The 60948-nt window shown below is 45.2% G+C and overlaps 2 protein-coding genes across 2 annotated transcripts; one reads left to right on the forward strand and one right to left on the reverse strand.

Moving 5' to 3' along the window:
- The first annotated feature begins 29373 nt into the window (after positions 1-29373).
- On the forward strand, positions 29374-46088 carry HMGCS1 (3-hydroxy-3-methylglutaryl-CoA synthase 1). The gene is made up of 10 exons (XM_056848025.1): positions 29374-29449; positions 33493-33950; positions 35751-35876; positions 36652-36816; positions 37744-37912; positions 41258-41428; positions 42791-42897; positions 43230-43355; positions 44245-44408; positions 45774-46088. The coding sequence occupies exons 1-10, from the start codon at positions 29385-29387 to the stop codon at positions 45864-45866; spliced, it is 1644 nt and encodes a 547-aa protein (XP_056704003.1). The 5' UTR covers positions 29374-29384; the 3' UTR covers positions 45867-46088.
- Positions 46089-49565: 3477 nt separating this feature from the next.
- Positions 49566-60252, reverse strand: NIM1K (NIM1 serine/threonine protein kinase). Its single transcript, XM_056849053.1, has 3 exons — positions 59979-60252; positions 54577-54845; positions 49566-50315 (listed from the first exon to the last, which is right to left on the reverse strand). Exons 1-3 carry the CDS (start codon positions 60250-60252, stop codon positions 49566-49568), a joined length of 1293 nt encoding a protein of 430 aa, XP_056705031.1.
- Positions 60253-60948: the final 696 nt, after the last annotated feature.

Here is a 60948-nt window from a genome sequence, read left to right on the forward strand (position 1 = left end):
ATCCAGCTTCAAAGTGCATTGAAAGTGGATTGAAAGTGCATTATACGGCATGTATGAAAGTGCAATTAGAGTAACCTTTGGGGCCCCAGGGGCATTACAGTATTCTTAGAGCATGTAGACACAGGCCTTTTATGCATGACTGTTTCCCTCGCGGTCACCCCTCCGACAACTTTGTGTCTTTGTGTTCATTATGCATTATGCATGCCATTTCTGACCATCAGAGGTTGCCTTGCTCTCCCACTGCGTTTCCCTGCATTTTCAAATTTGAGATAAAAAAGGTCCCTGAAAACGAGGGCAAAACACAGGGAAATGCAGGGGGAGAGCAAGGAGACCTCTGACACTCGGAAACGGCATATATAATCCAAACCCGAAGTCTTTGGAGGGATGATGGTGAGTGAAACAGCCACGCATAAAAAACCCACAGAGGCACTGCCAATTGAGATGGGAGCATCTTCCCATATTTTTAATTACAGGAACGGCCCTGAACTAGAGAAAGGCTACCACAGCTTTGACTGGATCAGAGCCCCATTAATGTTTTGGAAGGTGTACTGGTTCCAAAGCATATTATTATTTATTAATGTTTATGTTTATTACTCTTTAATGTTATGTTTATTCATCTTTATGTGGGCGATGTAGTGGCCCTGCGAGAGTTGCAAATCAGACCCACGACACTGCCAGCCAGAAGTAAACACGGGTCGGTCAGAAGTGACACAGTACAGGCCGCCGCATTACAGCAAAGGGATGGTAAAGGATGACCCAGGAGGCGGGGTGGGGAGAGAAACAGAGAGGCAGCTGAGGAAAGTGTGTGTCACATCTACGCTAAGACCTGGGAAAGAAGAAGTAGCTGCAAAAGAGGGGCAAGTGTAGTGCAAGTGTGTGTGTTAAGTGCCATCAAGTCGCTTGCGACTCATAGCGATCCTATGAATGAAAGTCCTCCAAAATGTCCTATCTTTGACAGCCTTGCTCAGATCTTGCAAACTGAGGGCTGTGCCTTCCTTTATTGAGTCACGTACCACTCTGGTATTATGGGGTACAAGTGGGGGCTCATGAAACTCGCAGGGGGGGATCCCATCTCCCCCCACTGGATTGGCGGGATTTTATCCGCCACCACCGGGCACGTGGCAACCTAGCCCAACGACAAAGTGGCTGCCACAGGGAGGCAGAGCCAACTACAAAATGTGAGGGAGTGAAGTTATGCATACCTCTAATCGTAACTCTCCAACCTTTCAGGCAGAAGTACTGCTTAATAGGATGCCTTTTAAAATGAATAAATTGTTTTAAAATATTTTCTGATATACACACAGATTACCTTCAGTCACAAAGTGAAGATTCTTGTGCTGTGATGACAGGCCAAAAGTGTCGAACTTTGTTACGAGGGTCAGATATGACACAAATGTCACTTGGTCGGGCCGGGCCATGCCTCGGCAGCCTAGATCAGGAGTGGTGTGTGTGTGTGTGTGTGTGTGTGTGTGTGTGTGTGGCTGCCTTGGCTGGCAAGCCTGCAGCAGGCTCACCAGCCCAGATCGAGCGGGGTGGCTGCCTCGGCTGCCACGCGGGCCATATGTTTGACACCTCTGCCCTAGACTCTGGGAGAAACTGAGTCCACACCAGTGTAAAACTCCAGCACTAATAACATCAGTCATGCAAACATCAGAGTTGTTATAATCAAGGTGATCAAAAGGAGGGGGCACTAGAAACCTGAGATGATGCAAAAGCAAGAGTGTTTCCAAGTATTCCATCTGTCCTGGCAACATCCTGCTTTACTCTTGAGCAAAAGTCATGCAGTTTTAGTGATGAAGGGTGGAGTGAGGGGAGATGTATACAGGATGACCAGGTATAATACAGGATAGGTCTATGAGGAGCCGTTAAAACACAGGGCTGTTTAGCCTGGAAAGAAGGGGAGACATGATAGAGATCTATAAAATTATGCATGGTATGGAGAGAGTGGACAGGGAGGTGGTTTTCTCCCTCTCACATAATACTAGAACACGGGGTCATCTGCTGAAGCTGGGGGGTGACAGATTCAAAACAGACAAAAGAAATATTTCTTCATACAACACATAGTTAAATTGTGGAACTCCTTGCCCCAGAATGTGGTGATGGCTGCCAACTTGGAAGGCTTTAAGAGGGGAGTGGACATGTTAATGGAAGAGAGGAGTATTCATGGCTACTAGTAAAAATGGATACTAGTCATGATGCATACCTATTCTCTCCAGGATCAGAGGAGTATGCCTATAATATTAGGTGCTTTGGAAAACAGGCAGGATGGTGCTGCTGCAGTTGTCTTGCTTGTGGGCTTCCTAGAGGCACCTGGTTGGCCACTGTGCGAACAGACTGCTGGACTTGATGGGCCTTGATCTGATCCACCATGGCTTTTCTTATGTTGTTATGTCTCCTTTACCTTTAGCAGTTGCATCAAATGGAGTTTTGCATTACTCATTCTAAAACACTATGAGCTCAATTAGCTACTCCTACACTTATTATAGGTATAGAAATCTTCTCCTGAATTAAGTCTGGCCACCTGCACGAAATGCAGATGTATATAATATGGCCAAAGCAGTCTAGGTGTGTCTGCACCTACTAAAGTTTCCCCAAGCTTCAGATGGCTAATTAAAAAGTTACATATTTTCCTTATGCCTCGATAATGGTACCAAAAAAACCACAAACAAAGGGGCATTATGGAAACAACTTGCAATTCATGACCAGTGACCTTAAAACTAGGGGGACAAGAAATAATCCAGTTATTTAGAATTAGTGTTTCATTATCAAAGCTTTTGGAATTTGGCATATTTTCTAATGAGCAGACTTTTTAAAAAGACTATATGGATGTCACAGAATTTGATTAAGAAGCAGCATGATGAACATGAGCCATGCAATCCTATGAGTGTCTACTCAGAAGTAAACCACACTACATTCAAGGATGCTTACTCCCTGGTAAGAATGCTCAGGACTATATCCTTAACGTCCATATTATTTCTGGATATCAATTACCACTACCCTTCCTATCTAGGTAACCAGGCGAAATAAAATAGAAACTAGGAAAGTTTTCTGAAAGTTAAAAAAAAAAAAAGCTTGAGATTTTAGAATATTTTGTTAGTTCTTCAAGAAAATGTGCATGGGGTTTCCCTCCCAAAAAATCACGTTCAGCTGGGGAGCTGCTGGCAGCTTGGCGGATCACAAATATTGTAGGCTTTCAGCAGAACGTTCCATTTCCACAGATAGTCCTACCTCTGAAATATCTCTTGAAACAGATACCATGATTCTTATTAATACCCAGATGACTCCTATCTTGCACAAAAGTCCAGGTCTTTCCATAAAGTATCAGTGCCAATCATTCCTGTAAGAAAGTCTGATAACTCTACTTTCAAGGCATTTTATGTACTTGTGGGTTCCCTTAAAATAAACGAAACTTCTTTCCTTACAAAGTAGACTCAGAAGAGCAGCCGAAGTTGATCCAAATTACATTCGTTACTCTTTATTCAAAGTTATCTCATAGCTCTTTCCTTTTGAAACGTTAAAACTCTTGCTTAAAATAGGAGTTGGCCATAATATATGCAAATACAGCTGTACGCAACTTCTGACGTAAATACTATTTCCTAGAAAAGCAATGCTATGAATGGAGCAAGGGTAACCTTGGGCATACTAGCCTTGTTAAACCCACATTTATCAGCTTTTCAGAGCAAACAGTACACTGAACTTCTCCCCCCACCCCATGTGTTGACTTAGGGTTGCCAGGTCCCTCTTCGCTATTGGTGGGAGGTTTTGGGGGCGGAGCCTGAGGAGGGCGGGGTTTGGGAGGGGAGGGACTTAAATGCCATAGAGTTCAATGGCCAACGCGGCCGTTTTCTCCAGGTGAACTGATCTCTATCGGCTGGAGATCAGTTGTAATAGCAGGAGATCTTCTGCTATTACCTGGAGGTTGGCAACCCTATGTTGACTATTTTTTTAAGTTTTCAGATTTTTCTGCAAACCTGGGGTGCCTCCCGAGTTCGCAGGAAAATCTGTTTAGTGCTGGTGTGGCCCCAATCCACAGATTTCGATATCCACAGATGGGGGGGCACACGTTGCTATTAGATATATAGATGCTATCAAATTAATACAGTTTCAGATTATTCACATTAAACCAAAGCTAGCACCAACAGGTTCTCATCTTTGCTACAAATTCGATTTTACACATTAACTACTGTGGCTTCTCCCAAATTATTGGGGGAGTTAAAGGCCATTTATGCAGGGTCAATTTTGAAGCTCGCTCAAAGCTCTTTTTTTTAAATGCGACCTTTAAAATGACTATTCACGGTCCCGACGCAAAAGGAGAAATTCCACCCCCGCACTCGCCTGCTCCTTTGTTCCTTCCATTAGCCAATCGCAATGTGCATAGTTAATGCGCGGCTGTCGTTTTGCATGGTTCCATAGCAGAGAACATTCTTTCAAAACATTTGCTACCTGAGTTCCCTGAATTAGAAAAAGTTAGGTTTTATTGTATCTTATTGTATTTGGTTTCTTATATTATGAAATGCCTTGAACAGGATTTTTTTAAAAGAATCTTCAATAAACAAACACCCATAGGTATCTTAGCACTTACTGTTTTGAGCAAAACTAGAGCTACCTATGCACACATTGCATAACTCTTTAAGCAATTACATGCATTATTAGACTAATATAGAACAAGGCTATCATTAGCCAAATCAGACGTCTCATTATTAAATTCTGACTGAAGATGCCTCACTCCACCACGATTTAATAATAAATTTTATAAGCTTGTTTGGACAAAGCAGTTAGATTTATGGATACTGATCATATCTGGGAGCAGTAGAAGACCCAAGAAGAGCTCATGAGGGATCTTTCCTATGGCAAAAATACAGTGATTGTGAAATTCACCATGGGTTGTGCAGACAAACAGAATCCTGGGATCCTTGCATTAGTGATTACAGTTGCCAGGTCCATCTTCGCCACTGGTGGGAAGTTTTTGGGGCAGAGCCTGAGGAGGGTGGGGTTTGGGGAGGGACTTCAATGCCATAGAGTCCAATTGCCAAAGTGGCCATTTTCTCCAGGTGAACTGATCTCTATTGGCTGGAGATGAGTTGTAATAGCAGGTGATCTCCAGCTATCACCTAGAGGTTGTTAACATATAAACAACAGCACGTGGCTCATAGAAATATCGTCAGATTTACTGACTGGTTCACGTATCTGTGAGCACTTGTTCCATAGAAATCCAAAAGCCACACCAGGAGACTTAGTAGTCCAAAAGAGTAGGTTTATTGGTAACATAGGCAAGCAGAGCTTAGAAAACGAAAGGTAGGAATGGGGGGGGGGGGAATGGCATGCACTTGATTATATGAGAACACCAGAAAAGCAGCAGCAATACAGTCTCATGAGATAACCCCAAACAGTCTAGAAACACCAAGGCTCCCACGGGCACCCGCTAGCTTCAAAGGGAACAGGAATGCGAGTGTTAGGGAAACAATCCTTGAACGGAGTCTGTGAGAAAACGAAACTATCTCGGACACAACGAGCAGGCCTGACATTCTGCTCCCCTTAGGGCCCCCCCATCCTGCCAGGGGGACGACTTGTGGGAGTAGGTGATGTGGAAGGCGCGCACCAGGTGTGGGTCGGAAACATCTCGTGAACGAACCCATTCGTCATAGGCAGGGGGGAAGTGTTTCCAACGAACCAGGTACTGAAGAGAGCAGTGACGAACACGAGAGTCCAAGATCTTAGCAACTTCGAAATGCTCCTCCCCTCCCACCATCACTGGTTGATCTGGAAGAGGTTCGGGATGCCATTGCGAGGATGCAACATGAGGTTTCAAGAGGCTTACGTGGAAAACTGGATGGATGCGCCTCAGAGTTTTCGGAAGGGAGAGTTCCACGGTTACTGGGTTAATGAAACGAGAGATGGGATAGGGACCCACGTATTTGGCACTGAGTTTAGTACACGGGCGGGTGGATCGGAGGTTTTTGGTTGACAGGTAGACCAACTCTCCCACTTTAAAGTCCTGGCTAGGAGATCGGTGCTTGTCGGCTTGAGCTTTGTATTTACGTTTAGCCCGCTCCAGATTTTTCACTAGCCAGGGCCAGGTGGTATGAATCGTGTTCACCCAAGCTGCCACCTCTTTACCACCCTCCTCCCCTGAAACGTCGACACGGCCAATAGGACCGAAGTCCTGGCCATATACAGTTTGAAACGGGCTGAAACCTGTGGATTGGTGTACAGCATTGTTATAAGCATACTCAGCAAAAGGCAACAACCCAACCCAATCATCCTGGTAGTAGTTTACATAACAACGGAGATAACATTCCAAAACTGCATTGACCCGTTCAGTTTGTCCATCAGTTTAGAGGTGGAAAGAACTACAGAGACCTTGTTCCACCCCGACCAGTTTGAGTAAAGCCTTCCAAAATTTGGCAACATAACTACTTCCACGGTCGCTCACAATCTTGTGCGGAAACAAATGCAGTCGGAAGACATGTGACACAAAGAGGTGGGTCAACTTTGAAGCGGAGGGAATACCAGCACACGGGACGAGATGCACCTGTTTAGAAAACAAGTCGGTAATAACCCATAAAACCGTTTTTCCCTCGCTGAGGGGGAGATCAGTCATAAAATCCATAGCAATTACCTCCCAGGGTCTAGAAGGGACCTCCAATGGTTGCAATAGTCCAGGGGGTTTCCCTTGGGATCGCTTGACAGTGGCACAGACTGGACAACTGCGGATGAAGGAGTACACGTCGGTACGCATGCCCGCCCACCAGAACTGCCTGCGCAACAAGTGGAGAGTTTTTAAAAAGCCAAAGTGTCCTGCAGTTTTGGCTCCATGGGCTAATTGCAGGACTTCCTTCCGAAGTACTTTGGGCACATATAATTTCGAGTCTTTGTACCAACAACCACCTCGTTCTAGCAGGCACGGGGTAGTGCCTGAGCGGTGCGTTCAGCCAGGCATTGGGTACGAAGGGAGTCCAGGAAGGAGTCGGGCAGGGTCACATCTACCGCGGAGGGGGGTGAAGCAGGGCTCACTGGCAGTGGCGGAGGGGCGGAGGGGAGGACTGGTTGATTTGGGGCACTAGGCGCAGGAGGCGTAGGTGGGTCTGGTGAGGGAGTTGATTCCCTCCTGACAGAGGCTCTGCTGTCCGCTGCTTGAGGCTGGGACTGGAGCAGAGTTTGGGACCGAGTTTGTACAGCCAAAACTGGTAGAGCATCCCTTTGCGTCGGGGTGAATAAGGAGACCGTTGGACAGTCGATTTTCACCGGATACTGGGGAAGCCTGGAAAGAGCATCAGCTAGCACGTTCTGCTTTCCAGTCACATGCTTGAGCACAAAACGGAATTGAGCAAAGAAGTCAGCCCAACGCTGTTGTTTTGTGGACAGTTTGTGGGCCCCCGTGAGGGCCTCCAGATTTTTGTGATCAGTCCAGACCTCAAAGGGGGCCCTGGAACCCTCCAGAAATTGCCTCCACGTAGTGAGAGCATTGTGGACGGCTGCAGCTTCCTTCTCCCAAATTGGCCAGTTCAGTTGGGAGTGTGCAAACTTCTTTGAAAAATAAGCACATGGGCGAAGATGATCGTCTGGCCCCCTTTGCAAAAGAGCCCCCCCCATAGCTACGTCAGACGCATCCACTTGTACAATGAACATACGGTCACGATCAGGATGCTGCAGCACAGGTTCAGAAGTGAAAAGCTGCTTGAGAGTTGTAAAGGCAGTTTGACATTGATCTGTCCAATGAATCTTGGCAGTGGGCAACGTGGCGGAGACCCCCTTACCCTTAGTCTTTAGGAGGTCGGTGAGTGGCAGTGCCACTTGAACAAAGTTGGGAATGAAACCACGGTAAAAATTGGCAAAGCCGAGAAACTGCTGCACTTGCTTGCGGGTGGAGGGAGGAGCCCAATCAAGCACAGATTGTATCTTAGCAGGGTCCATGGTGAGGCCCTGATGTGAAACTATGTATCCCAAGAAAGTTAACTGTTTTTGGTGGAACTCACACTTAGACACCTTAGCGTAGAGTTGATTGCTTCTGAGACGCTGTAACACTTCCCTGACCAGAGCAACATGTTCCTCCATGGAATTAGAGTAAATAAGGATATCATCGAGATAAACCACCATGCCCCGATATAATAAATCATGGAGGACCTCGTTAATGAGTTGCATGAAGACCCCCGGGGCCCCTTTTAACCCAAAAGGCATTACCAGAAATTCATACATTCCGAAGCAGCTAGAGAAGGATGTGAGGGGTTCGTCTCCATCACGAATCCGGACCCGGTAATAAGCTTCAACCAAGTCCAGTTTGGTGAAAATGCGCCCCTCCCTCAGTTGTCCCAAGAGGTCTGATATCAGTGGGATGGGGTAGGCGTTGGTTTGGGTGACTGTGTTGAGTTTTCGAAAGTCAATGCACAAGCGCAAGTCACCCATCTTCTTATGGACAAAGAAAGCGGGGGCTGAGTTGGGAGCGGTTGATGGCCGAATGAACCTTCGAGCAAGATTTCTGTCTAGAAAGTCTCACAGTACGGTGCGCTCAGAAATGCTCATAGGGTAAATTTTACTTTTAGTCAGTGTGCAGTCTCCCATTACTTCAACCGTACAGTCCATTTTGTGGTGTGGGGGGGTAATGCATCGCATTCTTTTACATCAAAAAATCCTCAAAGTCTCAGTATACATCGGGTAATTGGGTCGATGGTAGGGCATCGGAGGCTAAGGCTGAGGCGGGTGGAAGGACAACCGCGACCTCGCGTCGATGCTGGTCACACTTAGGGTTGGTAAACGTAATAGTGTCAGCCTCCCAGTCTATGGAGGGACTGTGCCCTTTGAGCCAGCTGATCCCCAAAATGACCTCGTATCGGACTGGAGCTATGGTAAAGTCTATCTGTTCCCAATGGGAACCGATGCCCATTGCTACTCCCCGTGTGCGACGGTCGACCGGCCCCCCTTTAAAGTGGCTACCGTCCATTTGGGCGAATTGGACGGGAGCTGGTAGATTTTCGGACTTGACTTGCAGAGCTGCAAACGTGGCCTCACTGAATAAAGAGCGCCCGCAGCCGGAATCTATGAGTGCTTTGACACGTAACTGGGAGCCCTTTTTATAGTGTTGTAACACTACGTCCACATACACAGTATTTTCGACTTCACTCACCATGACAGGAGCCTTGGGTTTTGCAGGGGTTTCTGCAGGGGTCTGTGGGGACGCTCCACTCACCACAGACGTGTCTGTTTTTTGACAGGTCAAGAGGAGATTCCAGATTTAGAGCTGGGGAATTCCAATGATGGTCTTCGTCTGAAGAAGGAGAGCTGTCCCCCAGTGGGGCACTTGTAATCCGGGACCCTACGGGTTCGATGGGTGCAGGGAGACTAGATGGTTCTCCGACATGAAGTGCAGAGGGTGTGGGTCGTCCCGGCGCTGCGCTGCGGGTGGCCACGGTGCCTCAGCGTTGAGGTCGTCCCCGAGCTCGAGGCGGTGCGTCCGGTCGAGTGGGTTCTGGACGTTGAGGACAAGCAGCTGCAAAGTGGCCCATAACACCGCAAACGAGACAGGCTCCTCTCTGGAATCGGGACTCGCGATCCAGAGGGAGCCGGGTTGGTCTCCGCGGGTTGGGAGTCGAAGGTTTGGGGGGAGGTTTTTGACCACCCCTCTCTTTGGCCCAATTTTGGACTAGGGAAACAAATCGCCGGCGGCTTTCTACTTCCTGGGCCAGTAAAATCCAATCCTCAAGGGTATCTGGGTCGCCTCACATATAAGACCAGTTCAAAATGTCTGGGTGCAAAGCTTCTCGGAAGTAGTGGATAAGGGTAGCTTCAGGCCAGTCTACTACTTTACTCGCGAGTCGTTGGAATTCATCTGCGAATTCCCGAACTGGAGAGGAGCCTTGCCTGAGTTGCAAAAGTTCCGCTTTGGCTCTCTCTCCCATGAAGGGGTCCTCAAAGCGCCTCCTCAAGGCAAACATAAAATTGTTGAGGGAGCGAATGGAGCGGGACTGCGTATCGAACTGGAGAATCATCCAGTCGGCTGCTTTCTCCGTTAGCAGGGAGGCAACGAAACGGACACAGCTGTCCTCGGTAGGGAAAAAATGTCTTTGCTCCCTCATGTAACTATCCACATGGTGCAAGAATCGGGGCAGTGTCTCGACCGAACCGTCATAAGTAATCTTCAACTTGGGTTGCCTCCATGGCATTGGGGGTGCGGGTGGGTGCCCAGGAATTGGTGCCCCTGGTACTCCCGGTGCACCTGGTAGCAACGGTAGAGCAGGCACAACAGGCACTCCACCGGGAGCCACGGGACCTCTGCCAGGAGCGACGGGGCCCCCGCCAGGAGTGGCGGGTCCTCCGCCAGGAGGAACCACCGGCACAGCTGGCTGCGGCGGCGGGTGCTGCGGCGGTTGCTGCGGTGGCTGCTGCGGCGTCACGGGAGCCGGGGCAACGGGCGCGGTTTGGGCTCATTGTAACTGGTCATTGTCCTGAAGTACTAGAGCCAGTTGGTCCTGTAAGCACGCCACTTGTTCCATAAGATCCGGATTTTGGGTCCGTAACAAAAACACATTGTCGCCAGTACCGCTAGTGTGGCGGGATTGGCTGACCCGTAAATTAGTAGCCCAGAGTGATCCCCCACCGTATAAGTCCTCCTCGTCGGAATCATCTGGCACATCGGGCAAGGTCCCCGCGAACCTGCGGGCGCGTTGAACGCTGCGCGACGGGACAAAAGTTGGGGAAAACGAGGGGATTTCATAGCTCCCAGGGTGTCGGGGCGCGTGCCAGATCGCGCCCGTTCAGCAGCCAAGCGTTCCTTCTCCTCCTGTTCAGCCTGATCCTTGGCCGCGGCATCCGCCGCTGCCGGCGCCTGATCTTCAGCCCTTTTGCGCTCAGCCAAAGCTTGGTCGGCCTCAAGCTTGGCCGCGAGGGCCGTGGTCACTAGTGGGAGAGCCTCCTGTTCCAAAACTAAGATGAGTTCAGAGGGATCGGTCAGATCCAACATCGGCTGGATCTGTACCTCCAAGGCCGCCGCCGTAGCACCAAAGTTGGAGGTCAGATGCTTTGTGATTTCAGCCACGAAACGAAAGGCAGGAATGGGGGGGAAATGGCATGCACTCGATTATATGAGAACACCAGAAAAGCAGCAGCAATACAGTCTCATGAGATAACCCCAGTCTAGAAACACCAAGGCTCCCACGGGCACCCGCTAGCTTCAAAGGGAACAGGAATGCGAGCGTTAGGGAAACAATCCTTGAACGGAGTCTGTGAGAAAACGAAACTATCTCGGACACAGAGAGCAGGCCTGACAGTATCACACAATAAAGAATACTTATAAACAACTATTAATGTAACTTTGAAAACCAAAATGAAAATTCCCCCGTAGGGTTATAATATCACCCAAGTCCGGAGACAATACGTCCTTGAAAACGGGTTGTGTCACCCTTGAAGCAAGTCCAAATAAAGCCAAATAAGAAGGTGGTAAGAAATTCAAAATAATAAGTCCATTGTATCCCGGATGATAGGCTGCCGCCGTCCAGTTGGGAAGGAACAAAATAAAGAATGGAACAAGACGACCCCTCTAGATCTGTGGCCGTTTCGCAAAGTGAAGCTTCTTCAGTCGGTGTTCTTATGTTATAAGTGGGCAAACAAGCCTCTAAAAATGTATATACAAGTACACAGTCTGGTTACAATGTCCAATTGTTACAACCTGAATATTAACAAAATAACATGCCAAAAAAAAATATTAGCTTACCACGATAGAAGAGAACAAGACCCCTGCGGGTTCTCTGTGCCTCAGCGAGGTTAATTGCTAATTGAAATGGTTCGTGATTTATTGCTAGCACAGGCAGATACCAGGTGTGTTGAGTTATCTATATTCTTAAAGTTACAGAAAACACGCCAGATCAAACTCATTATTTAAGCCTAATGGTGTCAGAGTTTTAAATAAAAAAATCAGTTTCATTTCTTGTCTATGAAGTATTTTTGTGACATCCTGAATTTTGTATGGTTGTGGTTTGTACTTCCACAATGCAAAAAATCTTATGTCATTGGCTGAATGTCCCTTCTTGAGAAAATGTCCAGTGAGGGGGGCGTCCAGAATTTTCGAGCGAACGCGCGCCCTGTGCTCCCCAATCCTTAATTTCAATTGTCTTGTTGTGGACCCAATGTAAATCAAAGAGCACGGGCAGGAAATTGCGTATACAATGTTGTAAGATGAACAGTTACTAAAGAAAATTAACTGGTATTTGAAATTAAAAGATGTGGAACTAATTTCCTTGACAGGAAGGCTTAGGGCGCAGACCGAACATGCTCCACATTTATAGTGTCCTCGGATCTTACTACTGGATTTTTTTGGGGAAAGATCTGTTTTTATTAAATAAATGCCTAAAGAGGTGGTCCTTCTAAGACCGAAGAGTGGCAGCTGTTGACAGCCTGGCACATCTTGGAGAATGTGTCAGTGACGTTTAATGATCTTTTTTATGTCTTCAGTCAAATGATTATACTGTAAAGAAGAAAAAATCCTTGATTAATCTATGGGAGGGTCGCTTTTTTTAAGGAGGTCACTCCTCTCTCTCCCAAAGCGGCCATTTTCTCCAGGTGAACTGATCTCTATTGGCTGGAGATGAACTGTAATAGCAGGAGATCTCCAGCTATCACCTAGAGGTTGGCAACCCTATCAGTTAGATCTTAGCAGCTGACAGCCCCTTGAGCTCTGCTGAATTTCATTGTGAGGTTCATGTGGCCTGGGCATCATGGAACCCACACTATACCCTCCAGGTCAAGGCTGGAGAAAGGGCTAAGGTTTGGGGTAGCCATGACTACCTCTGGGCAGTTCTGTCCTAAGACCTCAAGACAAAGGCACTGCCAATGCTGATGTGGCATTGGCATCACTGGTCAGTATCCTATGCCTGCTGTGCAGAGGGACAATATGTCATAGAAAAAAACCCCAAAATATGCCAGGAGCATTGTAATTGCACTGGAGTCCATAACAACCCTGCCACAAGCCATCAGTCACAGAGTGGCATGCCCTTGGGACAGACAAATGGAGACAGCTAACCATATTGATGTGGCCAACGCCTCCCCAACATCAGGACATCATCATACATACACAGAAGGGAGGGGACACAGATTCCACCTCTGAAAGGAGCACCAAGATGTGACTGAGAGGACCTCTGGAGTGAATCTGCTCCAGGGAGAACTGCAATCAATCAATCAGGCAAACCTTTCTTGGCATACACAATACCTGCAGAGAACATAGTCATACAGTTTTACTCAACAGAGCTCGCCTGTTCCCGTTTACAGTGTCTTTCGCGGATCCACATTGCATACTGCAAAAACTTGGCTACACGGTCAATTGTGGCCACATCTTGAGTAGACATAAGAAAGGCTTCCTTGCGCTCAACTGGGTGCCATTCCCTACCAGCGAACAACGGGTTGATGAACTTAAGGCAGATTCTCTGATAAAGGGGAGGAGCATTGCAAATGTGGGTTCAAGTCCCCTCCACCACCAAGTTCCCTTTGGCCATGTGCACACACATGAAAAGAAATATGGCCGCTCCAGACACACAACAGAAGCACTGCTGATGTAGAGCATTCAAGAGCCCTTCTCAAGACCTCACTGAAGACCTCTTCCACACAAGAGCTTAGGTCCTGGGGTGGAGTTTGGGAACAAAGCTGTGCCAGGCACTGAAGCAGCAACAAGGGAACACTTCTACACATTCACAGCTGAAAGTCCTGTCAACTTCCCAATAGCTCTCTAGAGAAAGGTGCCTTTGTGTCAATCAGGGTCCACAGGTTCAGATCCTGATAAGAGGGATGCGGATGAGGATCCAAAACTCACCTTTTGGGCAACGACAGGCAGAGTAACAACAAAACGGGGGAAAGGCTGGGCTAAAGTCCACAACACATAAAACTCCTTGACTACACACCCAAACCTGCACACATACAAAAAGACATCACATCGAATATTACGATTCCCCCCAGCCACACAGGTGGTGATACCAGCCATATTTACCAGGGCAAGGAGGAAAATGAAGAAAAGCCCAGCACAGTGGAGAGGCTGCAGTATGGTTTTCTGGTTCAAAGGCAGCATGTGGCTTGGAGTCCTGCATGGTTGGGAGACAATATATAACTATTGAGCTTTCACTTGCCCATCCCTTGTAAGGAGCAGCGGTGGGACTGTGTCTCTCAGTGTTTTTCCATGAGGCTCTGATCCTGCAAGTTGGGTTGCCAACCTCCAGGTACTAGCTGGAGATCTCCTGCTATTACAACTGATCTCCAGCCGATAGAAATCAGTTCATCTGGAGAAAACGGCCGCTTTGGCAATTGGACTCTATGGCATTGAAGTCCCGTCCCACCCCAAACCCCGCCCTCCACAGACTCTGCCCCAAAAAACCTCCCGCCAGTGGCGAAGAGGGACCTGGCAACCCTACCTGCAAGGCAATAGGCATCATGCATGCTTTGCCAGCAGGTGCACACATCAGATTCACCATGAAGTGTAGTTGCGCTTCCCGTGTCCCTCGGTTGCAGGGATGAGGTTACACTCGTACGGCACTGCCCTGACAGCACAGTGCTATGCTGTTGGCATATCGTCAAGGGCCCTCCTGCCACTCTCTCTACTGTATGCATTTAATGAGTAACTGAAAGCCAGTATAGTGTAATAATTAAAATGTTTGCCTGGGATCTAGGAGGTAAAAAAAGTAAATGTAGTCCCCTGGGCAAGCACTGGGTCATTACTGACACATGGGGTGATGTCACATCCCAACATTTACTAGGCAGACTATGTTTATAGGGTGGTTTGCCATTGCCTTCCCCAGTCCTCTACACTTTACCCCCAGAAAGCTGGGCACTCATTTTACCAACCTCAGAAGGATGGAAGGCTGAGTCAACCTTGAGCCGGCTACCTGAAACTGGCTTCTGTCGGGACTGAACTCAGGTCATGAGCAGAGCTTTTGATTGCAGTACTGCAGCTTACCACTCTGCACCACAGGGCTCATATCTGGGACACCCAGGTTCAAATCCCCACTCTGTCAAAGATGCTCGCTAGATGACCTTACTAAACTGAGGCTATCGTATTTTGGTCACATTATGAGAAGACAAGAGTCACTGGAAAAGACAGTCATGCTAGGAAAAGTTAAAGGCAGAAGGAAAAGAGGAAGACCTAACAAGAGATGGATTGACTCAATAAAGGAAGCCACAGCCCTCAATTTGCAAGATCTGAGCATGGCTGTCAAAGATAGGACATTTTGGAGGACATTGATTCATAGGGTCGCCATGAGTCGGAAGTGACTTGACTTGACGGCACTTAACACACACACACACAACAAGTGCCAACACAGAAGCCCCACCTTTGAACAAATATTGTGTGGGTATTACAAAGCGAGGTCTTTTGTTGCTGTTGCAGATAAGACTAATGCTCTTGCAACAAATCTTGGAGTAAACTGTTCCTTTATTCCCTTAGGTATCAGGCACCAAAATCAACACTGGTGGAAACTTCCAATGTCAGAGATCAAAGCCACCAGATTTCATAAGGATTTCTTCAGAATCTAGTGTCTAAACAGAACATATTAGCTGTAATCTCATGTTCTTTTTATGGGAAATTTGCCTACAGAGTTAGATAATCCTCCAATCCATGGTGGTATTTGGGCTAATAGCTCCTAGTAGTGACCTTGACTGAAACTACAGGCCCATAAGTCTGTCTGAATAGTTTTAAACCTGTTTTTATATTCAGCCTTAGGAACCACACTTCTGGCTACGATGGTCATTTGCAACCCTTTCATGTCCTGTTACACGCACAAAAAGAATAAATCATCTTTCATATACAAACACTTCCTTACTTGGTTGTTTGGTGGCAATTCTTAGCACAGAGCTACTACAAATACGGTACCGGTAGTTACTTTTGAATATGTAAACAGTAATATTAGCCTGCCCTGCCCTGAATGGTCAAGGCTAGCCCAATCTTGCCAGATGTTGGAAGCTAAGCAGGGGCAGTTCTTGGAAGGGAGACCACCAAGGAAGGCTCTGCAGAGGAAAGCAGTGGCAAACCACCTCTATTTCTCACTTGCCTTGAAAGCCCCTTGCTGGGGTCATTATAAGTGGGCTGTGACTTGACTTGGCGGCACTTTACTCACACAATATTAGCCTGCCCTGCCCTGGATGGCCCAGGCTAGCCCAATCTTGTAAGCTAAGAAGGTTAAGCCCTGGTTAGTACCTGGACGGGAGACCACCAAGGAAGTCCAGGGTTGCTACACAGAGGCAGGCAATGGCAAACCACCTCTAAATGTCTCTTACCTTGAAAACCCTGCGGTGTGCCATAAGTCGGGTGCAACTTGATAACAAATATTTATACTAGCCTACCTTACAAAGTTGCTGTAGGGCTAAAATGAATGTGAAGCAATCTCAACACTCCAAAAAATTATATAAACACCAACTGTTTCCAGGTGGGCTACAATTTGTGAACCTATGGAATGAGGGAAGAACAGATGTACCTATTTTTTCCTCAACGGGGACAGAAAGCAGCGTAGAACATTATTCTCGCTTCCTCCATTTTATCCTCAACACAACAACCCCATGATATACATAGTGAGGCTGAAAGAGTGACCGGCTCAAGGCCACCCCACAAGCTTCCATGGCAGAGTGGGGGGGGGGGGCTCTGAACCTGTCTCTTCCGCATCCTATTCCAAAACTCAAACCACTGCTCGGTGCTGGCTCTTCTGCCTCTGAAAACTGAACTGTAAATTCTCCACTTTGGACAAACACGCTTACGCAAGCGTTATAGGCGTGTCGGTTTCCACCCCGCTTTATGGAATCTATACAGGTGCCTGAATTCCCAGCCCAGTTCCCTCATGGCCCTGCCTAAACCACCCCTCCCTCCCATGCTGGCAGTCTCCGTTCTTTCCGCCACTCTGCATTTCCCCCAACTCCAAAAACTCCCTTTCCCTCGTCCAAGTAACTTGACGCCCTCGAGATGCGCGCCTTCCTCCCGTTGCTAGGCGACCGCCTCTCCTCGCCTCACCAGAGGACCGCCAGCCGAACTGCCCTCGCCTCTCAGTCAGGAGCGGGCCTCCTATTGGCCGGCGGCAGGCCACGTCACACGCCCATCCGCCGGCCGGTGCCTAAGCCGCGCGCCGATTGGGCGCACTCCCTCTGGCCACGCGTCGTCATTTTCTCACACCATCCCCTCTCCTTTTCGATCCGCGTCGCTCATTGGTGGGGGGGGAGAGGAGGGGGCGGGCCTAGGCACTCCGGCTTTTGATTGGGCGGGGGGAGCGGCCCCTCGCCGGTTTCAAGCGGGGCTGGTTTAAAGGCGCCTTTCCAGCGGCTGCTGCGCTCTAGTCGAAGGGAGGCGGCGAGAGAGGCGAGCGGACCCGAGGGAGCACCGTCGCAGCACACAGGTGGGTGGGAGGGAGCGCGTGGTTCCTTCTGGACGAGCTGGGCTCGTTGCCTTCCCTAATATAATTGTGGGGGGGGGGGTGCATGACTTTCTGTAGGCAAGGTGATGATTCCAGATGGGGCTGTTTTTTGCAACTGCAAAATAAAACAGGAGTCCAGGGGCGCCTTGAAGACCCAACAGCATTAATTTCCCAGCACAAGTCTTTGCAAAAGTCAGAGCTCACTTCATTGTCATCTGTTAGGCTTGTGAGGTTAATGGATATCAAAGCGTTGACTTGATGGCTGCGTAGCCAAAACTATGCTGGGAGTAAATTTTGTTAGCCCTTAAAGTAAGTGAGTGAATATTCTTATTTGTAGATAGCCAAAGGCTGTTACAAGGTAAATTAAACTGTAAATGTTAGCCTTTAAAGTGCCATTAGATTCCTGTTTTGTTTTCTAGGGAAGGTGGGTTCATTGTTTTTCCTAAAATAAGGTTCTGGTGCATGCCTCCCTCCAGAAATGGTGGCCATTTTCTAAAATATCATTCCATAGTAAAAAGTGGGTGTTTTACCTGGTTTTCCTTGGAACTGAGGCTCAGAATGTTTAGGGACTAATACAATTTTAGACTTTCCTTTCTTAGCAACAGAGAGAGAGAGAGAGCCCCACCCGATGCAGATTTAGAATACTCTTGATCTCCGTTATGGTCTGGCAGTCCCAATGCAAGCCCAAATTCTTCTGCCACAAGAAAAAGCATGGAGGCTCAGTGCTGTATAGATGATGTAAAAGATCCAAACAGCACTACAAAGTAATATCAACACAAAATAAATTTATAAAGGTGCAGGTAAGTGCAAGGAGTGAACATATGTACAAAAATTAAGGGAAACACAATCAAGATTTGTGTTTCCCTTAATTTTTGTACATATGTTCACTCCTTGCACTTACCTGCACCTTTACAAATTTATTTTGTGTTGATATTACTTACAAGAAAAAGCATGGCAGGAAATGAGGTGTATCATGACAAAGAGTCCCTTAGCTTTCCTTCCAGGTGACCCTTGTGAAGGCAGGCAAGCCACATGAACGTGGAACTTAAAGTTGGAAGTACGAAGGCAGAACCAAAGCTTTTTAAAAATTACTTTACTGTAGTGGATCCTGTTAGACTGCATGTGTACAGAAATCTCAATCTTTGGCAATTGCCTTTGAGAAAATGTTGGGTATATGCTCATCTCCAAGCAAGAAGTGTGTTTTTATAGCGTTGGTGAGCTTGGGAATCTCAAAAAAAGCGTTTCTCGAAGTCTTTTGTCCCCATCTCTGCCAGAATTCTTAGAGGTTTGGTTCCCTAGTCCTTACCCTGCCCAGGATATTGAACCTGCTCACATAGCCAAAATTATTTCTGCTGCCTTTCCCTTAAAAGCATAAGCCAGCTGCAGCTTTCCTCACTATTTCATCATCTGTCAAAATGTAAGAATCCCACTTCTGGGATTCCTTGCCTAAAAATAACACCTGTGCAACCTCATCAGTGCATCAAGGAAACCAGAGTAGCATTGAGCTGGATATACAAAGAGACTTAATTGGTTCCTCAGTTGCAGTTGAAAACAGCAGCCTACGCTGTACCGTGATAGCAGGTGGGAATTAACCTGTGTCCTAAGATGACCAAGTCTAACCCTTGGCTTTTTCTGTCTGATTTAAGTATGTGTCCCTTGTTAAGAAATTACTGCTCGCATGAATGGAGAAAGAGTTCCTTATTCCAAAACATTTAGTTCTGTGGCATTCAAGCTGCCACACCTCTGGGTTGGCCATTGTTGAAAACCACCTTGGCAACAAGGAAAATGGGGGTTTAGTCTGTGATTAGATACCAACAGTTCCACAGGAACTCTCCTGATTTCTGGCAGAAATACAATTCCATACTACCACTACCACAATTCATGGACTCAGTACTGCTGAACTGTATGTGTATGTTTTTTGTCTTCTAAAGCATAAAGAATTGTACTGATACAGTGATTCTTCTATGTACAGACTACAAGAGTGGGTGATGGTGGGAAACTACTGAAGAGCCACAATCCAGGCATGGGCTAGAGATCTGATATGGCTGTAAGAGGGAATTTGTTGTTAGGGTCTGCCTGCAGTTATCTTTCCTAAAAAAAAAAAAAAAAAAAAAAAAGCAACATGGAACTGCATATTTAAATTGTAAAGAAGCCAGCATGCATAGTTGATTCTTGAACTAGTGAAGATAGCTCCTCCAAATTAACAGTTTGTTTGTTTGTTTTTTACCCTGGATCATTCTTGCAAAATTTAGTCATGGCAGAGGTGTAGTTTTTGAAAACAGCAAAAACAACAACCCTGCAGTCCTTTATATGCATGCTTTGAAGTATGCCCCATTGAATACAGAGGGTCTTCATTATGAGTAAGCATGCACAGAAAAGGAGTGCATGTCTCACTAAAAGTAATGAATTGGTCATAGCAAACTTGCTCCATTACTTCAGTGGGACTTTGTCACAGCTAAATTCTGGTGGGTTGTGCTTCCTGTCCCCATAAAGATTCTAGCATTAGGTCCATTGACAAAGGGTCAAAAAGTTAGGGTTAATATGTTGCTTCATAAGGCATAGTTTTTAATGCCTGGGTTTCTGATGGACTTGCTTTTCTAAGTTTGCATGCCTATTTAATGTTGTATTCATTAACCAAGGCAATGGCGAGGTATGTGTTATTCAGCCATGCCTCTACTAAAAATCTGTTTTCCCTGCGCTATTGTGATCAAAAAGGACTTGAAGGGATCGTCTAGTTCCCATAGGGACTTCATGGTCTCTGGCAAAGGTGCTATCAAGTGCTGCTTAATTAGCAGGACTAGATGTCCCTGAACCTTTGCATTTGTGATTAAGAGAAGGAAGGGACATTACGACTGGAATATCAATGCCCTGTAATTGAGGTTAGTTTTGGACAAAATTATGCTTCTCTGCTGCAGTGCTTCTCTCCTGGCTAACGTTCCAAGTCCCTAAATCACAGCAAGATACTTGGTTTGCCTTTAAAAGTTTAGTAGAGAGAACGAAAAATATTGGAATGTGTGTGGTTAATTAACGTAGTTCACATTGCACTCCTATGGATGCTTATTCAGCATTACAGCATATTGCGCAAATGGGACTTCTGAGTAACGCTGCACATCGCTTATCCAGCACACAGTTACAATGAGTCTGCATCTCTGGCACGGCTAGCTTCCTTGAAGAGGTTTTAAATATGGGTACATACCTGAAAAGCTACACCATCCAAAAAGTGTGTGGGGCTGTAGAAGGGAAAACTGCTGTGGTAAGGCTAACTCGGGGTGGGGGGGATACAATTTAGCTAAAGTTAGCAGCTTCTTGTGTAGACATGGTTGCATCAGATCTTTCTGGCATGGTTCTTCCGTCGTTCCTGCCTTCCTGCCAACAACTGTATAATTGCATAATGGCACACTAAGTATAATGCATCTTCTGCTGAAAAGGTATTTTCAAATGAAGTAGCTTTCTTCGAAACAATATTCTCTTTGAGCCTCTAAATGATCTAATATTCTGAATTGCTGCTGGTAATTCTATCTGCAGAAAATCTATAGAGAAGGGTAATGCATGGAAAGAAAAGGGAATGAAATCTAGCCATGATTAAGGATGTCTAAAGACCCACTGATTTCATTGAGAGCCATAAGCATGAATCCAGAAACTAACATGATTTAGAAGTGTTTGACTTTGGCTTTATTGTACACCTGTGGAGAAGTAAACAGGAGTCTGGTGGCACCTGAACGCTTTCATGAGTCAGAGCTCACTTCATCAGATGCAGAAGGTGTTCAACTGTGAAGCAGAAGTCTATATATAATTAGAACTGCAGATGACAGAAGGTGGGCAAGGAGATTAAAAAAGAGTTTATAGGAGGTTCCAATGAAAAGAGCTGTTTTAAAACAATAGCCAATCAAAATAATAATGCACTCAGGGTGGATGAGGACCACTCCCAACTCTTGATAGATAAGCTAAGTGGGATTAACATAAAGGTCTATCGCAGGGTGAAACATGATAAGCAGATCTAATAGAAATGTGTAGTGGTATAGCTAAATTAATTAACATCTGTAAGGGCTGGGGTGTGCTAAGATATCATTAACACCTTCAGCAAGTGAGAAATGCTAGGTCTGCCTTGAGATCTGGTGGGAAGGGAGATTGTATTGGACGCCGATACTTGAGAAACAGCTGAAGAGTTCAGGAAATAATGAAGATGATGTCATTGCCTCCTCTGCAATAGGTTCACTCTCTTCCCTGTGCTGAAAGGGGTGGCACTTAAATATTCTGTTTGTCATGTGTAGTCTCAGTCTCGCAGTTGATTGTATGTCTTGGTGTTTGTGGGGTGTGGCTTTGAGTGAGGCTTTACTCCCATAGCCCTCCCATGTCCAAATTGTACGGAGACAGCAGAAGAACACACTGTACTCCATGAGACATCCATATCTTCGATTCTGCCCAGTAGCGTTTACTCTTGCCTATTGCGCTCAATGAAAATGCTGTCCGCTGTAGCTGTAACCTGCGGAGAGTTTTCTCAAGTTCCCTAGTAATGTTAATGTGTCTTTTCTCCTGAAAGCATTCAGAAGAAACTGCGTGTGATTGCACACACTTTTTCCACCCTGGCTGAAAGCTATTGTGCTGTTGCTTAAAAAATGAGTCACCAGAAACTTAACTAGAACACCTCCCTCCTCCTGCATTTTTGTTTGGGAAGGGAGCCACCTCTTCACCGCTTCTTCAAAGGGTAAGATGGACAGGGAACGCAGCTTGTATGCATAGGCTAGAAGAAAATAGTTCTTCTCCCCCGCCCTGCAACTGAGCCAGGGTGAAACTCCGAGCAAATTAGACAGTGGCTATATGCAGGTGGAAGGCAGGGGACCTGATGTAATGCAGGTAGAACGTTACCAACTCCCAGCCATACAAGGAAGGGGAGAATGTGTAGGGTATGATCCTCTAAGCCTGGGGCCGGAAGAAACTAGGAGATGCTGACACCTTGTGGCTTTTCCGGGGTTTGACTTTGCTGTTTGTTTCTGCTGTCAAGTCACAGCTGACTTATGGCAACCCGTGGTGGGGTTTTCAAAGCAAGAGACGCTCAGAGGTGGTTGGTCATTGCCTGCCTCCGCCTCACAGCCCTGGTATTCCTTGGAGGTCACCCATCCAAATGCTAGCCAGGGTGAACCCTGCTTAGCTTCTGAGATCTGTCGAGGTCAGGCTAGCCTGGGCCTATCCATGTCAGGGCAAAAGTGTTGAATGCTCAGTACCCCATTGTATTCACGGTAATAATACTGATGGAGTATTATAACCGAATGCATCTAACTGTTGCATTTTGCCAAGCCAGAGTAAGCTAAAGAGCTTGCTTCTTGCCGTTTAAACAAGGCGTTGGTGTTCCGGTCCATTTTCAGGGTTTTTTGCTGTCTCTTTCAAAGGCTACACAACCATGAATTCAGCCGCCATCTGCACGGTTTGCCCATGTTGGCTGCCAGCTTGCAGCATGCCAGTGATTTGTCTCGTCGTTCTGTGTGCAGGCGTCTGGCAAGCTGCCACCACTCTGTGTTTAGTTTCTGTATTTCAGCTTTAATTAGCCACATCCTGTGACATTAAATGACCCTGGATTGGTGACTAGTAAGTTTTGGCATTTGTAGAGCTGATACGCAAAGTGTGTGTGATAGCGGAAACGTTATGATGGCAAGATACCTAGCTGTTGCATTTTTATCCTGCCCATCTTCCCAGGAGTTCAGAGTGATGGGTTTCTGCATAGCCAATGGTTCTGTGATCTGGGCTTCAGGAAAGCAAGCTGTGACAAGTGAGCTCTCTGTACTTGTTTAGGGAATTCGCCCGATAGGTATGTTAAGGAGGTACGCTGGGAGAGAAACAAATACTTCTAGCTGTTGTGGGTGGAGACGGACCAAGACAGTTGCAAAAAGTCAAACAGTATCCAGGGAAGACCCTGGGAATAAGCCTAGAGATGTGAGTGCCTGGGGAAAAAATAGAGGAAGTGGGAAGCGAAATGTCTTTTTTCATGTTTTTTTCCTGAGGCCTGTCTCTCCCATTTTTCTGACAGAAAAACTGGAAATTGGGGGAGTACTGAAAAAAAACTATGAAATACTTTCCCTTTTCAAATGATTGAAATGCTTTTAAAGACAAGGCGAGCATGCTGCAGACGTATGTAGCTCTTAAATCCAAGAAGCTTTTGTACACCTAGGATACCTGACCTTCATGAGAAGAAGAGTTGGTTTTTATATTCCGACTTTCTCAACCACTTAAGGGAGAATCAAACTGGCTTACAATCACCTTCCCTTCCCCACAACAGACACTCTGTGAGGTAGGTGGGGCTAAGAGAGCTGTGACTAGCCCAAGGTCACCCAGCTGGCCTTATGTGTAGGAGTGGGAAAACCAACCCAGTTCACCAGATTAAAGTCCACTGCTCCAAACCACCGCTTTTAACCACTACACCATGTTGGCTTTCAAGGGGGAGCATGCAGGGATTTCATTTCTTCTCAATTGTTGCATGCCTTTTGTGGTCTTTTTTGACCTGACTCCTTGTGGTTGACCTTTTCACCTCTCCCACAAACCACTGTGCTACATATAGCCACAGACTGGGTACCAAGTAACTTATTGCCCTACCTTGCTATGGGGGGGGGGGATCAGGAGGTGGGGCAGAAAAAGTGCATCAGAGCCTCAGAGGAAGAGTCTTAAAATGATACAGGGAGTTGAGCTCTCTCTAACCAGATAGCAAAAATTAAGGTACATGTGTTAAAGTAGCATAAAGTGCATCAACTTGCAATTTCCTCTCAAGTATTGGGTGTATTTGCAGTTTTGCTTATAGAAAACTAAGGTAAATATGTCAACTATTGCAATTTTATATCTTAAGTTATAAATGATGCATTTTATGTTAAAGCAGTAAGATTAGTTTAAATGTGATAGGACACTGAGTATTGCATATTTTTCACTTCCCCCCACAATTTCTGTTTTTTCCCTGTGGCTTCAAAATTTCCAAAAATTCTACATCTCTAAGTATGCCTGTATTCCAGTTTGAGAAGATAGTTCAAGGATTCAATGGTTTGAGGATACCGTTTTCTAGCAATGTTATCCCATACCCTTCTAAATTCCAGTATTTTGAGTATAGAGATACTGTGAGGATAAATTCCCTTGACTCAGTGCTTCCACAGTCTTGCTGTTTAGGAACATAAGGGGTCTCTGTATGCAAATTTCCAGAACTAGGTTGGGGGTATCCTTTCTTTCTCAGCAGGAAGAAACCACCAGCCAGAGGACTTGCAGAAACCTGTGAAAAGGTCAGTGTGCAATGTAAACTGCAAATGCCTATAAATTACCTCTTCCTTCCTATTTCTATAAAGAATTTTATTATATTAAAGTAAGCGACTCACTGGATTTTGCAAATAAAATGTGTAGCTGGTTAGGGCACCATGAAGAACCTCTGCCCCCCCACACACACACACACATGCACACCACACATATGACCACACATTCATCTGTCACATACTTCACCACCATCACTTGACTGTGAGCAAAGGGTGTTGTACCCTTGCTCTTTATTGGCTCCTTGTTAAATCAACACTTTGTAGCCAAGGATTTTTTAAGAAACTTTTTTTTGCTGTCAAGTTGCAGCTGACTTACGGTGGCCCAGTAGGGTTTTAAGGCAAGAGACATTCAGAGGTGGTTTGCCATTGCCTGCCTCTGTGTAGGAACCCTGGACTTCCTTGGTGGTCTCCCAAGTACTAACACAAGGCCAACCCTACTTAGCTTCTGAGATCTGATGAGACTGGGCTAGCCTGGGCAATGCAGGTCAAGGCAATATTTCTGCCTGGGTGCTAATACCTTCTTCTTTTTTTACTGTTAGGCAGGGAGATGCCATTTATTCACTGTTCTATTATGAACTCCTTTACTGTTGTATATCCTTGGTCTGCATTGCTCCCCATTTACAGACTGACAAATGTTACCCAAATTGTGAGACTGAAGCCCTGGTTCAGATAGTGACTTGGCCAATGAGAATCTCTTTATGGTCAAAGAACAGATCCACCTTCCTTTCCATGTGGACAATATCAAATGTCATTTTCATCCATTCATGCAGCTTGCTTTCTTCACCTCTCTTAATGAGTTACCTGTGAAATTGTGCTGTTGCCTTGCTCTCTAATCAGGCACCTGTGATAAACTGTATACTGTGCTCTGTATAAAGGTGGGAAGGAGAACGCACCTATTCTTCTGCCTTGCAAGTGTTGGAAGCGGGCCCAGTCTTCAAAAAGTAACAGTGTCGGTGTACATGAAAAAGAAATGCTTTCTTTACCCAAAAATACAGTTGCAGCATGTGTAAACCTGTATAAAAAGAATGTTACTGTTAATCTGCACTTAATGGTGCTCCACAAATACATGCAATTAAAATCTGACTTAAAAAGAAAATTGTAGTCTTGCCATGTAGGCAAAAGGTTTAATTTATGCTGCAGGTTATGTTCTTGTTCCTGTGTGTCTTGTTACACAACGAATCAATACAGTGCAAGAACCACGTCAGTAGGACATGTTTTGAGGCATTACTTGTATAACTCAAGGTTGTGTTTGCCCTGATCCATTCCCCCCCTCCACCTAGCCTGCGAGTACCTAAGAGAGTGTGGGAATCAGTGTGTGTGAAAGAGGGCTTGAATCAACTGACCCCAGTTTGATTCTCCCTTAAGTGGTAGAGAAAATCAGCATATAAAAACCAACTCTTCTGTACGGGTGTGTTTTCTCAGGGGCCTCTGGGCTCTTAACCAAGGCATCCTGCCTTTCTGTCATAATAGTATCAATATGGAATTTGCATCAGGACTGGTTGTTTAAACCCTAGGTACTGCATTTGCTCACTGTAAGCCCTTTAGAATCGCAAGCCACCAGCAGTAACTACATGAGTTCTGAAGAGAAGAAGAAGAGTTGGTTTTTATATGCCAACTTTCTCTACCACTTAAGGAAGAGCTCTAAGAGAAGGGTGACTAGCCCAAGGTCACCCAGCTGGCTTCATGTGTAGGGGAAATAAATCCAGTTCACCAGATTAGCCTCCGCCACTCATGTGCAGAAGTGGGGAAACCAACCCGGTTCACCAGATCACAGTCCACTGCTCCAAACCACTGCTCTTAACCACTAGACTAGACCATGCTGGCTCCCTCTTTTAACAATAAAAGGGCGAGCTTTTATTTATTTGATACCTTGGGCCAGTCACATACTCTCAGCCTTGACCCTGGAAAGTATTTGGATGAGAGACCTCCAAGGAATACCAGGGGCATGATGTGGAGGCAGGCAATGGCAAACCAACTCTGAACGTCTCTTGCCTTGAAAACCCTACGGGGTTGCCACATCAGCTGTGACTTGATAGCAAAAAAACAACTCAGGAGAGCATTCTTTGGCTTGCAACCTTATTCTCTAACATTGGCAGTGAGGGAGACACACTTTTGAAGCTCAGTAAGAAACATTTGTAGTATGGCACAAACTGGGCACCAACGGACTGAAATGTTGGCCTCATTCAATAGTGTTCTCAAACAAAGCTGCCTTATTTGCCGGGCTTTTGTTTTCCTTGAAGTTCTTCAAAGGATGTACTCACTCTGCTGGCTAGCATACAAAGAATCATAGAGTTGGAAGGGACCTCCAGGGTCATCTAGTCCGACTCCCCTGCAAAAAGCAGGAAATGCATAACTACCTCCCCCTCACACTCTCAGTGACTCCTTTTCCATGTCCAGAAGGTGCCCCCCCCAAATAAAATCAGGTTCCCTGGCCAAACTGGCCTGGAGGAAAATTGCTTCCTGACCCCAAAGTGGCCATAGGCATTTTCTTACATAGGGCATGTAAGAAAGGGCTACCAGAGCGAAGCACTAATACAACCTTTCCTGCCCTCCCTCACAGAATCAGTGTTGCTGTTGGATGGCCATCTAGCCTCTGCTTAAAAACCTCCAAAGAAGGAGATCGCACCACCTCCTGAGGAAGCCTGGTCCACTAAGGAACTGCTCTGTCAGGAAGTTCTTCCTAATGTTTAGCCAAAAACTCTTTTGATTTAATTTCAACCCGTCGGTTCTGGTCAAAATTCAATTAAAGAGTTTTTGGATTAAGAGATTTAAGTTGTATGTGGCGTTAAGAGATTAAGTTGATTAAGCGATTAAGTTGTATGTGGCACAGTTTCATTGAAATGGCAAGGAAATGCATGAATTGCCCAACCCATCAGCTTTGATTCCATGGTCAATAATGCAAGAGTTTGGTTGCAATCCTTAAAAAACGCTTTACGAGGAGTATGCCTCATCCACTAAAATAGGGCTTACTTCCAAGTAGACCTGTTTAGGGTTTCTCCCTTCATTGGGTGGTTATGAAGAAGTTAGCCGTGCTCCTTAGAGTGTTATGCTTCTAGACTCCTACGTGTAATACATGTACTATTGCACACAGCTAAGAAATCCAAAACAAAGCGCTCTCCTAATCCCGGTTCAGAAGAATGTTGTTCTTATGAAACTTTGCTCTTATCAACCACGCATCTTAATGAATTAAATTTCCCCAGGAAAAATCCCATTGATTTCGTAACATGCCTTGATGTTTTCAACCTCATTTCTGAAACTGAATGAGGTTAAAGAAGTACCTTATCGCCTGCCTCTGTGGGTACTAGATTATTTATAGGGACAACAATTTGATGGTACGGAAGATTTTCACGAGTGATTTTTAAACTGTCATGGGAGGGAAAGTCACTTGTTATATTTTTAAGATATACAACCACACGCACACCTAAATGCCAAGTATGGAAAGGCAAACCAATGGGCACACTTGTCAGGAAGCCAGGTTTGCTCTTTGCTCGACAGCCCAATTAGGGTTGCCGAATTTAACGTCTGCAAAGGCCCCTTGCGCGGCAGGCAAAGAGCCATGCTGAGGGACACACACCATAAGGAGATACCCTTCCCGATACAGTTTTGTAACAACCCCTGCAGCGGTTGTAGTGTTCAGAAGGAAATGCGTAGCTCTGAGTGACTGCAGCTGCTAAGGCCATTTATGCATGGGAAGTTTTGCTTTCGATTTGCTGCTCCGTGTGCCTTCAAGTCGCTTCCGACTCATGGCGACCCTATGAATCAATATCCTCTCTTGGACAGCTTTGCTCAGATCTTGCAACTGGAGGGCTGCGGCTTACTTTATCGAGTCAATCCATCTCTCGTTGGGTCCCCCGCTTTTCCTGCTGCCTTCTACTTTTCCTAGCATGACTGTCTTCTCCAGTGACTCTTGCCTTCTCATAACGTGACCGAAACACCATAGCCTCAGTTTAGTCCAGCTGCTCTCTAGATGCACATTTTCCCCCGATCCGAGTTCTCACAACTCCGCATGGGGGCTTATTTTTGAATTTTGAGGATTCGGGTGGGGGAAATGTGCATCTAGAGAGGGGCAAAACCTTGCACGCGTAAGGAAAATCTCTCTAGCCCGCTGGCGTTGCTGTTTGGCTTTCTCTTACCCAGACAGGCAGCTTTCCTGCTACTTTCTGGGGTGGGGTGGGGGAGAGAAAGAGAAGAGAGATATTGTCGAAGGCTTTCACAGTCAGAGTTCATTGGTTCTTGTAGGTTATCCGGGCTGTGTGACCGCGGTCTTGGTATTTTCTTTGCTGACGTTTCGCCAGCAGCTGTGGCAGGCATCTTCAGAGGAGTAACACTGAAGGAGACCAAGACCGCGGTCACACAGCCCGGATAACCCACAAGAACCAATGAACTCTGACCGTGAAAGCCTTCGACAATATTTTAAAACTAATCCCCATCTTATTTAATTAGGATGTACTTATCTTATCTAATATTGTTAATTCAACACCTTGATATAACCATATTACAAAAAAGAACCAGAGGGGGGGGGGGAGAGAGAGAGAGAGAGAGAGAGAGAGAGAGAGAGTCCGCGCATGCGCCCAACGACTCGTTCCGCTCGTCGGGGTGGGCGCCTGCGCGCCATTCGCGCCGGAGCAGGGCAGGCGGCTCCACTGGGTGGGCGTGGCCTGCGAGGTTCGGCGGGGCAAGCGCGCATGCTCGGTCGTGGGCTTCCCGCCCCCTCCTCAAGGGGACAACCGCGGAGTCGCACATGCGCTCTGGGTCGCCCCGGTGCCTGACGGAGGCTCCGGAGCCAGCGATGGGATTCCGCCCTGTGTGAGTGAGCGGCCGTTGAGTGCGGGGAGAGGCCGAGGCCTCGACCCGGGGCCTTGCGTGATGGGTGTGTGTGTGGGGGGGGGGGGCTTGTTCTGCGGTGGGTCGCTGTTTGGGGCCTTCGCCGAGTTCAGACTCGGGGGTTTGAACTGCCAAGCTGCTTTTCCTCTCCCCCTTTTTCCAGCCGTGAGGGGTTTTTTTTGCCTCGGGGTGGGTGTGTGGGTGGTTGGGGCCTGCTTCTGAGGGAGCCATAGAAGAAAAGGGACAGCGTATTGTCACCTAATGTGTTTAGGAAGTTCACACTGGGGTGGGAAAGAGGGGGGGGGGAAGCACGTGGTGTAATGGCAGCGTTTTCATTTCTGAGAGGGGGGGGGAAGTTTGTATTAGTTTGTTGCTACAGAAACCAGCAGCAATTTTTAAAAGTTCATACTTTAAAAAAAAAAATTTAATGGGACCATTTAAAAGCTACCCTTTGGTTTGTGTGTGTGTTAAGTGCCGTCAAGTCGCTTCCGACTCATGGCGACCCTATGAATGAAAGTCCTCCAAAATGTCCTATCTTTGACAGCCTTGCTCAGATCTTGCAAATTGAAGGCAAATTAAACCCTTTGGTTTAATCCCTCGTATATATTTTGTAATATGGTTACATCAAGTTGTTGAATTAACAATATTCGATAAGATAAGTACATATTAATTAAATAAGTACATGCTAATTAAATAAGATGGGGATTAGTTTTAAAATATTGTCGAAGGCTTTCACCGGTCAGAGTTCATTGGTTCTTGTGGGTTATCCGGGCTGTGTGACCGCGGTCTTGGTAACACAGAGAGACTCTGAAGATGCCTGCCACAGCTGCTGGCGAAACGTCAGGAAAGAAAATACCAAGACCACGGTCACACAGCCCGGATAACCTACAAGAACCAGGGATTAGTTTTGTTAGCAAAAGTATATATAATTTAAATTAAGATGGAAGAGAGTGAGGGGGAAGTCATTTTATGTTTTAACTGCTATAATTATTTTCTTTATATTACCTTATTAAATTTTAAGTAATTGATGTTTTCATATATGTTAATGAAATGAAGAAAACAATAAAAAATTATTTTTTAAAAAAAACTTATTTTTAAAAGAGCCAGCGTGGTGCAGTGGTTTGGAGCAGTGGAGTCCGATCTGGAGAACCCGGTTTGATTCCCCCACTCCTCCACATGAGCGGCGGACTCTGATCTGGTGAACTGGGTTGGTTTCCCCACTCCTCCACACGACGCCAGCTGGGTGACGCCAGCTAGTCACCCTTCTCTTAGAGCTCTCTCAGCCCCACCTACCTCCCAGGGTGTCTGTTGTGGGGAGGGGGAGGGAAGGTGATTGTAAGCCGGTTTGAGTCTCCCTTAAGTGGTAGAGAAAGTCGGCCTATAAAAACCAATTCTTTTAAATCTAAACAATTGCAAAATAACCCTTTGTGGACTTTAATTCATGTCATCAGAAGTTACCCACACACACATGCACACAAAAGAAGAAGAGTTGGTTTTTATATGCCAGTTTTCTCCGCCACTTTAGGAAGAATCAGGCTTACAATCGCCTTCCCCTCCCCACAATACAGACACCCTGTAAGGTAGGTGAGGCTGAGAGAGCTCTAAGAGAGCTGTGACTAGCCCGAGGTCACCCAGCTGGCTTCGTGAGTAGGAGTGGGGAAACCAACCCGGTTCACCAGATTAGTGTCCACTGCTCATGTTGAGGAGTGGGGGGAATCAAACCCAGTTCTCCAGATTAGAGCCCACTGTTCTTAACCACTACACCACGCTGGCTCGGTGTGTCCTTCCACTTTCCATATTTCTCTAGCAAAATTGTTGTACTTTTTAATTAATATTCGCATAAGTAATTATTAATGTATTATTAATAACTTGATTAATAGCAGGTATAAGATTGGTGAAGTAGTGCGCAGAGGTTTTGTTTGTGTTTTTTGAGTGTGTGTTTGTAGGGGGGCATTGTGCAGCTGTTTAAAAAGTCACCAGGGCTAGTGGGTCACCACCCTGTCAAATTACAGATGATGCACTGTATTTGTCTCTTGTGTTGCAGCTTATTGTTGCGTGTTGTTTCCACCAAAGCTATGTTGGCTACACCCAGTTTCTGGTGCTAAGGGTTAGATTTAGATGGGTGGAATATGTTAGAACTTAATCCAGTTAATAACTAGCCATCTGTGCTTGTGGTTATTCTTCTGCTTGTTAATTTATTTTTAGTGTTAACTGCTTATGAATTCTGGAGCCAGCATGGGCAAGATAGATACAGCAATAATATATGAACTGTGGAGGAGTGGGGAAATCCACTTAGATGGATGAGAACAAGTTGTACAACTTGTACATCCCTATGTATTGTGAGATGGTACACAAACACACAAAACAGTCAGAAGTAAGACACTGTTGTGTATTGGTTAGAGAGTCATATCTAGTTTAAAATCTCTATTCAACCTTGGTGGTCTTGGGCTGGTCACTCTCAGCCTAATCTACCTCACAGGATTGTTGTAAGGCTAAAATAGGAGGACAGAAGTAAGATTCTTTGCCCTGAGCTCTGAGGAGAGGTCAGGATTTTCAAAAGTCATAACTGCTGTTATATTTTGGAGGTCAAAATCCAAGCTTTTAAGTGACCTCTGATGCTCAGGAACACATTTCATGGACTCTTGTGTTGTGGTCACTTCAGTGCTTGTATATTGCCGCCTCTTATCCTTGAGGCAACAGGCTCTCTTGGATCATCCTTTCCCCCTCTTCAGTTAGCAAAGTACTGTACAAGTCTTCCCTGTGGCAAAAGCAAATTGTTTGGTGTTTTCAGTCCTGATGTACTTTGAAGGGAAGCAGCTGAAAAGTAAGGGGCGATTGGAAACATCAGAAAGAGCCAAACCCAGCAAAAACAAAAGTGGTGTTCTGCCATGGGCATAGTGGAGGCCCTCTCTGGGTGAGGAATTTGGGGAGGAGTTCATGTTTCTAGAGAAATCTGTCTTGTGCTTTAAGCGCCATTGCCACAGGCCCTTATGAATATCTTCTCAGAGTGCTCAGTGGAGAGCTATAGCACATGATGGATCCTGGATTGTTTTATTTGTTGCAGGTCACAGGTGAGCAATTGAGTGGTTTCTGTTTCATGTTTTGTCCCCCCACGTGTTGGTCATTGGGGGTTACCGCACGTTGTATTCCCAGCGATGTATTAAGAGTTTGAAACATCGCTGGGAATACAAGTGCGGGGTAACCCCCATTACTAAATTAACTGATATATTTTAAGCCACCCGGTAAAAAAATCTACAACTCGCTGCAGCCAGGCCCTTACTGGATTGATAGCTGGTTCTGTGTCTGTTGTTGTAGTTATATGAAGAAAGAAGCTACGTATTTAATTTTTGTTCTTTACTTCAGGTTGCCTGGGATTGTTAAACATATCAAACATTCTGCGGTAATTGGCGGGGTGACTTTTAGAGGTAGTATTCTATGGATATAAAATTGTGTACCACTTCATGCAACATTTTACCTGCAAATGCTTATTTATTACTTAATGCAGGCAAGAGTAGTGGTCTGGCAAGCTGGGGTGGAAAATGCCGTCAAGTCGAAGCTGACTTAGAGCAACCCCTCGTGAGGTTTCAAGGCAAGAGACGGACAGAGGTGGCTTGCCATTGCCTGCCTCTGTGTAGCAACCCTGGGCTTCCTTTGTTGGTCTCCCATCCAAGTACTACCAGGGCCAACACTGTTTAGCTTCGAAGATCTGACCAGATCAGGCTAGTCTGGCCTATTCAGGTCAGGGCTGGCAAGCTACTGTCCCATAAGAAACAATACTCTAGTCAAATTGGGTGGGTCATGGGTCTATTTTAACAGCTCCAGGCTCCTCATTTTCTGTCCCAAGGTCTGCTTATGGTACAATTGTGTCAGTTACGGGTCTAGACAAAATATAGGCCTTGCTATCCTGATTTAGTGGGCTTATGTTCTCTCAATGGCACTTGCTTCTGCATCAACGTTCATGAAATTGTGCTTCACAGCTGTGTCACAGTTGTGGTCATATTAAATATTGGGTCATTTTCTTTCAGCTACACTACCATGCCTGGATCTCTTCCCGTGAATGCCGAAGCCTGTTGGCCAAAGGATGTGGGAATAGTTGCTTTGGAGATCTATTTTCCTTCCCAGTATGTCGACCAGGCAGAGCTGGAGAAATTTGATGGCGTGGATGCAGGGAAATACACCATTGGCCTGGGCCAGGCCAAGATGGGCTTCTGCTCTGATAGAGAGGATATCAATTCACTCTGCCTCACCGTGGTGCAGAAGCTTATGGAGAAAAATAATCTTTCATACAACTGCATCGGGAGACTTGAAGTTGGAACAGAGACGATCATCGACAAGTCCAAATCTGTAAAGACTGTCCTGATGCAGCTGTTTGAAGAATCGGGGAATACAGATGTAGAAGGCATAGACACAACCAACGCATGCTATGGAGGCACTGCTGCACTCTTTAATGCTGTTAACTGGGTGGAATCCAGTTCTTGGGATGGTAAGTTCAGTAACTGCACAAGCAAGGAGACCCAGTGTATTGTAGTGGTTAAGAGCGGTGGTTTGGAGCAGTGGACTGTGATCTGGAGAGCCGGGTTTGATTCCCCACACCTCCACATGAGTGGTGGAGGCTGATCTGGAGAACTGGATTTGTTTCCCCACTCCAGCACATGAAGCCAGCTGGGTGACCTTGGGCTAGTCACACTGTCTGAGCCCCACCTACCTCACAGGGTATCTGTTGTGGGGAGTGGAAGGTAAGGTGATTGTAAGCTGGTTTGATTCTTCCTTAAGGGGTGGAGAAAGTCGGTATATAAAAACCAACTCTTCTTCAAGCTGTATCTTTGAGCTTGCTGAAGTAAATAGCAAGCTTTATCAGTCACCTCAAGTACACTTCTAAGGGTAGGCAACTGTTGGGCATAGGGGGTCCCAAGGGGCTTCTGTTTTGAACCTCACCCAAGACCCAGGCAGGGAGCATCTAAAAAACCAGTGCACTCTCGCGTTAAGAATCAGTGGGGGCTTTGGCACAGTTCTTCCTTAATGTGTCACGACCATTGAGGTCCAAGTTACCTTGGGAGTAACGGCAATTAGACTCAGTGGGATTTGCTTCATGTGTAGGATTGGGCTGTAAAAAAACCTGTGGACTTCAGTGAGGCTTGGAAGCAATTTAAGAAGAAGAATTGGTTTTTTATATGCCGACTTTTTCTCCCCCTTAAGGGAGAATCAAACTGGCTTACAATCACCTTCCCCTCCCCACAACAGACACCCTGTGGGGTAGGTGGGGCTGAGAGAGCTCTAACAGAGCTGTAACTTGCCTAAGGTTACCTAGCTGGCTTTGTGTGTAGAAGTGGGGAAACAAATCTAGTTCACCAGATTAGCCTCTGCCACTCATGTGGAGGACTGGGGAATCAAACACGGTTCTCCAGATCAGACTACACCGCTCCAAACCACCACTCTTAACCACTACATGCTGGTGCTCTGCCATTGCATACAATGGGAAGACTTCACAAAGGTGAAGCTGTCTTGATTAGTGGGAGCATAGAAGCAAGAATGCCATGTACTTTGTACTTGACAATTTCATTATGGCATAAGCTTTCTAATATAAACAGTGACCTTGCATTATCGGGCTATGGTATGAGATTTTTGTAGGCATGCCACAGTGGGATGAAGTGGGCCGTTGCCTGGGAAAGAGAGCTCATATTGCAATAATCTTGTCAATCTCAGAACAAGCACAGCTCTCATTTGTAGTTCAGGACTGTAGCAATGGGAAAAGTTGGGTGTGTAAAAACTATGCACACCTTTTGGAAGACCCCATTTGATCTAGTGAGAAAAGCATTGGCCTTTGACAGGGAATCAGACCTCTGTTGTGTTAAGAGACTTCATTCAGCCCCCTTGGGACTCCCTCAGGTTGCTTCCATATAGAGATTTGTGTGAGTGGGAGAAGCATGCAAGGCATGTGGGGACTATCCTGGTCTTTATATTGGCTGCTGCTGAACCAGCAAGTTAGCGGGGTCAGGGCAAGTTGCAGAATCTCTATTGGTGATTCTAGCATTAAAACCCCAGGGCTGGTTAGTACTATTTTCTTTTGGGACATCCCCCTTCCCCCGTCAATACCTTCATGGCAAGTGCAGTAGATGCCCAGGAAAGCTGCATTCCAGAAACATCCTCAGAGGGGACTTGCTGTTGAATTCAGCAGACGTTAATTTCAAGTAAAGAATACTTGGCGTTCTAGCCCAAAATTGCCATTGCTGCAAATTCCAGGAGGGTGATACAGGCTTTTCATGGCCTTTGCGTTATTTTGCAGGGCGTTATGCGCTCGTCGTTGCTGGAGATATAGCTGTCTATGCGACTGGAAATGCGAGGCCAACTGGAGGAGCTGGTGCTGTCGCAATGCTTGTGGGTCCAAATGCACCTCTGATTTTTGAAAGAGGTTAGTTTCCTAACTAAATTGACTGAAGAATTACTACGACTGATGGAGCCGACTCTGACAGTATTCCAGCCCCACTTACTTGAGCAAATAATTGCTCCAACCTGAAAGCGAACTACTTATGCAAATGTTTTCACATCAGAGAAAACTAGTGCTAGATTTCTCCTCATCTGTCAAGAGGCCAACGCATAAGCAGCTTAACTGTTCAGTTATTTTTTTCCCCCACAGCTCACGCAGATAGATTTTGTAGATATTAATTTGTGCAAATGATGTAGCTATTGGTAATATTAAAAATAGCTCTCTGTCCTGTTGAGCCCCATGGCGCAAAGTGGTAAGCTGCAGTACTACAGGCCAAGCTCTGCTCACGACCTGAGTTCGATCCCAACAGAAGTTGGTTTCAGGTAGCCAGCTCAAGGTTGACTCATCCTTCCGAGGTCGGTAAAATGAGTACCCAGCTTGCTGGGGGTAAAGGGAAGATGACTGGGGAAGGCACTGGCAAACCACCCCATGAACAAAGTCTGCCTAGTAAATGTTGGGATGTGACATCACCCAATGGGTCAGGAATGACCCGGTGCTTGCACAGGGAACCTTTACCTTTTAACTGTTGAGCATTCATTCAGGGGACTCTGGTTTATGTTCAAAAGTGTAAATGCTCTCCCCTTCACCACTACCAATTATCACCTTTTACACTCCTTGGGTCATCCGGTTCCACAGGAAGCATGTTTAGATAGAAACAATTTTTCTTGAGTGCAATATCACATCTGACTTCTTTCTCTAGGATTGCGTGGCACACACATGCAGCATGCCTATGACTTCTACAAGCCTGATATGGTGTCTGAGTATCCTGTGGTTGATGGAAAACTGTCCATACAATGCTACCTCAGTGCACTGGATCGCTGCTATGCTGTCTATCGTAAGAAAATCCGGGCTCAGTGGCAGAAAGGTATGTGTCATTAACAAATACTGTTGCAGAATCCAGGGCTCCTATGCTATCTATCTTTTGGACCCTGTCTCTTTTCATAGCATCCAGAAATCGGTGACCGATTTAAAGCATTTTCTAGCCGTGATTGATATGTCAGGATTCTTCTGTTGATTTAGGAATACAGTTATTTTGCATCTAAATTCTGTTCACAAGCATATGCCATAGCTGTACAAATAAAGTTGACAAATACCAGAAATTTAATAACTCATGAATCCATCTCTGTTCACATGCATGGTGTGTATAATGTTTGCACTATTAAGGCATGGGTGTCAGCCTTGGGAATTACATCAGGCCTTTTAGAGGCCTTTGCTGGGACCTGCAGCACCTATTCGAACACTGTCAGGGTTATGAAATGAATGCCTTTGGGGTAAGAGGATTACTTGCTTTGGGATGCAGTAGCAACCACAGGCCGTCAACCTGTCGTCCTCCCTCCATTCCCTTTATGGTAATTTATGTTGCAGAAAGTACCACACAGTACAATGCATCATAACAATGATATGTTTACCTTTGCTATATGTTGACTTTGATACTCCTACCAATTTGAGTTTCACACCTCTGCTCTTCCTGTGGACTCTGTGCTGTAATAATGTGGAAATTCTGCCTGTACAAGTTAGGCTGCAGAACATTCTAAAATTTCAGCTCAGGAGCTGGCATCTTCTCTCCCACCCCCAACCTGTGACTGACTGCACATGCAGTCCTGTGACCTGTCCTGTGAGCTAAACATGGTCTAGAACATAGAAATGTGAGTATGCATGTGAAGGAGCAGCACTCTTTACATTAGGACTTTGCAATAGGCTTTTTTTTTTTAAGCTGGTAGGATTTAAAGAATTGAGAATAGGGTGGAAGAAAATGTATAATTACCTATTATCTTTTTTCCCCCTTTTCCAGAGGGAATTGACAAAGAGTTCAACTTGAATGATTTTGGCTTCATAGTCTTTCACTCTCCATACTGCAAGCTTGTACAGAAATCAGTAGCTCGCCTGTTGCTGAATGACTTCCTTAGTGATCAGACACCAGTGAAAGAAAATGGCATCTACAGTAGCCTGGAAGCTTTTAGGTAAACTGTTCAAGCTGCCTTACAAGCAGTCCTGGAAATGGTATCTGGGAGTATTACTGAACTCTGATCTAACCGTAGTAAATAGCCTGGTGCCTTGCTAATGTGTGTAGCAGAAATCTAATAATAATATTTGTAATCGCGGATTATAGGTATTCTGTTACTTTATTAAAGGATATTTGATTTGTTTAGACTATACTGGTTTCAAAGAGTAGATTTAATTTTTCCTTTTATCTTTGTTCATCAGCCTTTTCTGGTTTAGTTTGGTTTCTGTGTTAGTTGAAAGGTTTCTTTCCCCTTTTTTTCTCCATACTGACTTGTATGTCACTTGGTCTTATATAGCTCTTCTGTTTTTTAATTGTACTAACCCAATAATGGAATGCGGTGCTGTTTGATATGATTCCCCTTGTGCAAGAAGATTCTCAAAAGCTGAAATGGAAGAAATACAAAGTTGTTTAAGGGGATTTCTTACATTCTCTCTCTCTCCCCCCCCCCCCAATAAGTACATATTTCACTAGGCTGCTTAACTATGTGAAATGGCTAGCAAATGCAATGGGAGGAGAGAGCTTGGTTGGTATATAAAGGTTGCCTAGGGAAAATGCAAGCTAGATTGTCCAGAGGCTACAGATAAGGTTAGGAATATAGGGAAGAGGTGGAAAAATTAAAAACAGGAAGCTAACTGAAGGTTAATGGGGGAATCTCGAAATGTATGACTTTTCAGATTCAAGGTGTGTATTCTTTTTTAGCAGACAGTGCTCTAAATCATTACTGAATGGGCTTGATTGAAAGGAGAAGCTAACATGTCTCACTGGGTAGCTTCAGAAGAACCAGTTAAAATATCTAACAGTGTTGGGAACTTCCGGTGCTGAGCTGGGCTGAGTGCTACGTCTTCCCAGGGGCTCCTGGGGAGTATCCAAGTTTGCGTGTAATTTGGGGTGTTTTATCGCACCCCACTCCAGCCCTTGCAAGTGGGCTGAGAGGCAGGAATTCCCTGCAGCCATATATGCGGTTTGACCTCCTGAATACTCCGAGGGAGCTCTACCAAGTCCCCCGGAGTTTCAGACGTTTGGTCCCGTGGGCACGAAGGGATTGAAATCGCCAGCGCGCAACTTCGGCTTTAGACTCTACCCTCCAGCACCTTATAAACATCATAAGGACTACATTAAGATTAAAACCTCACCTCCGGGCGCCCAAGTGAGTAGATAAGAAACCTTCGTTTTTCACTGGCGTTATCGAATAACAGGGGGTTGAAGAAAACATTCCTGGTAACCCTCTTTCTCCCTTAATTGAACTGGATGATTTTGCTGTATGAGATCCATCAGACAAAGCAGCAGGAGCCTTATCAATCTGATCAACTTAAACTAAAACAACGAGCTTGAATGATTGACGTAAGATCTGCCAATCCGACGTGTTCTTAAAGGAAGGGGAGGGAGAAATCTCTGAGAATTTGCATGAGGTAAAAAAGATCCTCCAGTCACGTTTTGCAACAAAGAGGACTCTTTGACCGGAAGACTTTGTGCTTTACCTCTCCACTGCTCTACAAAATCAACAGGAAGAAGGTCGTAAGACCGGAAATTCGTCTTACTCGTGTTACACCAAAACCATTCCTGAAGGTAATAACCATAGAGAAGAGACGATAGAAGGTCCACGATGAGGCAACCCCTGGAATACTTCCTGGCTCAGCCGATCTAGAGCGTCTGGTAAAACTCGTTGGTATTTTCAATTAAAAAAAAAAGTTTTCTTTAAGTTTAAATACTTATTTTTGCAACCCGAAAAAGATATTAAGTTGGTCAATGAAGCATTCTCTATCAACTACATGCAATGGACTCCTGCCAGATGACCATCAAATATAATTAAGTTATATATTCTGGAACCTCTCCCTGATCTGGCTAAATATATAGCCCTGCTCTTATGAAATCAAAGGGAATTTTACAGAATTCAACCATGGAAAAAAAAGTACAGGACATGCTTGCTAAACATTCTGAGGCGACAATTAAACAATTAAAACAGATTTCAACACAGATGGCTCAATTGATTTCAATGATGATGACTCTTGACCAATCATCACAGGTATGTAATCAGAAGTTGAATCTGGTTACAGAAGACATAAAAGTCTTGAAAATTCAAACGATGACTACAAATACAGACATACAAGCAATGGACTCTTCTGCCCAAAAAGTTATGGAAGAACACAAGGATATAAAGAAGAAGACAGAAGTTCAAGAAAGTAACCAGCCGGCGACAAAGAGATCAGACATACAAGAAATGGACTTTTCATCTAAAAAAGTCATGGAAGGACGTGTGGATATAAGGAAGAAGAGAGCAGGTCAAGAAACACAGATTGAAGCCACGATGAAGATGAAGCCCAGAAAGAATCATTTTTGGATACGCACCTTGCCTGAAGAAATGAGAGAGAACAAAGAAATCCTGTTCCCATACCTGACTGGCTTATTTCAGTTACAGAAGGAAGTATTAGACCATGGTTAAAGGACTGACTTAAATATGATTGCTGGATTGGAAGGCTTTGACAGTGTGGACGGGTGGCATGGCTATTAATGAAGTAGTGGAATTAAGATTAAGACATCACTTTTGGATTATATAAATAAGCCCTCCTAATATAGATTATTGATTGATATAAAGGTATACTGGAATGGGTGGACTTTTGATATGGATCTGGGATATGATTTACACTGAAATAAGATTGATTAAACAGGAAATATCCCCAAAATACTGGAGAGAATGTTGTTTAGTATGATTAAATTTATGTTATAATGGCTGCAATTTGATGCAGCCAAATGGAAAGGGACAAAGGTTTCAGAATAAAGGGATTAAATCATTCTAATGTTAGAACTGGTGGAGTTGGAGGAACTAGGGAAAAGGGGAGAATTGAAGGAATCATTGTGATAATATACAAGATCTGGGAATAATGGAAGGTTACTTTTTATTCTGATCCAGAATGTAAAATTTTATAAAACATGAAACTTTAGAATGAAATTAATGCTAGGATCAGAACATGTTAACGAAGGATAATAATACTTTATTAAGAGGTAGATGGAGGTGAGGGGGAAGTTGTTATATTTTTATGTTTATGGTAATTAAGACAACAATCAATATAATTGTGATTGTGATACTATTTTTACACTGTTGTCAAAATTATGGAGAATTTATAGTTTTAAAAAATCAATAAAATTTATTTTAAAAAAAAAATATATCTAACAGTGTTGACAGTGTAGATGCTCGCTTTCAAAAGCTGGTTTTCCTTTAGTTTCCATAACCTCCCTCTCATCTAGAATTTTCTCAAGTTATCTTACCGCCTAACACTTCCGAAACTTTCATATTTCTCCTCAGGAATGTAAAACTGGAAGGCACGTACTTCGACCGGGATGTGGAGAAAGCTTTCATGAAGGCAAGCACTGAGATTTTCAACCAAAAAACCAAAGCTTCCTTACTTGTATCCAATCAGAATGGGAATATGTACACGCCTTCAGTCTATGGTTGCCTTGCTTCTCTTCTAGCTCAGTAAGTATGAACTTAGGCTGTTAAGGTATCTGTGGCTGACTTCAGCTTTTAGGATCTTAGAGGCTGGATTTAATTTTGGGCCATAGCCACACAACCTGCTTATATAAGAGCAGTGAAGTGAAGTGCCATTAAGCATGTACAGAGTGGTTTCCCTGCCCAACTGAATAACCAATATTTGCATGCATACATCAGAGGGAAGGAATTCCGAGAGAGAGGGAATCATTCCTAGACTGGCTTTTGTAGTCCCATGACTCAGAAAATAAGCAGCATCCAAAGACTGCACACAGCACCATAGAAAGTGAATGATTGTGTGTTCTAACCTACCCTGTAGATTAATAAGTTACAAAGCGGGGACATGAAGATGAGTTAAACACAGTATGACTATTTCTAACAGCACAGATGCTGGCTGCTTATACCAGATAGATGAGGAGTATTTTGCTATGGGGATAGCAACAACCATGGTTCCTATCTTAACAATGTGTTATATCTGACAGAGGGGTAGAAATCTTTATATGTTAACAAAATGATATTCAACTTATATTCCTTTCCCTTTCCCCTTTTTTCCCTGTATATCTATTTAATAATGAAAAATAAAAAATAAAAAAAATGAATAAAACCATGGTTCCTATCTTGCATCGTCCATAATTTTATGTCCTTGCACTGGGGCATCCAGAATATGTCGGCTGCTCATAAGTGTTGCAGTTTCTTCAATTTCTAAGAAGGTGAAGAAGAGTTGGTTTTTTATACCCTGCTTATCTCTACCATAAGGAGTCTCAAAGCAGCTTACAATCACCTTCTCTCTCCCCCCCCCCCCCCACAACAGGCACTTTGTGAGGTAGGTGGGGCTGAGAGAGTTTTGAGAGAACTGACTAGCCCAAGGTCACCCAGCTGGCTTCATGCAGAGGCGTGGGGAATCAAACCGGGTTCTCCAAATTACAGTCTGCCGCTCATGCGGAGGAGCAGGGAATCAAACCCAGTTCTTGAGATTAGAGTCCGCCACACCACATTTAGGTGGTGGTCTGGTGGAACCAGAAAAATCTGCTCATTAGCAATTTCAACCTGAACAGTCTCTAGGTAAAATCTTTAAGACAACTACATAGTCCTTTATGGCTCTGTACTCTGCAACTGAAAGAGTACAGGATGTTCTCTGAAGAGCCTGCAGGCATGTGGGATAGGAAAAGCTCATTACCAAGAGCAACTGGTATAAAGCGTGCACAAGCAAGGAGAGCAGGGGGAGCATTCTGTGTGTTGTGGACTCTGGCTAGAGAGAGCTAGTTAAACTTTGCAAATCCAGGAAGCAAGGTCATGAAGTGTGGGTTCTCCCTAATCTACTGGGTGTTAACATTTTGTCCCTCTGTGCAGGTACTCTCCTCAGCAACTGGCAGGGCAGAGGATCGGTGTCTTCTCTTACGGCTCTGGGTTTGCTGCTACCCTGTATTCTATCAAAGTTACCCAAGATGCAACCCCTGGTGAGTTATGAAGGTTTCAAATGTACAGCTGCAGCACCTGACAGTTGCATCATTGTTATATAGCCAGAGTGGCTTGACTGGCTTGCGGGCCAGATAAGAGCTCTCAAGGGGCCGGATCCAGCCCGCAAGCCGTATGACACCCCTGGTTTAGACCTTATAACCTACAGAGGTGGACATGAAAGAGTGTGTGTATGTATGATGCCTGGTGAACTGGGAAGCCAGGGAGTAGTGGAAGAAAATTTCTAGTGGTCACACTGTAGGGCTTTAATGTCTTCCAGCTCCTTACCCCTCCTGATGACAAAAGCAGAATAAACTACTGCTTTGTATTGCAGGTTCTTCATTGGATAAAATAACTGCAAGCCTGTCTGATCTGGAAACAAGGCTTGATTCAAGGAAGTGTATCTCCCCAGAAGTGTTTGCCGAAAACATGATGCTCCGGCAGGAGACTCATCACTTAGGTGAGTGGGAAAGGCAAGGAGCAATCTGTGCTGTGGGATTAAGTTCAGCAAGCACGTAGCAGAAGTTCAGAGACAACATTAAGCAGAAGTGGGTGATAAAGGGGAGCCTGGCTTATTTCCCTTTTAAAAAATGAGGGTAGCTAGCTTATAAGCTCTGTTTTAGGAAAGATGAAACCCATCTAGGTCGCTGTAGCACTGGGAGAAGTTAAATCTGGGTCCAGTGAGAAGAGCAGCCTTATCTGGTGCCGGATAAGCACATGAGAAAGACCTTGCTGGATCAGACCATCAAATCCAGCAGTCTGTTCACATAGGGGTCAACCAGGTGCCTCTAGGAAGCCCACAAACAAGACAACTGCAGCAGCATTGTCCTGCCTGTGTTCCAAAGCACCTAATATAATAGGCATGCTCCTCTGATCTTGGAGAGAAGACTTGGGTAAACAGGCAGGGGTTTTTACAGTCCTCTTTAACTGTTGAGGACTACAGCGGAAATGATTTTACTTAAGCATCTGTGAACATGTGCCAGTGCTGGAATGGGAAGCATAACTGCATTCTGCTTTCTGTATCCATGCTCCCAGTATAATATGCCAAGAGAGAAGTTTCTCCTTCATAGGCAGGGTTTTATCAGGTGCCCATGAGGCAGATAGTGAAACTTTCTTCATTCATGCTCCTCTTCCAGAGTAAGAATGACTCGTTCAGTCTTCCCGTTTTTGTTCCCATATCACGCATGAGACCAGTTCCTCTCTGCTACCTTTAAGAGCAAGCAGAAAGGAGCTGGGAGCTTTTAAATAATTCTGACTCAGGCCCAGAGGACTACAGGAAACATCTACAGCTGTGCTAACACCAAGGATAGACTGTTTCAAGATTTTTGTGTGTCTCGTTTTTTTAATAGCCAATTATATTCCGCAATGTTCGGTGGATGATCTCTCTGAGGGAACCTGGTACTTGGTGCAAGTGGATGAAAAACACAGAAGGACGTACGCTTGTCGTCCCCTGCTGGGAGATGGGCCATTGGAAGCAGGAGTTGAAGTTGTTCATCTGGGCCTTGGTCATGAGGTGAGTTTAATCTCTTTTTTTTTTTTTTACTTCCAAGGTCAGGTGTATATGTAACAGAGCTCACAACAGAGATCAGGAGCAGATTTGCTATCTTCTTCTCCTTCCCTCAGCTACAATTCATGACTGCGTCATCACTGACTTCGACCATAGTGATGGCTTACTGGTTTGAAAATAGAGAGGATAGCCAGATAACGCAACCAAGCTAGCGCAGTTTAATACAGTAAAAGCCTTATTTGCCACCTTTATCCAGAAGGGCCAGAGGACCAGCTCCTCCCCTTCAGCTGCCATAATCCCCCTGTGACTTTGGGCATGTGCCCTCTGCCTCTCCAGCCATGCAGCTTGTCGCCTCTGGACTCAGGACAGCTGGTGCTGCTGGCTGATGTCCTCCTCTGATGTCTTCTTGCTCCTCAGCCTGCCTCGAGTGGTTGGGAACCAGCTTTGCTGGATGACTCCTAAGCAGCCTGCTGCCTAGGATGACTTTGTGGCTCAGGTGGAAGTAGGGTTGCCAGGGCCCACCTTGCCACCAGTGGGAGGTTTTGGGGGTGGAGCCTGAGTAGGGTGGTGTTTGGAGAGGGGCTTCAGTGCCATAGAGTCCAACTGCCAAAGCGGCCATTTTCTCCAGGTGAACTGATCTCTATCAGCTGGAGATTGTGATAGCAAGAGATCTCCAGCTACTACCTGGAGGTTGGCAGCCCTAGGGGGAAGGTTCTCTCTTGGCGAGGGGCCGTCACCATTTCATTCCCAAAGAAGTGGGGTTGGGGTTGCTATGGCTTCATCTGGAGGGGTGGTGTGGGGCAGAGTAATAAGCCTGAATATCTGGTTGGTTTGATTAACTGGCAACCCCCATTCACCATGAATGTTGGATAACGAAAGCTTTTACTATAATTATAATGTTACACTGGGCCCAAGAAGGCCAGGGTTCAAATCCTCACTCTTGATCCAGTTAGTGTGTCTCAGGGCACTTTCACACATGCCAAATAATGCACTTTCAATCCACTTTCAATGCACTTTGAAGATGGATTTTTCTGTGTGAAATGGCAAAATCCATTTACAAATGATCGTTAAAGTGCCTAATCTAAATAACAGGATAGCAGTGAGCAAAAAATGGAAGGCGACTGTGTATGCTGCCCATCTCATGAAATCACACCGCTATCTCAACAAGATCCACACGTCTATATAATCTGTGTCTCAACACTGAACATTCCCTGATGATTGGAACCGCCTCCGTTGTTACCCAGTATAGATTCCAAAGCGCACACACCCCGGTTGCCTACTTGTTTGAGAAAACCCTAAGTAAATTAACTGGTTGTTCTGCTGTAGTCATGTGTTCTAATCTGTGCCTTCTTTTTTAAATTCCCCCTTCAGCATATCCCTAGCCCTGCCAAGAAGGTGCCAAGGATTCCTGGAAAAACAGACTCTGAAGCAGTTGCTGTTTCTCTTTCCAATGGGGAGCACTAAGATACCTCTGTGAGGTGGGAGTTGGAAAAAGATTAAGGAGGGGTGGGGGACGTACAAGGGATTAACTGTTGTTACTCATATTCTGCTGTACAGTACTGCTTAGTTGGAGCATGAAAAAATTAATCTTGAGGCTCTGTCCTTTGATGCGGTTTGCTGACACATACTGTTTCATAACACTAAGAAATTAGCGAAGTTTTTAGACCAGAAATTATCGAAGGCTGTTTCTGAGGAGGATTGGTTTTAAGAATATGGGTCAGGAATAGGTACTTTTAATTTAGGCTCAGGTTTAAAAAAAAAGAAAAAAGTTGTGCTTCTCCTGCTTTTTTGTTTTTAATAAATTCTTCACATTTTGTAAAATACACCTTCGAAACTTTTTTAAAAAGCCATTGAGAGAAATTGATATGACCCAAAGCCATTTGTGAGACTTTTTAAACAAAATCTTAAATGTTAGGGGCATACGTGCCTTAACGGTGTTGGCACCCAGTCTCTTAAATGCAGGCCTTGTTCCACTCCCTCAAACCACCCCATGGTTTTGAAGGGTCGTGTGAGCAACCGGCTTGTTTTCCAAGGTGCTGTCAATTGGAGAAACCTTTCCCAGTTGCCATTATTGGGACAACCTTTACCAGAAAGTTGATGGTCTGAGAGAGATTTTCATTTGGTTTTCCGACTGTGTGCTCCCATCCTATAAACTCCCTTTCCTTCTCCGCCATATTTATTTGCAGTGCTAGCAAAAGCTAAGGAATGCACATGTTTGGGAGGTGAACAGTTCCAATTCCCCTATAACTCTTCATGGCAGAATACTGAAATGGTAACATTCTCTTGCCTCAGGAGGGAGCTGGCAAGCTAGCGAAATCTGAACTTCACATGTAATCTTTTATAAAGGTTACTTGAGAGCTTGCTTTGTAAAATTTGTCTTTCAGATTAATACAAAGAGTTTGTCAGACTGGCAGCCCAAAGAACAGTTCTCGTTCATCTTGGAGCATCTTTCTTCTTGAGGCTGGCCTATGTACATGGTTGGATCCTATCACAATAGCTGTGGTTCTGAACTCCTGTACATAGTTTCATGCTTCAGACTCCCCATTAAAAACTGTGCATTGGGAAATCGCATTCTCAAAACGCTGATTGTGCAGCAGGCCTCTATAACACGTTGATCCACCAAAACGAATGCAGCCCACCAGCTATGTATGGTAGTCAGCTGGGGACTCGATAAACCTCTGTTAGCTACCTGCAGTGCAGAAAGAGGGTGTAGAGCACATGCCAGGGCTGCATTTGGCAGCCGGGATCTCACGAGATGGTCAGGAGTTGTCTAGAACTGCTCTAGGATGGTTCTCTTGGCTGACTTTGAAGCCCGTCAGTGGAAGTGCTTTGGTTGTTGCAGTTCGAACATCGTTCCAAGGAACAAGTGTGGTATACAGAAGCTCCGGGGGGGGGGGGGGCTGACCAGTGAGCAAGCTGGGTCAGCTTGGGTGAACACTGGAACTAAAGGAAAGGGAAGCTCCCGGCTTGTAAAATACATCGCATTTACATTAAGCTTTCTTAGTTTTGTCTTCCATTTTTTATTTTGCTATGAAATTCATCCAAAAGAGCTTTGTCTGAAGAAGAAAAAAAAGGCTTACAGAGTTAGTACGTCTCGTGCTAAGTTACAAGATGCAGGGTTTGGGCGTTAACGTAATGTCTGTTTTGTTTTTTTGTTTTTTAAAAAAGGCTGTCGCCAACTAAAATGAGAATTGACATCTGTACAGCATGTTTAGATGAAGTGTTTTAACGTAACTTGACGAAAGCGGTCTAAAGTGCTGCGGCTGAAGTGTGAACGCGGGTACAAGCTGGGGTTTTTTTGTTCACACGTTGCCTGACATGTATTGAGTCCATTGCAGGCAATGGGCAGGCCGGGAACCGCAGCACAAGATTAACCTTTATAAACCTCACAAACTATGAGGCAGACGCCTTGTAAAATAAACTTTGAGCTATTTGAATTACCTGTGTGGCAGTCGGTGTTTTGTTTCTGAATCCCGCATGAGCCTGACCCATCAAGACTTGAAGAAGACAAAGAGTTGGCTTTTATACCCTGATATTCTCTACCTTTAAGGAGTCTCAAAGTGGTTTACAATCACAATCCCTTCCTCTCCCCACAACAGGCACCTTGTGAGATAGGTAGGGCTGAGAGAGTTCAGAGGGAACTGTGACTAGCCCAAGGTCACCCAGCAGGCTTTATGGGGAGGAGTGGGGAATCAAACGCTGGCTCTCTTGAGTCAAGTTGCATCTTGTACTTTCTTTTGCGTTCATTATAAAATACTTTTTATTTTAATTTAGGAAATTACCCTCTGCATTTGCAAAGGAAAACTGGATGGGAGTGGGATTTAACACTTTGTGAAAATCACACTTGATCCATGCCTTCTTTGCAGCAGCTTTTTAAGCACCAAGGGCCGGAGTTTCAGCTCCTTGTCCTCTCCTTTGCAACTACTGGGGCAGGCTTTTCAGATTAAACCTGTCCTTGAAAGGAATTAGTCTGATTCCAAGCAGCAGATGTGCCAGCAGTGTGATAAAATTCATCAGAGGAGTGACAACTTTGCGGCTCTATCTCCTTCTCTCTGCTGCTTGCCATGTTACCCCAGTTGCCCTACCACTGCTGACCCAGTGCCTGGAAGCCTTTGAGTGTGCGCATGAAACTACCTTATACTGAATGAGACCCTTGGTCCATCAAAGTCAGTATTGTCTACTCAGAACGGCCGCTGCTCTCCAAGGTCTCAGGCAGGGGTCTTTTACATCACCACCTTGCCTCGTCCCTTTGACTGAAGACCTGCATGCCAAGCAGATTCTCTACCACTGAGCCACAGCCCCTGCCCTATGACACCACTAGGAATTAGTTTCATCGGGTTTTTTCTAGGTATAATCTGAAGCACCGAACAAAAACTGTAGAAGTCTAACCAGACAGCGATGTGCCAGTAACAGTGAACTTATGTGCTATGACATAAGGCTGTCCTGCAATACCATTCTGAACTCTGAAAGGCTTTTGTCTGTATAAGTCAGACCTCATCCAAATGATTCCTGCAATTCTTGCTGCACTTGGGATAACTGGGAGGGGGAACAACCTAGCCTGGGTTCCCAGACCTTTTTGAGCCTGCAGGGCACATCTGGAATTCTGACACATCACAGTGGATACAGCCACAAAATGACTGCCACAGCCTACCTTCAGTAACAGTGTAGATTCTTGTGCTGTGGTGGCAGCCGCTGCCAGAGCAACATTAAAAAAAAAAAATCTCCAATAGTCAAATCAGAAGTGTGGCTGGTCAAGAGCTCTACTTGGTCCCACCCACTTCCTAAAAACACCACATTGGGGTCCCCGACCTTAATCTAAAACCACGCAGTCTAAGCTCACTGAAATGCACAGAACTTTTTCCAAGTGGACAGCAGACAAATCGAGTGTTTTCTCAGAACTGAAGGCACATGGGGTTTACCGGGACACAGTTCCCTAAATAGTGGTGTTCAGAATTGTAATTTTGGTATGTCATTCATGGTCACCCAGCTGTCCAAGACAACAGATTCCCAGACGTCAAGGAAACTAACTTAGGGGTGACAGTCACATACAACTCATAAGGCATCTTTTTTAATTCATTTCAAAATTACAAAAAAAAACAACCTTAAGAGGTACCAAAGAAAAGACTTCAGAAAGTGTGCTGAATGCCAAGCTGGCTCTACGGTTTATAAAATCAAACAGAGTTTTGATGAATGTCTGAGGCCCCGAATGGTAACAGGACCTTTCCTTACTTCTGAATCTCTGGGCTCTGGTAGAGTGATCATAGGGACAGTCTCCATAGCCCTCTTCTTCTGCACCCTGTGCAAAATAATTCTGTAGATCCCTGTGATCGCGCTTTGGGCTTCTCTCCCGCGGTTGTTTTGAATGTGCTCCTCTGTGATCCCCAGCTTGTTCAGGATGTTTTTCACCTCTGCTTCCTCCTCTCGGAGAGCTCCATTCTCTGACAAGTACTTGGGGTTTAGTTTAAAGGGCTCCAAGGGCTTTGGGTGTTGGACACCCCGCATCCATTCGCTGTTCATGATGTGCTCAATGGAGTAGCGTTCCGTCGGGACAGGCTGAAGAACCCCCTGGATCAGCTTCTGGCAAAGCGCCGACAGGTATGGGGGAAAGACATACGTCCCCTCGAGAATGCACTTTTTCAGTTTGGCCACAGTTTCTGCTCGGAAGGGCATTGTGCCGGTCGTTATAAAATACAGGAGGATTCCCAGGGCCCAGATGTCCACGTGAACCCCCACGTAGCTTTCATCCCTGAAGAGTTCTGGGGCGGCATAAGGAGGGGAGCCGCAGAAAGTGTCCAACATTTCCCCTTTTTTACTCACGGTGCTGAATCCAAAATCGCCGACTTTCACGCAAGTGTTACTGGTGTAAAAGACGTTTTCGGCTTTGAGGTCCCGGTGGATGATGTTGTTCTCGTGCTGCCGAGCAAAAAAAATGGAAAGGTCATTGGCACTGAAAAACAGAGCAGCATTTTTTTCTTTCTGTATCCATGGTGTACATACCCTTAAGACTCCTTTAGAGTTTGAATGTTTCCTTCCACCCATCCCACTCTGCTTCCACTCATGCCAATTCCTACATGCAAACAGCCTGCCAACCTCCAAATGCTACTTGTCAGCAGTGCCTTTTCTGAACCATCCTAGCCGCTAGACATTCGGGGCATATCTATGGTCAAGGAGCTGGTGTGGTACTCCTCTCCATTTTCCTTAAAAACATCCTCCACAGCTGTTTTAAGAAGAAGAGGAGGAGTTGGTTTTTATATGCCGACTTTCTCTACCACCTAAGGGAGAATCAGTCTGGCTTACAATCACCTTCCCCTCCCCATAACAGACACCCTGTGAGGTAGGTGGGGCTGAGAGAGCTCTAAGAGAGCTGTGACTAGCCCAAGGTCATCCAGCTGGCTTTATGTACAGGACTGAGGAAACCAAGACAGTTCTCCAGATTAGCCTCCCGCCGCTCATGTGGAGGAGTGGGGAATCAAACTCAGTTCTCCAGATCAGAGTCCACCACTCCAAACCACCGCTCTTAACCACTACATCACACTGGCTCTTGGGGGGGGGGGAGACATCTGCAATTTGGGGTACATTTCCTTATTCTCCTTGATATTGGGGTCTAAAGCTACCTTGCAGGGTCATATTTTATCAGGAAAATGGAGGACGAGCAAAGAGGTACATAGTCCCTTACCCTGAGAAACCGTTCTTATCCATACCAGGTCCCCCCTGCAGCTGCTTTTTAGAGCCAAATTGAATACACGTGAAGCTATCTCATATTGACTCACCATTAGTCAGTACTTACCCTGACCAGCGGTGGCTCTAACAGCACATCTGGAATCTCACCACCATATATAGTTTGGGCCTCAGATAACTTCAACCAGAATAATATGCATTCAAAGCAGTATTCATGCAATGATTAGCTCATTTTTGAAATACTGAACGGCAATTAAAATTTGGTACCCTACACTTGAGTGACTTTCAATTCAAAGTTACCCACATTGCTAAATATGGCAGTTGTAGGGATAATGTTTATTTCCTTTTAAATGTGTGCCTCATTTTCCCTTGCCCCCTTTGTTACAGCTCAGGGGTGACTTTCCTGTGACACAATCCCATGTGGCCTGAGTACAAACAAAAGAAGCAGTTCTTTTGTTTGCAGATTGGCTCTCCTTGGTGTTGAGGGATCCAAACACATGCAATAGAGGGGACAGTTCTCTATTAAACTGTAAAGAGGCGAAACTACAAGTGTACATGGTTTGGGGAGGGGCTGTAGCTCAGTGGTAGAGCATCTGCTTGGCATGCAGAAGGTCCCAGGTTCAATTCCCGGCATCTCCAGTTAAAGGGACTAGGCAAGTAGGTGAAGTGAAAGACCCCTGCCTGAGACCCTGGAGAGCCACTGCCAGTCTGAGTAGACAATACTGACTTTGATGGACCAAGGGTCTGATTCAGGATAAGGCAGCTTCATGTGTTCATGTGTGTACGTGGTACAGGTCAGGCCCACACAGGAAGGGGAGAGGGTGTTTTGCATTTCAAGCCCATATGGCTTTGTCAGGGCCCCTCTGTGCTGTTACAGTGAGGGGAAAAAGTATTTGATCCCCTGCTAAATTTGCCCTGTTGCCTCTGGGTTTCTGGGGTTTTTCCTGTTGTTATTCTGTCTCTCACAGCTACAATAAACCTACCATTAAAATTATGGACTGGTCATTTCTTCGTCAGAGGGCAAACGGGCAAATTCAGCAGGGGATCAAACACTTTTCCCCCTCAGTGTATATATAAGCATTTTAAAACAATAAAAGATTTTTTAAATGACCCTGCAGTTTTGATTAGCAAAACCAAGCAAGAGCTGAAGAAGTAAACCCCCTTTCCCCAAGACAAGGCCTTGATCTGAACTGAGGGCTTGCCCGGTTGCAATTTTATAGTTGAATGGAGATCCGTGATCCTTTGTCATGTCTGTTTGGAAGCCATTAAAATCACTCATTGACAGGAGAAGCTATGATAAGCAGAGGATGACTTTTGAACAGCTAATCATTGGAGATTCAAGACACTTATTAGGAAAAATTTATAAATTGCTACTGCAACATCACACTGAAACAGAGCAAGTAAAAGATTGCACGATAAAATGAATGCAAAATTTTGGAGGAAATATACACATGAGTCAGCTGGAGGGTGAGAGATTCAAAATAGATAAAATGAAGTATTTCTTCACACAATGCATAGTTAAATTGTGGAACTCCCTGCCCCAGGATGTGGTGATGGCTGCCAACTTGGAAGGCTTTAAGAAGGGAGTGGACATGTTCATGGAGGAGAGGGTTATTCATGGCTACTAGTAAAAATTGATACCAGTCATGATGCATACCTATTCTCTCCAGGATCAGAGGAGCATGCCTATTATATTAGGTGCTTTGAAACACAGGAAGGATAATGCTGCAGCAGTTGTCTTGTTTGTAGGCTTCCTAGAAACACCTGGTTGGCCCCTGTGTTAACAGACTGCTAGACTTGATGGACCTTGGTCTGATCCAGCATGGCCTTTCTTATGTTTCTTATGTTCTTACCTCTGGTAGTCACATACAGCTCACAACTCAAACCAGCAACGTATTATTAACAACCAACAAGCAAAGCTGGATTATGACACTTCCCTCTTCAGAGAAGAGAGCTTCTAATGTGAAGCAAAAGCCAGGCCTCTATCCCCTTAACTGCCTTCTTTCCAAGCTAAACAGCCCTAAGTGCTTTAACCACGCCTCATAGGGCAGTTGCTCTAGTCCCCTGGTCATTTTGGTTACTCTTTTCTGCACCTTCTCAAGCTCCGCAATATCCTTTTTTAGGTGTGGTGACCACAACTGTACACGGTATTCCAAGTGTGGTCTCACCACTGATATGTACAAGGGCAGTATGATAGCAGCAGTTTTATTCTCTATTCCTCGCCTAATTATGGCCAGCATGGAATCTTCTGAGGAGCGAGGAGATCCTGGGGCAGAAGCCCACGGATATGCAAAAAGCTTGTTGAGATTTGCTACGTACTTCGTGTTACAGTTACTGCTGCTTCTTCTTGCTTGTACACTAACCATACCAATACATGCCAACTAATGGGGTGAAAGTTAAAAGAGAAAGTGCCAAAGCAGGACTATAGCTGAACATCAAGAAAATTAAAGTAATGATTACAGGAGAATTACACAACTTTAAGGTTGACAATGAGGAAATTGAAATTGTTCAAGACTTTCTATTCCTTGGCTCCACCATCAACCAAAAGGGAGACTGCAGCCAAGAAATCAGAAGGAGATTGAGACTGGGAAGGGCAGCCATGAAGGAGCTAGAAAAGATTTTGAAGTGTAAGGATGTGTCACTGGCCACCAAGACTAGATTAATTCATGCCATCGTATTCCCTATTACTATGTAAGGGTGTGAAAGCTGGACAGAGAAGAAAGCTGATAGGAAGAAAATAGATTCCTTTGAAATGTGGTGTTGGAGGAGAGTGTTACGGATTCCGTGGACTGCCCAAAAAACACGTCAGTGGGTTTTAGATCAAATCAAGCCTGAACTGACCCTAGAAGCTAAAATGACTAAACTGAGGCTATCGTATTTTGGTCACGCCACGAGAAGACACGCACCGGAAAAGACAGTCATGCTAGGAAACGTTGAGGGCAGCAGGAAAAGAAGAAGACCCTACAAGAGATGGATTGACTCAATAAAGGAAGCCACAGCCTTTAGTTTGCAAGATCTGAGCAAGGCTGTCAAAGATAGGACATTTTGGAGGACTTTCATTCATAGGGTCGCCATGAGTCGGAAGCAACTTGACAGCACTTAACACACACACAATGGGGTGGGGAGGTGAAGGGAAATTGGGAAGGATTGGTGGGATATGGAAGGAGAGGATGCTTGTGAGAGCAGCAGAAGGGGTAATAGGGGATTAGGAGAATATTTGATTTTACTGCAATTTAAAAATTTAAATAAACAGTTTGCATTGTTAATTAAGTGTTAAAGTTGTATTTTGGCTGTCTGAAGATGATTTGTTGAAGCCCCCCTAAATTTCTGGGGAGCCCTTCCCTAAATCCCCCATAGCCCTGCCTCCAGAGATAGTGGCAACGGAGGCCCCTCCCTGTGATGTCACTGGCTCCTCCCTATGATGTCATAGCAATGCCTCTGGCCCAGCCCCAGACCCCCCCCCGGGAAATTGGAAAGCCTACGCCCCTGGACTTACCATGTGTTTAACGGCAGACACAATCTGGGAGAAGATGAGCTTGCTGTCTAATTCAGGCAACTTCCCTTCTGTTGTGATCTTAACAAAGAGTTCTCCTCCACTGGCATATTCCATCACCAGGTGTAGTTTGGACAAGGTCTCCATCACCTCATAAAGCCGGATGATGTTTGGGTGGTGCAGCTTCTCCATGCTTGAAATCTCACGGGACAGCAACCTCTGAGTCTTTGGGTCTAATTTTGACTTGTCCAAAATCTTGATAGCTACTTTTTCTGGAAGTTAACAAGGATTTTTTTTGTATCGTTAAGTGCAACAGATTAAATACTCAAAAAATACACACCTCCACCTCAAACTTGCAAAGGTACGGTATACAAAGAAGAAGAGTTGGTTTTTATACCCCGATTTTCTCTACCTTTTTAAGGAGTCTCAAACCAGCATACAATCACCTTCCCTTCCCCTCCCCACAACAGATACCCCACAATACAGACACTCTTTGAGGCAGGTGAGGCTGAGAGAGCTTTAAGAGAGCTGTGACTAACCCAAGGTCACCCAGCTCGCTTCATGTGGAGGAGTGGTGAGGTCATAATACTGGCTCCCCCTCTTCCTGTCACAAGGAACTTCCTGCTGCATGCTTGCAATGTAGTAGTCCCCATGCTTAGTGGATCCTGGGTCTGGAAAGGCTGAAAACCACTGATCTACAATGTACTTTGGGGACAGGTAGCCTTTAAAATCCCCCTCAGCCACATGAACACAGATCCCATGGAGGTGAGATAGCATCTCTTATTTAAAATCAAAATGCATAGTGAAGTTCAAGACACACTAAATAATTTACCCATTGTAAAACCATATATGGTATTAATAATGGAACAAATGTCATATTTCTCATTATTTCCCTGTACAGTTGATAATAAGTAACACATTCTTCTTCTATTCCACTGAATAGCAGGAAAAGAGGAAGAGCCAACAAGAGATGGATTGACTCAATAAAAGAAGCCACATCCTTCAGTTTGCAACATCTGAGCAAGGCTGTCAAAGATAGGACATTTTGGAGGACTTTCATTCATAGGGTCGCCATGAGTCGGAAGTGACTTGACAGCACTTAACACACACACATATTCCACTGAATTATTTATATCTGTTTTCACTATGGAAAATGTGGGGCATACCAATGCCAGAGCTGCTGTTTTGGCTAAGAGTGTCTGAAGAACCAATTCAAATTGAGGTGAGGAGAGTTGAAGCTCTAGGAGTACTAGGCAAATTCATGGAGAACAGGCCCATCAATGACTACTAACCATGGTGACTGAAGGGAGCCTCCATATTCAAAGCCAGCAAACCTCTGAATACCAGTGCTAGAAGTCGACATCAGGGGAAGGTCTTGGCCTCTGAGCCCTGTTTGTTGACACTCCAGGGCAACTGGTTGGCCACTGTGTGATACAGGTTGCTGGACTAGATGGACCACTGGTTTGATCCAGCAGGGCTCTTCTTATGTCCTTATCTGAACACAGAGCCCTAGCAATAGAAATGAAAAAAAAAAATGCTAAGATTGCAAAGTGAAAAGATTTTAATGTTTCAACAAGTAAATTGTGAGCTGGAGCCACTGTTCCCTGTCTACTCAAGAAAAATCTTACTCAAAGAAGGACTCCTTTTATGAATGGGAAGATACCTTTGGGTCCATCTCAAAATATGAGCCCTGCTGGATTAGCTCACAGGTCTATCTGGTCCAACATCTGGTTGGCCTTGTTGGCCAACTCGGTGCCCCTGGAAGGTTGGCAAACTGGGCATAGATTCTAAAGCCTAGTATTCAGAGGTATTCTGTCTCTGAGCATAGAGGTCCCATTTAGCCATAAATGTGACTAATCCTCTTCTTGAAGACATCTAAGTGAATGGCTATCATGACATCCTCTGGCAGTGAATTCCACCCAGTCATACACACACCACAGGATTCTCACAGGAAGAACCTTTTTCCCTTTCAGCTTTTTATCTGCAATGATCAACAGTTGGCTGGATATTAAAAGGATAACAATATTTAGCATACATTCTGTAAGAGAAACATAAGTCCAGAATAGGTGCAATTCTTGGAGGTAATTGCAATGCTCTGTTACAAAATTTTAACATTATTCCCCCCCCCCTAAAAATGGCACTAACAATCTCAAGGAGTTACATCCAAAGGTAGCCTTTCCTTCCATGAATGGAGCTTCAGTTCACAGTCAGCACGAAGTCTTCTTTAGATCCAGCCCAACAGATGTTATTTGTGTTGGCAGACTTTTTTCTCTTCAAAACATAGCAGATTGTTACATTTTGAGCATATGGAGCAGAGTGGGAAGCTTGACAGAACGAATGTATGGAAATAAAGCATTTCTTAAAATTTATTTCCAGGATGAACCTGCTATGGACAGAGTTACAAACATCACAGAAGATTGCTCATAACTCAATCTTCTGAGTTCAGTTGAAATCCACAATTAAGCAAGCTTGAAAAGTGGTGGAAAGTGCTGTCAAGTCACAGCCAACCTACAGCAACCCCCGTAGGCAAGAGACATTCAGAGGTGGTTTGCCAGTGCAATCCTGGACTTCCTTGGTGGTCTCCCATCCAAATACTAACCAGGCCTGACCCTGCTTAACTTCCAAGGTCTGATGAGATCAGGCTAGCCTGGGGCATCCAGGTCAGGGCAAGGTGTTTACACAAAAGGGGGGGGCATGAATGTGTTTAAGGCCAGATAAAACAAAAAAGCACCAAATCTATGGCAGATTTAAGCCCTAAACTTCCCTCCCCTTTCTTCTTTCTGAATCCTGCCCCTCCACATTTTGTTCACTAAGTTTAGAAGGAAGGGTCAGGCCAGTCTGAAAAGTTCAGCCCGAAAGGTTGCTTTAACCTTGCCTGATATGTCAGGCAAACTGTCTAATCATTGCCGCTGATGCAATGGGCAGCTCAGAATTGGCACACTAAGTTGGTATCACATGAAAGAGGAACCAATTTTAAGGATGTACTTCATACATGTGCATGAACACACATACATGGGGCAGGGAAAGGAAATTCAGGTACATGCTGGGATTGGTACACTGGCCAAATGACCAGTCAAATATTGTTTGCTGACCTCCTGTTATTTGACTTCAGTCCAAACGATGTCATATTTCAGGAAATCAAAATGCCACTTTATGACAGCTTGCCCTTTTTATGGCCATGTGGACTTATAGCCTAGCATTTAAAACAGTGCATTTAAAACAGATTTTTTAAAAAATGCTGTTACTGTTACTTTGCTTTATTTCTGCTCTTATTTAATTTCTGTCTTGCACCTTGAAACTGTAGGCTGACCCCGGTGTACTAGAAACAAGGTCAAAAAGAAGAATGGATTAGTGTCTGCTGTCACTCTGAAACATCACCTAACATGCTTTTAGGACTCTGGCAGCCAAAACAATTTATGCAGAAAGTCGCATTTTCAATCCCCACCATCTCCAGGTGAAAATGCCTGACAGCCTGTAGTGTAGGGTTGCCAGGTTCCTCTTCGCCACCAATGGGAGGTTTTAGGGGAAGAGCCTGAGGAGGGCAGGGTTTAGGTAGGGGAGGAACTTCAGTGTCATAGAGTCCAATTGCCAAGCGGCCATTTTCTCCAGGTGAACTGACCTCTATCGGCTGGAGATCAGTTGTAATAGCAGGAGATCTCCAGCTAGTACCTGGGGGTTGGCAACCCTACTGTAAAGCCAGAGTGGACAATATTGACTTTGACTGACCAACAACCCAACTGACTATAAAGCAGCTTTGTGTGTCCAATTTGAGAGATACTGAAAAAGAATAACATTAAGAACTGGTATATTTAACACCACCCTGATCTGCATAGGCCCAGGCTAGCCTGATCTCATTGGATCGCAGATGCTAAGCAGGGTCGGCCCTGGCAAGTATTTGGATGAGAGACCTCCAAGGAATACCAGGGGCATGACACGAAAGTAGGCAATGGCAAACCACCTCTGAACATCTATTGCCTTGAAAATCCTACGGGGTCACCATAAGTCAGCTGAGACTTGACTGCAAAAAAATAATAATGATACCAGCTTAGCCATGGGAGAAGTTGCGGGTGTTAAAACAAGCTGTGTCCTTGGCAGCTCTATCTACACATTGTTACTCAGATGTGTTCAGTGAGGCTTACTCTCCAGCCTGCAGGTACAGTTACAGATGGACATAGGCCACACAAAGAAAGAACGCGTGAGATGAACTGGATACAGGATTCCCTTCTTTAAATAATGCAGGTGAGAGAATGGGCTATGTGAAACTCCCTGAGAAACCAGATCCGAACGACAAGCTCAGTCCTGGCGAGATTATAAATTGCATTACATTAGGGCTGCGTCAAGACAGAAGTCTCGGGGTCATCAAATTATTTTTATTATTTTCAACAAGACTGGGATCTACAAAGTTTGGCCTTCTTTTACTTAACAGCCATTTTCACAGAACTCCCTACCACCATTAAAAGCTCTTTTCCTTACCTCCTCCATAGGAATAATAATAATAATAATAATAATGTAATAATTACAAAACCTTATAACTATATGGGTTCTAATTCCAGAGGAGTAGCCATGCTAGCCTGTCACAGCAAAAACGGGTGTCTTGGGTAGGGTTGCCAGGTCCCTCTTCGCCACTGGCGGGAGGTTTTTGGGGTGGAGCCTGAGGAGGGCAGGGTTTGGGGAGGGACTTCAATGCCATAGAGTCCAATTGCCAAAGCAATCATTTTCTCCAGGTGAAATGATCTCTATCAGCTGGAGATCATGTTGTAATAGCAGGAGATCTCCAGCTAATACCTGGAGGTTGGCAACCCTAGCCCAGATTGCTGTTCTGTCTAAGGGATTAAAAAACCCCAAATTTCTATTCTGCCCATTTCCAGGCTTCTAATTATTAAGGACCCTAACCTGGATACCTCCTCAGATCTCAGAAGCTAAACCGGTTCAGCCCTGGCTAGGATTTGGATGGGAGACCACCAAGGAATACCACAGCAGGCGATGGCAAACCACCCCTGAAGTCTCTTGCCTTGAGTCAGCTGCGACTTGACAGCAAATATATATAAATGGTGATTAGAATGGGCACCCTCATCTGAAATAACAATGCACTGAAAAATTGGGGAAAGAGGGAAGAGGCCTACGTTTGCTTTCCTTAGCTACCCTTATAGGCCAGTCAAAGCATGCAAAAAGATAACTGACCCAGTTTTAAGTCTCCATGCTTGAACATGTGCATGGGCCAAGATAATCCAGCTCTGGACATGGCCTCCAGTTCACACCCTGAACTTACGCAGGAATCAGTGTATTCGAGGATGCTTTCACACACTGCTTTCTAGTTCCTGCAGTCCCCAGCAGTTGACATCTTCGTGGTTTCACTGCACAACTCTCGGCCCCCAAATACATGTGCCATAAACTGTGTAGCCTACCTTTGGTGAGAGAATGGATCCCAAGCTTCACCTGAGAGAAATTCCCAGTGCCTATTTCCCCTCTGATGCGGTAAAATCCAATCCTCTTCCCTAGAGTTAATTCTTTCACCACCTTCTGATGCTGGGACATGTCCCGAGTAAGCTTCTCGAAAGGGGTCAGCCGGTGCTGCTGGCCCTGGTCATCATCAGCGTAGACCTCGGTCTTTGTATAGTCCTCTCCACTGTCTTCCCGGTTCCATTTAACATGTCTATAGCTCCCTGTTCTTCCTTGCATAGTCCAGGAGCAATCACATATCCACTGGCTTTAACAAGCTCACCTGAAGGATTTGCTCAGAAATACTGACCTGGAGATAACAGAATTCATGGCAGCCCAAGCAGAAGCTGTTGCAAGTCCAAGACGTCAAAGTTTAGCATTAAGTTTGATCAAGATGCATCTGCAGATGCATCACTAGTGGCAGCCAGGTAAAAATGTGAGACAAGCCGCTCACATCCACCTTCAGCTAGCCATTTTGAGCCCATAGGGGTTATGGCCTAAAGCACTTTGTCAATGCAACAACACAAAAAGAGAGAGCACACGCCTCAGTGAAGCACAAACACAGACACATTTTGACAATTCCTTCGTTTCCAAAGCTGCTTCAAATCCTCAAATTGATATCATACATGCAGAGATGGGCACAACTTGCAATTGCTTCGAGGGACATCCAGGATTCTCAAGGTCCTTTGGAACAGCTGACCACATCAGTCAAGAGTTGACTAAGTCCTCTCCCCTTGAATCAGGTCCCAGTCCAAGAGCCAAAAGCTGGAATTTGCGTTCTTACATTCTTCAACGGGAGAGGGTTTTTAACTCCTATTAGGAAACACTCGAGCACACCTCTGAAGCCCAGTTGCACAAAACTTGTCCAAGCTGCTGTTTGTTGCCATTATCAGCAAGATGTAAAGAGCTGGTGTTGGAGGATGCCAGGAGGAATGT

This window comes from Euleptes europaea, chromosome 4 (genome assembly GCF_029931775.1).
Source record: "Euleptes europaea isolate rEulEur1 chromosome 4, rEulEur1.hap1, whole genome shotgun sequence".
In the NCBI taxonomy this organism is placed as follows: domain Eukaryota; kingdom Metazoa; phylum Chordata; class Lepidosauria; order Squamata; family Sphaerodactylidae; genus Euleptes; species Euleptes europaea.

Bases quoted from the DNA above. Each gene is read 5' to 3' on its own strand.
- HMGCS1 (XM_056848025.1), top strand. From the start codon at position 29,385: ATGCGCTCTGGGTCGCCCCGGTGCCTGACGGAGGCTCCGGAGCCAGCG. The intron at 29,450-33,492 runs GTGAGTGAGCGG...ATTTTCTTTCAG, and splicing joins GCGATGGGATTCCGCCCTGT to CTACACTACCATGCCTGGAT. The intron at 43,356-44,244 runs GTGAGTGGGAAA...TTTTTTTAATAG, and splicing joins GCAGGAGACTCATCACTTAG to CCAATTATATTCCGCAATGT.
- NIM1K (XM_056849053.1), bottom strand. From the start codon at position 60,252: ATGCAAGGAAGAACAGGGAGCTATAGACATGTTAAATGGAACCGGGAA. The intron at 54,846-59,978 runs GTAGGCTACACA...GTTAACTTCCAG, and splicing joins GATCCATTCTCTCACCAAAG to AAAAAGTAGCTATCAAGATT. The intron at 50,316-54,576 runs GTAAGTCCAGGG...TTTGCTCGGCAG, and splicing joins TGTCTGCCGTTAAACACATG to CACGAGAACAACATCATCCA.